General features: G+C 37.2%; 2 protein-coding genes across 4 annotated transcripts; both read left to right on the forward strand.

The window, feature by feature from the left end:
• The first annotated feature begins 12037 nt into the window (after positions 1–12037).
• Positions 12038–26321, forward strand: LOC128236627 (uncharacterized). 2 transcript variants are annotated; one of them, XR_008261397.1, is made up of 5 exons: positions 12038–12233; positions 13092–13288; positions 15480–15532; positions 16275–16319; positions 17199–26321. XR_008261397.1 is itself a non-coding variant. In XM_052951603.1 (4 exons), the coding sequence occupies exons 1-4, from the start codon at positions 12259–12261 to the stop codon at positions 17810–17812; spliced, it is 948 nt and encodes a 315-aa protein (XP_052807563.1). In that variant the 5' UTR covers positions 12240–12258; the 3' UTR covers positions 17813–26321. The 2 variants fall into 2 exon arrangements, 1 of the variants encoding a protein (XP_052807563.1); XM_052951603.1 differs by lacking the exons at positions 12038–12233; positions 15480–15532 and adding an exon at positions 12240–12350.
• Positions 26322–57112: 30791 nt separating this feature from the next.
• Positions 57113–67521, forward strand: LOC128236611 (tenascin-X-like). Of its 2 annotated transcripts, XM_052951589.1 has the most exons (9): positions 57113–57244; positions 58179–58359; positions 58714–58803; positions 59378–59530; positions 61169–61285; positions 63050–63181; positions 64688–64831; positions 65034–65087; positions 67137–67521. In XM_052951589.1, exons 1-9 carry the CDS (start codon positions 57230–57232, stop codon positions 67382–67384), a joined length of 1134 nt encoding a protein of 377 aa, XP_052807549.1. In that variant the 5' UTR covers positions 57113–57229; the 3' UTR covers positions 67385–67521. The 2 variants fall into 2 exon arrangements, with proteins under 2 accessions (XP_052807549.1, XP_052807550.1); XM_052951590.1 differs by lacking the exon at positions 65034–65087.
• The last annotated feature ends 4568 nt before the right edge of the window (positions 67522–72089 follow it).

The following is a 72089-nucleotide window of genomic DNA, read 5'->3' on the forward strand; positions in this document are numbered from 1 at the left end:
TGGTTTTAGTTTGCATTATAATGGACCACAATTAACCTTGGAATCAAAAAACCTCAAATCAGCTCTTGAGAATTCATCTATTGTCCGTCAAAAAATAGTAAAGGAGCTTTCATTACAGCCCTTTCGCCGAGCCACCGCTTAGTAATTTTAGGACGTCACCTTTAGGTCTGGTGCCAAAAAAGCAACTAAATGAGTACCGCCTGATACACTTGTGCTTTTGGGATTGGAGCTAGACACTGTTAAGATGCAGGTCAGAATTCCGCTCGATAAAATTGCTGAAATAATGGCAAAAAATAGAGGTTGTGTTGTCCAAAGATGAAATGACGCTCAGGACCATGCAAAGTCTCATTGGTTCCCTCATGTTTGCTTCTAGGGCTATTATGTGGGGAAGGCCCTTTTGTAGGCGTTTGATAAATTCAATTTGTGGTTTGTCAAAACCGCATCACCACTTGAGGGTGAATGCTAGATTTGGAGATGTGGAACAAGTTCTTTGCTAATTTCAATGGTGTGTCAGTGTTTCATGACAGATTCTGGTTGGCTAACGATGATGTACATTTATGGTCTGATGCGTCTGGTATAGCGTTTGGTCTATATTACAATGGCAGATGGTCATTTGGTGCGTGGCCGGAATATTGGGTTAAGCAGAAAATAACCAAGGATATTACTGTGCTAGAGTTTTTCCCAATTGTGGTAGCATTGCATATTTGGGGTGACTACTTCCGTAACAAAAAGATTCGTTGGATCTGTGACAACAATTCGGTGGTTAATATTATTAACACTCTGTCTTCGAAATCAATTAATGTTATGACGTTGGTCCGCGTATAAACTTTGCGCTGCCTAGATATTAATGTGGTGTTTAAAGCAGAGCACTTACCGGGTGCACGTAATCAGATCTGTGACGCAATTTCTCGTTTGCAGTGGCGGAGATTTCGAGATCTGGCACCGGGAGCAGACCAAGAGCCGTATCAGGCACCTCCATTCCTCTGGGACGTGTTCAGGCCAGAGCAGAGGCGCTTATAGCTAATGGACTGTCGACTAACAAAATGCAAACGTTTACTCGAGCGTTTCGAGCGTTTGAGCAGTTTCGTTTAAGTTACAATTTACCACAACTGTGGCCAGCCCCACAACGTCATATTATTTTGTTTATGGCTTTTTGTTTTGAGTCAAACTATTCACCTTCGACAATTAGCACATATGTTTCGGGACTTGCTTAATGGCATAAACTAAACGGTTGGTATGACCCTACGGGATATTTTGTCGTCAAAAAAGTGCTTGAGGGGTGCAAACGCACGCGAAAGCAAATAGATACTAGAATGCCAATAACTCAACCACTGCTTACAAAAACTTGGGTTGTCTTGATAGTGTTTGCTTTGATGCATACGAGGTGGCATTATTTAGAGCTGCCTACTTATTAGCATATTTTGCATTGCTTAGGGTAGGCAAAATTGTATTTACTACGGTGGCTATGTCAGAAAGGCCTTTGAAATTTGATGATGTTTATTTCGTAAGCAATGGTACTGCTTTATGTGTACGAATAAGGGTGTCAAAAACGCAGCAGAAAGGGGCCCCAGTAGTAATCAAGCTATCTTGTGCTGGTCTGCTGGACTGTGCAATTTGCAGCGTCAAAAAGTATCTGGCTATCAGGCCGATTGATACATCTTATCTTATCTTTGTTCATAAAGACTTAAGGCCATTTACGAGAGCCCAGTTTGCGGGTGTGTTACAGAGAGTGGTTGGGCAGTTGGGTTTGAGTTCCGGCGTGTGTAGAACACATTCGTTTAGAATTGGTAGAGCCACTCAGCTAGCTAGTGAAGGCGTGCCTCCTGAAGTAATTATGAAAAAGGGCCGGTGGAGGTCCGATGCCTATAAAAGATACATACGAGCGTAACACCTTTTAAACTATGGAACCTCCTGGTACATGACTGTCACTGTCCGAGTTTATCGCCAAAATTAAAAAAAAGAAAAAAAAAAGATTATATTATTTCAGACGTATGGATAGTGGGCGACTCGATAGTGAGATGGGCGGGCGAGCATGCCGTGGCAATTAATAAACCAAATCTTCGCCTTCCGGGTGACCTTGTAATTGACTGGATGGGCAAATCTGGTATGAAATGGGATGATTTTCACGCAACTATTCAGCTAAAGGCATTATTCGCAGCTCAACCGCGTATGGTCATAGTCCATCTGGGTGGTAACGATTTTATGTCGTCCAATGTTAAGTCTGTGAAGTTTAAAATTAACTCAAATATAGATTATCTAATTTCCATGTGTCCGGAGAGTACGATTGTTTGGTGTGATATTTTGCAGCGTCGTTTTTTGGCGAGGAAATGCGGTTGCAATGGAGGCTAAGCGTCGCAGGGTGAATCGTTTTGGACATTTCGCTGTGAGAAAGAGTGCCAAATTTGACATTTTAGATATCGATATTTCGGCTAAGGATCCCGGCTTTTATCGGCCTAATGGGGTGCATTTGTCTTTGATGGGATTGGAAATGTTTCTTTTCAGTGTACGAGAGTGTATCATTAAACATTTAGGTGGATAAATAATTTTGGGGGAATAAATTGATATTTATTCGTGGCGGAAAATTCTTTGTGGTCAGATTCGAGCCCTAAGGCGCATTAACGATGGCATTATATAACCAAGTATAACCAAGTACAAAATTCACTCACTACCCTGGGTGGTTTGCTGTCCTGAGTCAAGGTTTAACATCCTGGCCGGGATTTGCAATTTACCTAGGTTGAACTTTGTTTTCATGGGGCGTGGGTTGTTGTTCGTTCGAGTAGACACGCCCATGTAGGTTCCCCTGTATATATATTTTGGATACAAGCATAGACGAATGTTTTGTGCAGTGACACACATGTAGTTGTGTCGACACACATGTGGTTGTGTCGGTTTACAGACATGTTGTAGTAGTTGCATTGTCTGTATGCACGATAATATAGAATGACGGGATTTGTCAAAATTAGTACGTGTACAGTCCTCGTTGTAATAGTTGTATTGGGGCAAATGTACATGATAATACAAACAATATATTACGGTAGCACTAGTAGGCCGCCAGTGTTAGCGTAGGTCAGTGTGCGGTGGTTCTCAAATCCCAAATACATAACAGGTTCAGTGCCATTCATAACCGCGCGCTGGGGCTCGGATCTGGCCGCTGGGATTTTTTCTTCTGGGTCTCAGCTATGGTGTCGAACGATCCTAGCAAGGCTATCCGATTTCGCGATCAAACTATCCCAAAAACTTAATTTGCAACTGAATTCGATTTCATGCATTTATATCCATAATATGTATACAATGATGTATGGAAATAACAAATGAAATGTTAGTTGGTCTTTGTCCTTATTTTCCTAGGCGAGTCAATAAATAATACAACATGATTCGCGCTCCAAACATAAAAGAAAATGTTGCGTTCATCGGGAAAAAGTCGCAATTGCCGAAAGACCGTTTATTTGAGGAATGGAAGGTGAGGTGTAAATATTTCGCAATAAAATAGAGATGATGAAAATACAACATATGGTCTGACAAAATTGAGAACATGATAAGCAGCACATACACATCGGATTGTCTTGTCATCTAATAGTCTTTGTTTCTACTTGGCACAATTTATTTTGATATACTTGCCATAAAAAAAGTATGTGTCACAGATAACACTATGCTGACTTCATACTTGTATACACAGATGGAATATGATATGACGCATTCAAGTATAGATAACGATACTTAAAAAACAATACAATGATAACTTAAACAATTACAAATGTCAACATATTATTAATAGTCACATGTCATGCTGACAGTTTTATTTTTTCAGTGCGTCTGTACCTGGCACAGAGAATAACTCAAATAGAAAGAACAATTATGCCACAACAAGCTACAGTTTCCAACAATTACCTACAAGACACATAATCAATAGGAGGTAAGTACGATGGATGGAGAAAGTTCATCTCGTAAATCGTAGAGTTTATCGGTTGAGCCGAAGTGAGCCCAATAAATTCATTATACCCCGTTTACACAGGGACCGCTTCTACAAGGCTCTAAACGTGGTTTCGAATCTTGACCAATCGTGGTATCCTCTTGGTAGATCGAGAGAGGCTCTTCAGGAATGCGATAGAATCGTATCAGGATCGCGAAGATCGTGAAGCTCCATGAACCCGCCACGTTTATTTTGAACATGTTTAAAACAAGCGTAGTAGGGGCGTGGCTAAAATGAACCGGGATCAGAACGTAATGAGATCGACATATGCGTACAAGCACCCTGGAAGCATCGTGGCAAGATCTTCATTATCGTAATATCATAGTAGTAAAATCGGCGAATAATTGAACTAAGTTTATACCACGCTTCTCCCATACTTCCACTACGCTCCTGGAACGCTCAGGAAGATCACATGAATACCACACGAAGACCTTGCGCCGATCAAGCCGCGACAATATTTGCATGACGTCACAGATTTGCTGACCCACCCTTTGCCTTGATTTATCCATTCAAACTCTGAACGTTACGCAAGAAAGTATGCATAAACAACGTATTAAACGCCAGAAAAAAGCCTTCCAAAGCAACAGCAGAGGTAGCTGACGATCCCTCTGTTTGTCCGTCGTCGACATCTGTGCCATCTCCATTTCCCGCCACGACAAAAATGCTTCAACCTCCGAGGAAATAAACGAAACATATATTGACGAAAAAAGCTCGACCAAACCAGAAGACGCAAGAAACTACAGACTGATCTGACAGAAGACGAGGAACAAAATCAATAATGGTAGACTGGCTCGCCGAAAACCCAGTTTTATACAATAATAAAACCTTAATGAGTACAACGATACAAATAGTAAGGATTTCTTGTGGAGGGAGCTGGCTTCCCGTAATGGAAATCATGTCGTGCTGATCAAGCAATGGTACAACAGTATTCGAACAAGGTAAAGGCGTCTCCGAAAACTACGATCTGGTGCTGCTGACCAAGAGCGGACTAAGAGGGACAATTGGAACCTCCGTTCGTTTGATTTCCTGCGGTCACGCATTATTGAAGTGCAGAATTTAATTGTTGTTAGCGTAAGTTCGGATTTTTTTTACTGTTTATCATGATAACGTGCAGTAGAAACAACTTGTGTTAAAGTCATTTTACTAAAGGAGAGATTTTTATATGATAACAATCATGCGTGAATGTCTCTAAATAAAAACAACTGCGTTGTCCTTTTTGCAGCTCGTGGAAGATTACGTCGGCACCAGCAGAAGATACAGAAACGGTGTCTTTAACTGACGAACATGCTGAGCAGAATGCCGAATGTATCGAACCGCAAGCAACAGTTGCCGTAGCCAAGCCAGATAATAGAGTCCGATCCACGGCACTAACCTTTTATAATATTTATCCTGCCACGTTTTTGATTTATATCAAATTCGTCGAGTACACTATACATCTGTTAAAACAGTAGTTTTGTAAAATAGGTCTAAGACACTAACATTTCAAAGTTTGGCTCATTTAACAAACTAATTGTCAGTTAAATTGTTATAAAAATATTTTACTTGTTCTGGAATAATTATTCTTGGCATAATTCAGTAGAATAAAGCCCATTTATGCCTACAGATATTTTGAAAATATATTTCACCATGTTAGGCCTCCAAGCTTTGGCTAGCCCAGGGAAATCAATCAACTAACTGACATTTTTAAACAAATAAAATTCTGGAGACAATGAGCCTGGTGAAAGACATAGACGTATTACTTATTCGCAAATATACGAAATACTTAATAAATAACTTGTTATATGTCTAATTAGAGCATTTAAACATCATTATTCATCAATCTCTTTCTGTATGTACGCTGTCATTTTGTGTATACATGCGTCATTAAAAGTAGGTCTTTTAACTCAATGAAAACTGGACGAAAGGAACGTGGGCTAAATAAAACTTTTGGATCGTATTGTTAGATACCGTTTTTACTTTAGCAATACCGTTGAAAGGTAATGTACACAGCACACATACTCTATTTATTTCTAAAACAATCAGAAAAACTGGTCACATGACAAACTGATCCCGAGATAAAACATAATGAACATACCTACTGCTATTTGTTCTTAATTTAAAGACGGAGAAAATGTCATCATGATATAATTAATTCCATAGATAACCTGACACAAACACAATACAAATAACCCCAATAAGCAGTTACCAGTCATATGATATTAATCATACATCTATATATATATCTACATCTATAATATCTGGACCATCTCTGTATGATCCTCAAACATCCACTTCAACTATTATCAGTTGTTGGTTCACTATTGAAACTGTTAACATGATTAAATTATTATTGTGTTGGATTGTGGTACAATGTCATTGCTATATTTGAAAAAATTATAAGATTTTTTTTCCTCAACAAAATATTCTCTGGCCTCCAACATACAGGATGGTGTGCCTTATCCATGTATTGAGTGAATTAATACCACAGGAAATGACAAACATCCTGATCATTGTTTGTGTCCATTTTAGACAATATAACTTCTCAAAAAAGAAGCAGGAATGAAAAACCTTTAAATGCCGGTACCTTATTTCTGAAAATTGAACAAATTACTTTGCTGATAAGGTATTCATTCATGGAAAGTGTGCACCCTCCATTTACCTACTAACAATATAATGGATCTCCTACACTTAACTAACAAGCAGCGTAAGATACGTGTATACTGCATTGGATGCATGCATGGCCATCAAAACATGACAACATTTTTGATGGTTGTCAAAGTCAAGTCAAGCCAATATTTGCGGCTCTCTTGTTTTGGTGTGTAGTCACTTTGAACTTGACATCATATTTCATGATTAGGCGAAAAAAAAATGGTTTGGTTCGGGTTACGTCCTTTTCAAGAACAGGTAGGGTAGGCTTTTTAATTTCTTTATTTTATTTTTATAAGGCTTTATGTAAGAACGTTATTATCATCATTGCAGAATTGCGATAAAGTAATATTGAAACACCCTTGATTTTTTCTTTCAACTGACTAAACAGTAATGCCGGTGCCTATTTCGTAGGTAGGGTCGGGTAACCCGAACCAAATGTGTATTTAGGCCTTACATAATTTTATTTTGATGCTCATTTCTGCTTGATGCAGTTTTCCATTTATTATTATAATTATTATTATTATTATTATTATTATTATTATTATTATTATTATTATTGTTATTATTATGTTTATATCAAAATCAGAAACCTAAGTAGTTTTTCATTTGTAACACAATGTGTATGACATTCATTGAATTAAAGCAGTTAAGGCTTACATCCATAACATTAATATTAATATTCATTAAAATCAAATCATTTATACTGAAGATTGTAAGCAATATAAAGCAGATATATAATTGTTTCTGGCAACTTTTACAAATATTGATGTTTACTATGTGTCTGAATACTGACTTTGGTAACTACTCAGGAATCCAATTCTATAATGTGAAAACAAACGAAAAACTCTTATTTTGTATATATCCATTACATATTCTGTGTAATAAACAGTGACTTGTATTTGAAAATAAGACTATATTTACCAAAAATGCTCTGCTTAAATCAGATTGGAATTCACAATAAATACAGATAAACAGTTTAAAGCCTTGAGTCTGAAATGTGAGTCAAGACCTTTAATAAATATGGGCCTGGATCCAACATATAAATGTAATTATCATTTTGTCATAGGGTGCATCTTAATGCTTTTTACTGTTGTGATTACAGGCCAGTCCCAGAACATGCCAGTCAGTGGACACACACAGGTCAGCGAACTGAGTAGCTCTTCTGTCCCACTCCTCCAAGGATTTTCAGGCTCCCCAGGGGTCACCCCTCACCAGGAGGCGAGACCACACCCACCTTCCATACTGCAGGCACTGTCCTACCAGCAGAGGGCCCAGGGATTAGGAGGAGGTTCTGGTCCAGGGGGTGCCCCGCCTGATCGGGCTTTCGGTTCAGGCCTACCCGGGCTTGACCCAAATCTCACCGCCGGTATACACATTGTGAGCCCTTGTTACCAAATCCCCGGATGATGGGAGAGGCCGGATTCTACTTTGTTGGTAGGTGTGAGACATACATTGTCTGTTTAGAATAACTGCTCTATTCCGTGAAATGTGTTACTTATCTTCCTAAACTTTGGCATGAGTGGGTGTTAAGTGATTTTTATAAGACTAAATTAGTTCATTGATGCAAATTAAGTTTTTTTTATTATTTTAATCTCGTGATGTAAGTTAATGGTTAGATATATAATGCCTTAACATTTCAATTGCCAATATTTACCTTTATTCCAGGAGTGGCTGACTTCTGTCGATGTTATGCCTGTGGCGGTGGATTTCACAATTGGCAACCAGGTGAGTCATGTTTGTGTTTTTTCTTTCCTTTCCAAAGTTGATCTAATTTGCGTTGTTATGTTTAACATCTATTTATTGTTTATTGACCATTTACCATCCAGAACCTAAATAAACGACTTTTGTCAATTCATGGAAGTACTGCGTTTTATAAACATTACGTTATAAGTAGTGAGCAGGACAGGACGTACGATACTGTATCGACACATAATTTATGTGGAAATTTCCTTAAAAAACGGATTTAAAGTTTTCTAGTTGAGCTTAAATTTGGCATTTAATGTTTTCATATTAAACGTAAGTTTGTTTATACCTTTTTAGGATCCCAATTATGGGAAGTTGAACAGGTTTTATGTATAAAAAGGGCAAAACCTTAATCGTTGGATACACGATTTATCTTAAATGGCCGATTGTAGCAGGACAGTCAGAGCCATCATTAAAATCAAAACCACGTTCTCTTAATTTAAAATAGACTATTGACATATCATAAACAAACTCAACTTTATACACTACTTAACGAACTGTTTGTAATTAAATAGTTCTAACTACCATTTAAAAACATTACTCTTGAATACAAGAAATGCGTCTGCAAGTCCCTGTCTCCCACACCCCGGGAATTTATTTAAAATGACATCGTTTGTTTGGACCTTTTTGTCTGATTATACAGAATTACCTTTTTTAAATGTTTGTTGGCGAGTGTTGGCGAGTGATGACAATGCCGGAAGGCCGTTACTGGCGACATGATGAAAATACTTGTAACTTACTTATAAAATTAGTTCTTATTATAAACTGTCGGGCAATTTTAATCAGGCAATATAGTACACTCTAAGTCTAATAGTGCCAATATGTTTTAAAAGTAGCAGTTTCTGCTTTAAAGATTTGTGATGCATTTAAAGATTTGTTATCTACTTGTTGAAACATTATACAGTTTCACAGTGATGTACAATCATGTTATTGCTGATATGCATCGAAACTTATTATTTTCCTTATAACTAGAAAGGTTTTATTAATAAGTACATCTCATGCTGATTCAAACATTGCCGTGTTTAGAATGTTTGCGATTACTTGATATCATAATAGCCTTAACGAAATACCTTTTCATACTTGAGAAGTTGAAGAAGAAATCCACTTAATTATTTCCTTTAAAGCTAAGATTGCCGTAGAGAAATCGAATTTTGTCAGTAAATATTAAGTATTTGTCTCCTTGGCAATGACGATAAATATGTGATGACTAACTTGTCTAAATATGTATGTGAATGATATCAGTTCAGAAATTGTTTGATAAAATAGAATTTAAAACACTACGGCCACATTGTCCTGTTGCTTATGTAATGTACGTCATAATGTGTATTGGTGAAAAGTATGGGAATGAAATAGTTTGATGTTTTAGTATTCTGAGTCAGTCTTTAAATGGACTTTCATTTTGTTTCAGAACTTTCAGTACATGCATAATCATAGTGTTATTGTGTTATTGTTACAAGTGCTATTATTATGTTAGTGGGTTAATTTTATCATAATTCTCATACTATACTAAATACTTAAACATTTATGAATCTTTATAATACCATCCGTACTATATTATGTATATGAAAGTTTAAACTATACCCTTAAGTCAAACGATGTGAAAATAAAAATCATTTATTTTCAAGACAAAGTCCGATAAATACAGCGTTTTTTACATTTATTATAAACTAGGATTAACATGGTTATGAAAAATTATAATGCATGACCAATGATTGGAAATAAAATGTATCTACATGTAACATTTACACCAAAATATTTTGATAAGATTTGAAAATAAGACCAATAAAACATATAACTTCAGGTTGCAATAGTATCTGTTTGAACAAAGACGTTTGTTTTAAATACATTTTCAATAAGCTAAATGACCAGTGAGGAAAACAAAATACACGAATAAACAATTACAAATTGCATAATTCAAGTCATTTACGACTGCAATGGGAATACTTGACAGGCATATTACGTTTCAAGCTTTTAGTGATCGTAAACATGGGCGGTTTGTCTCATTACAAGTTCTTTGTGGCACACACTCATTCATCGGCCGGTTTGAAGAATTAGGTTTCACGATGATTACCGCTTAAAAATCCAATTGTGTCATATCTTTTTTTGGTGAGTAAAATATTAAATGAACACGTTCATTATATTTCTTTATAACTAAAACCTGAAACTGACACCAAAATTAATAAATAGTTGACCCGCCCTTTGTGTAGTCACATGGTATTTTGGCGCAAAAACTAAACTGCTCAGGCGTTAGTTTCATTAAATAAGAGTTGGTCAATAGTAAATGGTTGCGACTTTGTGAATATGTTATAAAAGCAAATTATAAATTATGTTTGTACAAAAAAGAAAAATCATCGAAACATGAACGTTTAAGATACTTTTTTGTTAAAAATCAACAAATTGTTGATATTTAGATTATTAGAATTACCTAGGTATGTTTGCATAGTGTATAACTTTACTGGAATGACCACGTTAAGTTTTCTAAGTCAAATAAAGGAAAAAGACTTCAGAGTTCACGAGTTTGGCTCAAACGCAAAGGAATTTGGTCAGATTGTGTTTTTATTTTTCAAACAACCATGTTCAAGTTTGATACTTGCAAAATATCCAGTCAAAAAACTAGGTTATTATGTCAAATGTGTAACGTCTTGTTGACACTCTAACATTCACAATTTATACCCGATATCCATTAAATAATTGAAACAGGTTTGTTTCTAAGCGCAAACAGGCTCGTTAAAACCATGTTAGCCATCCAGTTATCTGCTCTCTTATGTTTTGAATATCCTCGTCAGCACTTTTTTTTAAATTATTTGTGCTTCTTATGCAATTTGTATTTTCTTTAAAATAAGGTGAATGTTGCTGATATGCTTAGTTTTTAATATATCGTATGTTTTGATTTTTTGTGTATGCTTGATATTAATAAACTTCAAGGCAAATGTGACTTTATTTATTAATACACGTCTAAAGACGCTGAGCCAGTTATCTCCCTTGACAAATGAAGTATTTTAAGTACTTTTAACTTATGGACGTATTAAACCTATTTTCTCTCAATAGCAGGATCTTTGATATCTCCCTTGACTAATGTTGTGGTTAGCACACTAGCATTTTACTCGATTCATATACATATTTGGTGATCGCACTTCACTATAGGCCAATGATAATCGTGGAGTTTTCAAAATTTCCGAAGCTTAATTCTATGAAGATCAGTCATGGCGAATAACAAGTTTTGTAGAGCAGGTTTTTGTCTCTCAACAATCGGAAATCGGTGGCTGTACCCTCTACACTTTCGCTTAACAGCTTAGAGCGCCGTTGTCTGAATGCATTTGAGGCTTACGTCATGTACTCGAACTTAAAATAGATTTGTTACCAGGGTAAGCGAATCGTATTTAAAATCAAAATAAACCTGAGCTATTACATGTTTATTAAAGGTTAATTTCCCCGTTTTTGCCTTTTTCAATTGCTTAAACATACACTGGAACACACACGCACGCACGCACGCACGCTAACACGCACACTCGCACACACATACATATACAGGGGTATTTATTTACTCATGTTGTATGTTTATATAAAACAAGTACAAATTTAGCAACTGCATTCTTAATGGTTGCACAGTCGTCAAGTTTTGGGTCAAGGGTAGCAAATTATAAACAGTTGTAGTATATATTGTTTTTCACCCGTGGTAATTCATTTCACGGAAAAGCTACTAAAATAACTCAGTTTTTGGAAGAGTTTGCTATAAACCTTTGTTTGACATTCCGCTAGTGTATTGTATCGATATAAAATAGAAACAATTTAGTGTATCTATATTTAAACATAGTTTATAAAAAAAAGTATCATAATATTATGAAGAAGGATTTTTGCCTAATTAACGAATATAAATACAGGTACGCTAAAGGTAAGACATAATTTATTTAACAAATATGCCTTATTATATCGAATTAAATACTATTAGTTTAAAAAAAAACACGGAGCATTTAATCAAAATAAAAGGACACCAAGAGGTTGCATACAGGTGAGCTGTTATTTGTATTTGTACTGTTTTTAATTTAAGTGTAATGTACTTTGATTACATATTTACTTTGCTGTTATATTTTGTATCATTATGTCATTTTTCTGAATAATGAAGCCTCCATTAAGTGATCGTTCAATACAAAAGTGTTTTTCAAAGTCTTTGACGGTAAATAAGTCATTAACTAAATGGTTTTTTATCATTTGGAATATCGACATGAATACAAAAGTTGTTTATTGAAACCAAAAATGGAAATTTTGATATCTATTTTTACCTATTTTGGAACAGTTTGGAAATTCCCTAAAATATTAATCGTATGTTTGATCTACACGTCTCTACACGTAGTCATATAGTATTATAGTAGAATGTAATGTTTTTTTGAACTAATAGCAAAGGCTGCCAACAATTTCGATATGTTCACCGTAATATGGGAATGTTTATTAATCATTCCACGACTGCATCGTTTGGAGATCATGCTTTAAGTTTTCTCAACATTAATTTGAAGTTTCAACTTATGGCAAAACACAATAAGCAAGACACAAACAGTTGCTGTAGTCATATCAGTTAAGGGTCTTTTACCAGTTTTTAATATCTCGAAATATTTACTTTTTTCAAAGGTATTCTTTCATTTCTTACAGTTGCTTTATTGATATGGCCCCTGGGCTCATGACTGGTTTATTATTGTTCATATAATGAAATATGTGATGTATGTTCTGTTGAAGATTTTATACATATTTATTTTAGCTCTACTTTGTGGAAAGCGAAGAACTTATTTGCAACACTGTATGGCTCGTTTCCTGGGTCAAACTCACCAATACTGAGTTTATATGTGCGGCCACAAGAACGTTCCTCGAACGGAGATCGAAGCCGTGACCTCTTGGTCGGGAGAGGCGGACACTCTACCTCTGATTCATCCCGACCGATATTTTCTGAAGCTAAAGGTATATTTCATAGTATTAATTTGCGGCTTAATGCTATCGTAAAGTTGCATGTATATTTACTACATCAAACGAATACCACTGTAAACCATTTTGAAGATAACTACAGCTAGTGGTCAACAATTCGAACAGGTAGTCTTACCACAGACCGCCATCATGCAACCTTGTGTAACGTGCGACGTCAAAGACGCAACAGATCCCATCAGCGAAAAGCATGATCGACCCTGAAGGGTTCCGCTGGTCTTTATATACAGTAAATTCTCAATCCACACAAAGCCCGGGCTTTGCTAATCTGCATATTACCAACCAAGTAAACATACGTACTATGAACGTACTTCCGTCTATAACGGAATATTATACTATGAACGCACATACGCCGCCTACAGCGGACTGTTTCATGACTTCCCCTCCGAGAAGACTCGTCCCGAGTCTTTGCCTGGGAAACTCGTGGGTAAGGTAACTCTGATTCGGCAGTTGTCAACATCCCACCGCTGCAACCATTTGTAATGTGCGACGTCAAAGACGCAACAGATCCCATCAGAGAAAAGTATGCTCGAACCTGAAGGGGTCCGCTGGTCTTTATTTACAGTAAATTCTTGACCCACACAGAACACGGGCTTTGCTAATCTGCATATTACTTACCAAGTTAACATACGTACTATGAACGTACTTCCATCTGTAACGAAACATTTTACAATGAACGCACATCCGCCGCCTACAGCGGACCGTTTCACCTGTTTTTTGAAATTTATTTTGGCAAGGTTTTGAACAATTGTTATCAGGTTATCGATGTCCCAGTATCATAAGACATAGTCAACCATGCCTGCATAAATCAGATACACAGGCTTTATTAAGGCTACTACACATAAGTTCCCATAAAAGCGAAATTAACGACATTAACAAATAAGTTCAGGTCAGTCATATAAGATTTGGAAGCATATGTGAGTCCCATATATAGATAAGACCACATTTTATAAGAATATGTTTGACAAATTAAATCCAAAGTAAAGTATTGCTACATAAATTTACATCTGATATATAATTCCTCAACATAATTGTGTCCATAATTGTTGCTAATTGTGGGTACAATTCTATTTATTAACATTTTTGTCCGTGGGACTATTTAGGTTTAAATATACAATTAACCTGCCCGTTTGTAGAGTCCCGCCCGTTTCAGTCTTACATTTGATCAAATGTCGTTTTCATTATTTGCTTGTAGAAACTCTGCATGGCACATTTGCTTGTTATCCCCGTGAAATATAATATATAAATATCGCATGGCTTCCAGTATGACAGAACATAATTATCGGTTAACAGTATTTAACCGAATGTTGACAATATGTATTGTTACACTGGTAGACATGCGATATTTATTTTAATATAACGAACACAATTACATATAGTCCTCTCACTATTACAATAACTACAACAAGTTTTATCAATTGATTGTGTAATTATTTCTTTAACAATTGATGGAAGTCTAAAATGTAAGAAAGACAGAATTGATACACAACAAGTTGCAAACACCGAAGGTGACAGATTTACAACACATTTTAATAAACGCTTTCCACCTCAGACTAGCTAAACCAAAAGTGTATCTTTTAGACTCTTGTGCTATGTGACAGTTTAATGTCAACTGATAAAAATGTGTGGCAGTATAGAAATTCCACATGACTTCTAGTATGACAATGTTTATTACCAACATGAGGAAAATGCTGTTAACCGAGGCAAAGGAAATAAATACTTAATATTGACCCAGACGTTAGTTCACATTCTTACAGCGGCAAAACGTACTTGTCTTGGTTTAATAATTGTTGAGTAAGACCTTCTTAACAGACAGCTGTTGGCATCCGCTTGTACAGCTCTTACTTACTGTGTGTATTATTTTAAGTTTTTTTTAAGTTATTAAGGCATTGGAGCATAAACTGTAGAAATATAATTCTTACAGCATATATGATTTATTATTTACAAACATAGAACAAAGTAGTGAAACGTAAAACAGATGTATAATTAAGGTATTAGGAAGAAAAATCATTACCTACTTACCCAGACTTAAAACTGTAGATAGGGAAACGCCAAACACAATATTTATTAAATTCTGGCCTTATGACATTTATACTTACATTGTCATTTTACAGCAATGAAAACTGTATAATTGATTAACATCCATCAATGACCTATTTTTGGTTTCAAGCTTGAGGAAAGACCGTAAACAAGAAAGAGAAGTGGCCATGGCCTCCATACAAGGTAGTCAAGGCGTATGCCTCAAATTTGTCCACTTATAATATATTAGATCGCAGTGTGATATACAAATAAAGTAGTTGTCTTCAAGTTGATACTTGCTCCGATGAGGCTAATAATGTTTATACTTCTTGGTGAATGTTAAGCAGGTTACCTACCATCCAAGTAATTTATATTTTACTGCCGCTTCAAGGCAGTGCAAGGCATTTATTTTTTAAGATATTTTGATGATATGTTACCTGTGATTGACATCTTGTGGCTCTGTTTGTCTCTCGTCAACACTGTTCCTTCTAACAACATCCCAGTTAATTATTTGACTGTTGAGCTTGTAATTGTTTTTATTTTCCCATTGCTATGATGAAACAACAAATATTTGAATAACGGCACAATTCAAAAACTACTAAAGGAACTAATCTGTCATTCTTTCTTTATTGAATATTATAATAAGCACCCATGTACAATAAGTACATAATAAGTACCGTGACTTGCTTGGAGTTCGAATATGAAATCTCTTAAATATTTTCAATGGACAAAATTTGGACTGTTATCTGTTAGAATGACAATGAAACCAATCAAAAATTATTTGGTTTGCACAGAGCATCATTGAATTAAGTTACATGCCTTGCAATGTGCAGCGTCACATACACATATGCGACAGCTACTTTAGTGCATTTCAAAGACAAAAAAAGTGTTGTACTCTCTGGTTTGTAGAATTTTGTAAAATATTGATTAATTTCATATTTTCTAGGGCGATGCTCATCAACCGGCAAGCCTGTTGTTGAAGAATCTAACTGTAAGTATAAGTTTGGGTCTGAATAATTTGAAAATTTAACGCAAATACCAGAATGAATTAACAATAAAATCTTACCATCATGCAACACCTCGAAACCTTCCGGACGTAGCATGAACTGTTGTTGTAAAATGGGAACACGAACTCCTCCGAAAAAGAAGGCATACTTTTGCCAGTCTAACAGTCCGTGCAATTTAGAGTGTGTACCGTGGGCACAAATCGAGCGGACAAACAGAGCGCGACTTTTTACAGCTTCCACACGGCACTCACAAAACTGTTGTTAATATCAAGCCATGTGCTTTTAAAATGAAGATAAGGGGTCTAATAGACAGTGTTCCTGTCCACTTCATAACATATCAAACGTATGCTTTTGAAATATCTAGATAAATGTCCAAGACATCGTGCGGAATTGTACGGATTATGTCCTTTCCACGCCTCAAATGTAATCTCCCATGAATACATATAGTTCGAAGAAGTTTGATGTGGCATGGATAAAATGCAGTTTTTCACATAAAGACATTAAAGCTATAGTGAACAAATTGCATTAGTCATATTTTGAAGTCAAAGTTCATATAGCGTGCTCGTGTTGCTCTATAACCGAAACTGACTGGATAGATTTGAACAAACTTAAATTTTGCTCACTCTCTCTGTATATGCAACACGCTTGTTGAAGTCACGCCATGCCGTGGTATGACAGATAGTAATATCCATGACAGTAAATGGTTATTGCACGTTATATATTTTCTTTACCACTGAATGCATTTTAAACCCTGGATTTTTTTCCCAAATATTTGATTTTTTTTCCCTTTCTGTAAGTAGTAACGATTTTAGAGCATACATCCTTGACATCATAACTCTAACCATGTGTTTGATTTACACCAGATCCGGTGCAGGAGAAATGCGACAATAATTGTGAAAACGATGGGAACATCATAGGTAAACATTTTCCATGTTTACACCTGTTCTGCAGACGGTGTCGTGCTGATCCACTGCTGACAAGTCGTTGTAAAGTTTGTAACGACGAAGTGAAAGATTATCATGCACTAGATCTTACACCACCAATGCTCTTGAACGGCATAGAAAGTGTCAAAAAATGTCCGTTTTGTAGAGAAAACGATTTTAGAGTCTGTAACTGGCCTTGTGGTCACTGTTTATGTGGCAGATGTGCCAATAATAATTTTGTGTGTAAAATTTGTGAAAAAACTGTTAGATTTCAATATATGGTTGATGCAAACAGTTTTCATGGAAATGGCGAACAATTTGGAGATAAGTTTAATCTTGAACGTAATTCGGATATGTTTGACCGCCAAACAGGGCGTATGAAATGCTCACAATGTCAAAAGTTTGCAGTTCGAATAGTGTATAGAAATTGTGGTCACTGCGTATGTACAGGCTGCTCAGTTGATAAAAATGGTCGTTTTTGTGGAATTTGCAAAAGCCCCGTAGTGCAGTTGTGGCCCAAAGAAATATGTTTGAATCCAATGTCTTATAATTAGAAGCAACAACCCAAGGCTGGTACATTTATTCATAAAACATCTCGTCATTTTTTAATATAAAACGATTTCCTAAAACTTTCATAGTCAGTAATAGCCATTGTAAAAAAACAACAACAAACAAACATGTATAACATAAGAATATCTATAGAACATATCATTAATAAAAAACACAATATTTTATTTATTACTAAGTTTTTGTATCACATAACCAATGTGAAACTTAACTTGGGAATATAGTATGGAAATGACTACGTATGTTTTATAAATATCGGCCCAGTTAAACAAGTGTAGCAGTATTAAATATCTTGTGATATTCATTTGCAGAAATAGTAACTGCAGATGTAGACTCTGCCTCTTATCTCAAAGATAAATTTACCTGTACTTGTACTATCAGATGTTGAATTCAACGTCAGCGTACAGTGTCCCTTAGTTTGATAACAATAAGCAGAGTTAGTTGACACAAAACAAGTAAGTCAGTTACAAATGATAATAGCACAGACCATTATTAAATATGTACTTTCAACGTAATTTAATTTTAAGGAAATATATGGAAATATACCCTATGATTGAGAACATTTTGAACTACAATCATTCTCTTTGAGTGGCTGTTAACCCTTGGCCATTTGATGACAGCTATGGGTATAGGTCAATGGATCAAATTATTACTTCACGGTCGTCCGAGGTATATATTTGTCCATGATATCACCTTAAAAAGAACTGATGTAGGTATATGCCAATTGTTCTTCCATGTTTCTTATTTATGATTTTTGTTTATGTGTTATATGTCTTTGGCGTTTACCCAGTGCCATTAAATCGGGTTTATCTTTTGCTACTGATCTTGTTTATGTAGTTTTGCACTAAACTATGAATCTTCAGTCACCTAGTGGTAGACCTTGACCGGTTGATTGCACCCATTGCTGTTGGGTCAGTTTTTTAAAAGTCAGCAAGTGTTATCTGCAACGTTTTGTCTGCACATTAAATTGCGCTTTGATTTAGTTAGAACCATGCAACAGTTTTTGTTGTCCTTGAGCTGTTCATGACCCCTATGATTATGGTGATTGTATGTCAAAGGTCAATGTCATATTTAAGACTGTTAAGATTTCTTTTGCCGCATAATTACACACTCGAAAACAGTTAGACCTAGGACTATGTAACATCGGTGATAGCTTGTTTTGACTTATAAATAACTCTATTGTATTCGGCATCAGTAAAAAAGGTCAATGTTACATATAATGTCTTTTACGTCTACTTTAACCAATTAATGCAGCCTTGCAACTGTGTATTACAAAACGTTACGTTCAACAAAAACAAATTGTTTTAATATTGTTTGATATTGAAAATATATATGTCAAACCAATGAAATCGGTTATTAAGATTCAATACGTACAACGCTTAATCTTTAACAGCATAATAGACATGAGGTGAAAATTTCGTTCGCTGGATCAAAATCACTGCATGTCATGAGAACCGTTCATAAATGAAATGTGCAACAAAATAAAAATCATAGGAAAATTAAGATAAAACTGTACACATAAACACTTCTTAGTGTCACATAGGCCACTGTAAATTATGAAGTTGGCCTTATCAGATAACAACAACAATGTTTTATGTCACACACTTAATTGAATGTACTGCTGTAAGCAAGAATGTTTATGAGTCATTTAATTAACCCATTCATTCCCAGTGATAAGAGTATTGGGTCGCACAATTTTGCCAGCTTTAGTTACATAACTTTGTTGATCATTTAACTGTTTTTGGAGGACGCTGTTTCTGCAGCTTTGTCATAACTAGGCTGCTGGGAAACATTAAATTGATGTGATGTCTGGGCTTAGATATGATTTCTGGAGTCTGCAATGACATTTGGGCTAAATTCCTTTATATGTGGGAATTTCTCATTTGTATGATTTAGTAATTGCCTATTTCGACGGTAAATGCCACCAACCCTAGTTTCAACAATGTATGACTTGTCATTGTGTTTTGAAATAACTTGCGCAGGATTCCAGAGTTTTGTTGTTTAAAGTCTTCCATTCTCCTTAAAGGTTTTAAGTGTTTAGATGACCTATCACAAAATGTTGTGTTTTTTTATTTGACTTTGAGCTGCTTATTTTGTTTGGGACAAATTTGGTACTGTCGGTCTGTGGCTGCAACTGTTTGCTTGTAACTGATAGTATGGATTTGTTTCTCTTGACCATTAACAATTGTACTGGTGAATATCTTAAGTCTTGAAAAGGTGTGTTTCAATATTCAAGAATTGCTATGTAAGGGTCAGTCCTAAGGTCTTGGCCTTTTGAAATAGTGTTTTGACTGTCTTGACCATAACCTCTGCTAGACCATTGGATTGGGGTCTAAACGGCGAAGAAGTCACGTGTTCGAGAGTGCAGTCCCTTGCAAAATCTTTAAATACGTCTGATGCGTATTACATGGCATTGTCTGAGTAGAAAATGTTAGGAACTCCAAATCTAGCAAAATGTTCTTTCAACTTTGCTATTATCGTCAAACCGCGTGTTTCCGGTAATTTGTTTTCTTCAAAATGTCTACTGTAGGCGTCTACAGTCAACATTCAACAAGTACTCGTGTCCGTCAAAATAATATAAGTCGCTGTAAGCATATTGCCATGGCCATGTTGGCGTTTTATGGGGCACTGAAGGTTCTTTGACATTTATGCTCTGTGTTTCAGACAAACAGGACAGTTCAGTAAATAGCCAGTCATTTCTTTTACCATTCCAGGCCAGAGGAATGCATCTCTTGCACTACTGACTGTTTTATCTACACCCATGTGGCCTACATGGACTTTTTCCATAAGTTCCGTGCGTGAATGCTTTGGAATTAATATTTTCTGCTCTCTAAATATCAAACCATCCCCAGTTAAAAGTTCATCCCAATGATTGAACAATTCAATTAAGGAGCTGGTACAACCCTGCCTGGCTTCGGGCCAACCCGTTTCTATAGTCTGTTTTATGGTTTTCATGTGAAATACAGTTTATCTTCAGTATATTCACATTTAACTGACCGTTCCAAGGCGTCACCTAACAATCCCTGATAAACACACCTAGTTAATTTATATAGTATATATGTACTGTGTTGTTTGTGGAGTTCTGTGCCGTTGTAAATGTTGTGAATATGCAAATCTAACCCTTCCATTGCGGCTAGCTGATTGTTCATTGGCTGAAAGGCTGAAAGGAACTCATCTAAAGGTACTTGCTTTCCATGGACATATTTGACCTCAACGTCATATTTTTGAACCATGAGCAACATTTTCTGTAAACCTGTAATCGAGGGGGTGCTGCAGACATTTTTTCATGATTGTTGCAATGGATCATAAACTATGATCTTTTGTCCATAAACATACCGATGGAACTCTAGGCAACCAAATACTACTTCGAGTATCTCTCGCTCAATATTTGCATATGCACTTTGAGTCTAAGTCAAAAGCAATAGGAATGCCATCTTACAAAATGGCTGTATCAACACCATATTTGCTGGCTTCACATTCCAAGATAACTTGTTTCTTATTGTCAAAGTATGCAAGTACAGGGTTTTTTGTCATCTAGACTTTCATTTTGTTGAAAGTGTCAATTCGTGGCTAGTCAAATAAGAACTCTGTGTGTTTTTAGCAACATGTGCAAAAGACTTTTATCCTCGGCTAAATTTGGTGAGAACATCTGTTAGTAGTTCACCATCCTAAGAACAGTTTCTAGCTCTGCGCTATTTTGAGGTATTTGCAGTGACGAAATTGCTTTGACCAATTCACTTTCAATTCAATTTATAACCTTCTTGATTTTTTTCACGATTGAACCGTACGCCTATTTGACGTGCTCTATCAAGAACAGCAAATAAGTTTCTGTTGTGTTCAAGCTTTGCTCTCCCAAGACAAGAATATCGTCAACGACACATGCCTTCGAAAGTGTTATCCATTGTCCGTTGCCTCACATCTAAGCTCAGGCCAAACGGCATTCTTTCGTACTTATACCGTCCACACGGAGTACTGAATGTCGTAAGATATGACGACTGCTCATCTAAATTTATAGACCTGTATGCATGTGTAACATCGAGAACACTAAAATGGTGTGCACCGTTAAACCTACTGGTGACGTCATCAAGTGAACGCATAGGGCAATGGGGCCGTTTGTTAACTTGTCAGGTTTTAGCTTCTCAACTAAGGAATTCACCCAATCAGTCGGTGTGTTTTTAACCTTAGTCACAATGCCCTCCCTTTTCGTACGGTCCAGTTTGTCCTGCAGTCTAGTCTTTATAGCTTCTTGGACACGTCTAGGAGATTAACCCTAGGTTCTGCATCAGGTTTCAGATACAGTTTGCATTAACCTGGCTTGGTGCCTATACCTTTGGAAAGGTCACCATAGTCATTTAAGACTGTTCGCTTGTCAAGGTCATCCTCCTCAATGTCAGTATGACAAGTTTTGTGCATGAATTTACACCTAACAATTGGGACGCCGGGCTGTCTACAACATGCAACTCGGGGTGAATTACGTTTGACTTGTAGCGGCATGCTTATTTGAGTTAACCCACTACTGATGATTTATTGCCAGTGTAGCTTGTGAGAGTTTACCCAGGTGCTTGCAATTTATGTGAAATACAATGTTTCCTGAACATGTAAGTGAAAGAACCTTTACTGTAGAACCTGTATCGATTTTAAATTGGATGTTCAAATTTGAACGACCAATTTCAATATTAACAAAGGCATGATCTTGCAAAGTGGTACTTTGTTGCTGTTCCTTGTCTTGTTCGATTCATTATATGTTCTCTTTGTTACAAGATTAATGTTCTTGCTTTGGGGCTCCATCGTCCGCATCTGCTGTTTGTTGTATTCAGACTGATGCAATTTGAATAGTCTTGTCAAGGGTAAGTTGTTTTCCTTCATTGATCAATTTCTGCCGATTTCTCCAACTTATATAAGTAGATAACTGATTCTTCAGGTTTCCCTTATAAGGGTCTAGTAAATTTAAATGTACATGTTTTGCGAATTGCTCCCATTCGTCATCTGGGTTTCTTTCATCCCATCGCATGATCGGAGGTGCGATTCCCGCCAATTCCATACTCATACAGATGAATAATTCCAGACAAGGTCACATTTGTCATAAAGTTTTCTTTTAACACCATGAAATGATGACTGTGAGGTCGTAGTCAAGTGACTATTAGATAAAAACGTGTGAGGTTATTTCATATAGAAATACTAGCTATGTTATACAACTTTTTCAAAATTGAACTGCATGCTCAGACCATGCGGGCCGATATATACACCCTGTATCACGTCTTATTTGGTGTGCAAACACGAATCCGTCGATACCGCGCGTCCAAAAAGGCGTCATTTCGTAGTATTCCATTTTTTTATATACTTTTTTATTTATTCCTTTATATGTTCCCATTTCAGTATGATTATTATTTATCGCTATCTGTCAAACTTATTTATAAAGAATAACTGGAAAGTATAACTATGCTACGTACTTTTCTGTATTAAAGTCAAGGGGGGCTACTCCAGCAAACAGGTTAGCAGTTACAGACTTCACTTTATTGAGCAAAATAACAAAAACATTGTTTTATATCTCAGCAAATAATTGAATTGCTAATAAAAACCAATAATTAAATGTCAAAGCACAGAAATAAAATCCCGTAACAATCATACATCCGAGGTTGTATTTGATGGAAAATGCCGAATCCATAAACGGTACTATTTATTACACGTATAAACAAACCGTCTTTTCTAGTTTATACGTTACGCGACAATTTTAAAAACATGGTCGAAAGTGAATGTTCTAAGGAATTTTCAATATCTTTGCAAAAATGAGGGAAGTCCGTTAGTCAATCGCTATCACTATCGATGATGCGAATTTGCCTTTTTTGTTTTGTTGACCTGTTCATGTTGATAGAAATGTTAAATTTCATCATCTTCGAATTGGTAAGCAATTAACTAGATTATAGATTGATCAAAAGTGTTTTCAGCTAAGAAAATGTTCCTCTCGCTCATTCTCATGTCTCTTTCAAGTTCATATTCCTGGATATTTACCTGCAGTCTGTGGTGGGAGTAAAAAAAGGTCATGTTATGTATTTAAAATAAGACAGTTTTTTCCCAGTTATTTTCGAAACGCTATATATATATATATATATATATATATATATATATATATTAAGTAACGCGAAAGTAGTTCCTTGACCTCACCCGAAAAAGCATGATAAGAAAAAGACTGTAAGTGATACGGATTTTTCGATGCGGATAGCTGTAATTTTGCTGATGAATATGGAAAAGAAAAGTAATTGTACATAATACACGTTAATATAACTTTCTTTAAACTTGTTATAAACTAAATAAAATAATAAAAGATGGTCACACAGTTAATCAGAACATAATATGTAAAATTTAAATGAAATTGGAAGGTTCGCTTCGCTCTCCCGCTCTTCTAATCTTCTTTATTCCTGTATTATATATCATTTTTTTTTTAACTTTACCTGAAGTTTGAATCATCTGTCGCAATCTGCAACTAGGAAAAATATGTTGTTTAATTTAATGTATATTTTTTTTCACTCATGCGTGTTCAGTTAAGGAATAAATTGCGTTATTGATGTCATTATCGGGGTATAAACGCTGATGGGCTGGTAAAAGTGTGAAGTCTTAAAGTTCATTATTTCTTTCCAGAATAGTTAACAAAATATGTAATTTCATTTAAGAAAACCTTACAGTAATTATTATCCACCATGCTGTAAATCAAACGACCCGACCGGTTTATACATTTTACCGCTTCGATAAAAAATACCCAAAATACAGATATTTTTAATGTAAAACTGAATCGCCAAAAAACAATACATTTTACAAATAATAAACTAACACTTTTCAACATGTTGATTCCAAAATTTCGTGGACTGCTAAACAAATGCAAACAATAGTATGTTAGTCATATTATACGCGATGTTTCGCGTTCCGAAACTATCTCACGGTGTTGCGTTCATCGGAAAATACTCGCAATTGCGAAAAAGCTGTTCATTGAACGAATGAATGTTAAGGTGTAAACATTTACTTTACTTTATGTACTTGTTTGATACCGTATTTGGGCTAACTTCTTTGTAATTTCAAGGATTGAAGATTATTTATATTATATAATTATATATTCTGCATATGTAATATATTATTTTATGAGATTGAACTATAATATCATTCTGAATTTTATTTCATTTTTATAATTTACCTGATTGTAGATATACTGTTCCAACTCAGACTGAAAAACATGTGCACTTTGGGAGTCTGTTTGTTCCGTTTATGTAAATGTATGCATGTTAGAATTATAACCATTCTGTCTATTTAATCATGTGCACGTAGGAAATCTGTTCTGTTTATGTAAACATGAATGTTAGGAGTATAATCATCCTGTTTATTTTAACATGTATACGTTGGGAGTCTAATTGTTCTGTTTATTTAAACATATGCATCTTGGGAATATAACCGTTCTGTTTATTTTAACATGAGCACGTAGGGAGTCTTATTGTTTTGTTTATGTAAACAAATGGATCTTGGGAGTATAACCTTTCTGTTTATTTTAACATGAGCACGTTGGGAGTCTCATTGTTCTGTTAATGTAAACATATGCATGGTAGGAGTATAACCATCCTGTGTATTTTACCATGTACACGTTGGAAGTCTAATTGTTCTGTTTATGTAAACGTATGCATCTTGGGAGTATAACCATTCTGTTTTTTTAATCATGTACACGTAGGGAATCTATTTGTTCTGTTTATGTAAACTTATGCATGTTAGGAGTATAACCATTCTATTTAATTAAACATGTGCACGTAGGGAATCTTTTTGTCCTGCCAATGTAAACATACGTGTTGGGAGTACAGCCATTTTGTTTATTAAACATGTGCACGTTTGGAGTCTATTTGTTCTGTTTATGTAAACATATGCATGGTAAGAGTATAACCATCCTGTGTTTTTTAACATGTACACGTTGGGAGTCTAATTGTTCTGTTTATGTAAACATATGCATCTTGGAAGTATAACCTTTCTGTTTATTTTAACATGAGCACGTAGGGAGTGTATTTGTTCTGTTTATGTAAACATATGCATGTTAGGGCTATAACCATTCTGTTTATTTAATCATGTACACGTAGGGAATATATATGTTCTGTTTTTGTAAACATATGCATGTTAGGAGTATAACCATCCTGTTTATCTTTAACATGTACACGTTGGGAGTCTAATTGTTCTGTTTATGTAAACATATGTATCTTGGGAGTATAACCATTCTGTTTATTTTAACATGAGCATGTAGGGAGTGTATTTTTTCTGTTTATGTTAACATATGCATGTTAGGAGTATAACCATTCTGTTCATTTAATCATGTGCACGTTGGGAGTATAACCATTCTGTTTATTAAAGCATATGCATATTTAAAGATATGTATGTCGTGAGTCTATTAGTTCTGCTTATTCAAAAATAAGCATGTTGGGATTGCGTTCTGTTTCATTTAAACATATGCTTGAAACTAATAAAATTTAATTTAATTTACCTTTTTGTTGTTTAATACGAGTGCGCTTTGCACGAGGAATAAAAGTAAAAGTACACCAAACTGTTACATATCTGATACACAAATGGCATCAAGACAAGATCTCTCTAGATCTGACTTACTTCTTCAATATATATCTGCGAAAATTCTTCAGGACATCACATACGATTGTAATAACTATTTAGGACATCGCATATGTTTGCAATAGCTATTTAGGACATCACATATATTTGCAATAAATATTTAGAACACCGCGCATGTTCGCAATAACTATTTAGAACATCACACATATGTTAACAATTACTATTTAGGATATTACACATATGTTTACAATAGCAAATTGGGATAGCACACATATGTTTGAAATAACTGTTTAGACTGCCACATTTACTTGCCTATGAACATTTGCGTCGTTCGTGATTTTCTTTTGATATGCGTGATATGTCGCTATTTACAATCACGATCATGACATTCTAGATCTCGATATCGACATTCTACGAAATTAAATTAAAGCTTCATGCATTTCTATACCTATTCATTTCGATGACTTGTCGTAGTATTGCTACTTATAGGACACGTTTGTTTAACATTTTGCACATACTTTGAGTTTTTATATCGAACTTATATCTTCTTGTTACTAAGGTAACGTTGAAATGATGTATACATCGTACCATTAAGACAATATGTAATGTTATCAACTTTTATTCGTACATACCTTTTGTACATGACATTACACATTGCAATAGTTCGTTTTAGAGATCAACCATTATGCATGAATCAGAGTGGCACATTGATGAGACAGTAAGTTGAGATGTCACCAACATGAAAGCATTCTGCACAGAAATTTATCTTAGCCCATAGCAAATGTTATATATCTTCGACTAAGTCACTTAGTGCATATCTTGTCTCAAGAATAAACACAATGCTGTGGTTTTATTGTTTATGGTTTTGTTTCTCAATTCTCTTTTGGAATTTTTCACATGTTTTTGTATCCAAAACTTTAATTTATTGCTGTGAAACATTGTACATTGTTTAGAACAGAATCTCCGCATGGCTGTATTGTGTCAGAGGTTGCAGCATCATTCAGAGAAAGTAAAAGAATTATATTCTAATGATTGATACTGCTTCGTCTGCAAGTCGCATTTATGTTAACAAACACTTTTGAACTCTTTTTTCCAATGAAAGGCTGTCCAGTTATTTAACTGTTAGATCGTAATGGTCATCTAACTGTAAATAAAAATAGAATACAAAATTGAAATAGAATGAAAATGAAATGGAATTCATTTATTTGGTGAAGCAACGATGTGATTTCTAAATTACAAATGCATATTGATTAATGCATATTGGTCATGTAATTCGGCTTATTCTTTTTGATATATCTATGGATGAAAACTTCCTTGAAATATTACAGTTTTTTCCCTTTCACGATTTAAATATAACGTCGTTAGACTTTCCACTGTCTGAACCGTCCGGACTGTCCGGACTGTCCCATCCGTTAACACCGGAGCCACCAGAAGGTGTCGTCGATACAACATGTACATCGTTGGCAACACTACAGGCCTTCACAACCGTCTCATGTTTGATAACCACTGGTGGTTTCTTTCCAACCGTACGTGAAACCACGTCTGATTCCTTTCCTTGCGTCTCGCTCTGTGTATAGGTCGATGTTGCAGGAACGCCCTTAGCTTTGACAACCGTCTTGGTGGCAACTGTTGTCGGTCGAGGGGCGGTAGTTGTCTGTTTTAGAATATTCGTTTAGGAGCAGCCTTAGTCTTGACAATATTCTGTGGTGGTTTCGGAATAGACGCTTTCCTGCCCATAGGGAGCTTCGGAATAGAAGCCTTCATGCATGGATAAGAGCCAGCACAAGCTGTAGATTCGCCACTGCAAAACATATTCATAGCTGTACTCTAGTGTTTTTCGTGTCTATTGATCATATTCATTGGCATTGAACTATGGCATTGAAAAATATCATACTGTTACATATCTGATAAGCATTACCTAGGACTTACATGACCATAAGCCTTAAGGTGTCACCACTAAATGTGAATACACATATTGGTTCAATGTAAACACGAAATCTTACCATTTTTCCTTCCGATATAACTTTGTGGCCCTAGTTTGACGAACATTCTAAAGTTCTTACTTATTAGAGTACACTATTAAAATCTTGCGTATATTATACATAGAAATGAAAAACAAAGTTTTCTTTCATATTTTGACTTATTGTTTATTTCATAAAAAACATTTTTTGTGCGTTTACTTTTTTCAAACGATCATTTAATATGCAAAAAACGTATAAGTTCATTAAACATATTGAGTTCTAATTACCTCGCTTGAATACATTTGTTACTTCGACTTTTACTGATTCAATTTAATATATAAGAGCATATGATTATAACCTGGTAAAAGATTTAAAATGTTGGACCATGCTAGACTGTATAATGGTTATATGAAAGTAGCGAATTATTTGGTATTTACTAGGTGTCGCGAATGATAATGGTTCGTCTCTCAGGGCGACTGGAATTATCCAAATACACTTTTATGAAGAAATAAAACAATAAAGTTTCCAAATTTATCAAACGATGTTTACGTCTCCATCGACAAAATATGAGTGCAAATACATCAAATTACACAAAAGACAAATTCAAACAATGCCGACATGTATATTATAGAAATAAATCATACCTGGAATTATCCAAATACACTTTTATGAAGAAATAAAACAATAAAGTTTCCAAATTTATTAAACGTTGTTTACGTCTCCATCGACAAAATACGAGTGCGCTTTGCACGAGGAAAATACCGCCACCAGCTGTGAACGAGGCGAACTACTTTAATAAATATAGAAAGTGAAAGCGAAAATGACAGTGAAATTAGTATATGAATTAGTGGATGATAGGAATGACTGAAATGCCTGAAAGGAATGAAAGAATAGGACAATTTATTATCACAAGAAAGATGGACTTGGAAGGTTTGTGTACTGGATAAACATACATGTAGACATATGACACTAACACAAACATATAGAGCAGGGCAAATTGACCCCGCGACACTATTTACGCAAGTATATTCGAGAAACTCGAAAATTAAATCGATTTACCTGCAATATCGGAGGCATTCGTTCTCGTCGGATTTACCAGCAACAGAGCAGACAGGAATTTTTCACCACACCTGAACATTTAGTATCGCATATTTGCCGCGGAGAAATGATTTTCTTTGCTAACATCGAAGCTAGTGCATGTGTTCGTTTTGAGACTGGTCCATCCACACTTATGGAAGAAGCGCCAGACTGTGCACCAGTCACAATTGGATGACGACTACCATATTTCGTTCTTGTAATAATCTTAATCGTATCCGAATTGTAAGCCTTTATATCCGTCTGACCTGGATGGCGACTGCCAGATTTCGTTCTTGAAACAAAACCATGCTTGTTTCCATTTGTCTCCAGGTAGGCGTTCTGGCGTTTAAAAGGACAGACCCCATCACACATTTTCTTAACACCACTGAAATATAAAATGAAAAGTACAAGTCTGCAAATGTTGTTGTTTGAAAGCATAAATTTGTAGAAAGTTAACAAAGGTATTTATTAGAGCAGGTACCTTACTATTATACCGAAACGTAATGTTTATCATTCATTATCTGTTTAGATCTAGCCAACGCTCTTACCTCGGTAAGAAGCACTCTGACAAATATGTCATACTGTCCGTGCCGCAGACTGGAATCAATTTACACTTCGGTGATGGTTTTGCTTCCTTTATCAAAGCTTTCTCCTCAGATGAACCAGGTATGTATTTAATATAATCGTTAGAGCGAGAAGAAACACTAGATACGGCCGGAAGTCGTTCTGAATTTTCATGACGTGAGCCACTCCTTAGTCTAGTTTTTGGATAGGTTTTACTTTATATGAATTTGGATCATTGTGATTGTTGTAGGACGGTTTGCATTTATTATATCGTAAGTCTTAGATGTCTTCTGTAAAGCATAGCGAGGGCCGTTGTGACTATTGTTGCCGTTGGTTTCAAGCCTGTTTGCATTAATGGTTCCATAAGATTTTGCTCCCTTTACTGTTACATCGCGAGGATCATTGTTATTGCTGTTGTTAATGGTATAGGGTCTTTTGGCATCGACTGCTCCGTAAGTCTTTGGTGCTTTTACCTTTGTTTTACGTGGATTATTGAATAAATTGTTGTTTGTAACCGGTCGTTTGACATAAATTGTTCCGTAAGCCTATGATTGATTTACAGTCGAATCGCATAGATCATTGTAATTGTTGTTAAGTGGTGTCGGGTCGACAGGTCGCAAATGATCAATAAATCTTCTTTGTTTTTCTTGTGTATCTCGTGGACCACTGTAATTGGGTTTTTTGGGTGTCATGTTGGTGGGCAACAACTCTACCGTAAGGCTAAGATGGTTTCAAGGTCGTACCTTGTGGACCATTGTAATTGTTGTTATTGGTGTCGGGTTGGTAGGCATCAATTGTTCCGTAGGGCTTAGATGGCTTTAGGGTTGTATCTTGTGGACCATTGTAAAAATGTATTTTTATATGCGATAATTCGTGGTTGTCATGGATATGCGCGCAGTGATTCAGATTATGATAATAGTCAAATCGGTCTTTAAATAGTTCTAAGGAGAGTGAAGCTTTATTTCTTGAAAGGTGCGTGAAAACTGTTTTATGGTGACATTTGAAGCGAGAAATAATTAATTAGCGTTCTAAATATTGCCACAAGACAGGGTTTCCATGATGCTACAGACGACAGTCTTCAACAAGGGAGGTCATTACAATGTCGTGACCATTAAAAAGGAGTTCCATACGGGCATTTTATCTTCGCCCGTGGGCAAGATAAGAATTTCTAGCATCGTTAAATTATTGGACCTACTTATCTGAGGTGGGAGAAAGTAAAATCGTGTTTGTACTAAACGACCTTGACTTGACAACTTACGTGCATTGAAAAACGCTGGCTGATGTTTTACCTCAGTTAATAGAGAACACTACATGTGATACAGCAGTCATGTGTACAAAACATACAACATAATCACGAGTGCTCTCAGATAGTCTCGTGTACACAACCACACATGAGCATAGTTTGACATATTTTGTACCATGTTTGAGAGAATCTGTGTTGTGTATGTTTACACTTTAAATTCCATATCGAAACACAACTAATAGACATAACCATTTTATACCTACTGTGCGGATGAATGACCATACTGTTCACTTACACTGCACACATTTTTTACGTTTTGGTATGCGACAATATGGTACAAAGCAGTTAAGCCACCAGCAACCCACGTAATAAGAAGTATACACTCGATCTTAAGCGCTGGTATTTAATTTCAATGACTGGTGTCGTGGGTTCCGTGACTATGTCTTGTATCCATGAATGGCGTCAGCATCATGAAATAACGGAGTTATGTATTTTGAATGTTGAGCATATGGCATCAATAATTTGCGGGCAGATGTCCGAGAATAGTACATTAGCAATGGAGTATTAATGGCGTATATGTGTTATACTCCTCATTGATCAGACTTGTATTTCTCTTCCTTTGACACGCTCTGATTTGTACATTCTCATGCACATTTGGAATCCACAACGCTCCTGTTTTTAAGGGTCAATACAAATGTTAATATCCCTTTAATCAAGATCGTGTATGTGGTATGATGGATAGCACAGAGGTAAAGTAGTTACTTATACTTTTATCAATGACAGTTATTTGTACAAAAAATGTGTGTAATCAAGCCATCATTAATGCTTTTGAGGATACACATTCAAATTCGTAGATTTTTGTTTTCTTTTTTGTCAAATTAATCCAAACGCCTGCTTGGAAACTAAGAAAAAATAATAATAGTTGGCAAAATATAGATAGCAAAAAAGGGCTCAACTCAGATCAAGTTTAACCTTAACCCCCCCCCCCCAAAAAAAAAACAAAAAAAACAAAAAAAAAAACACACACACACACTTATTGGAACTGATAAGAGCACTTAATCGCTTTCCTTCTAGTACACTACTAGTTGTTTTGCTGAACCCACGCTTTTTATGAATAATATGTTTTGTTTATATGTTGAACATTAAGCGATGTTGTAAATTTGCCCCAAATAGGCAAATATATCCACGAGGGAAGATTATGTCCACGAGGGCCGTTGTCGTATCTTTGGCTGCGTTTATAATGCATTTGAGAAATTGCGAATATTTAAGAAAGTTTGTCGAAAATTACCTGAAACATAATACATTTCTTATTTGATTAACGTTTCTTTCAAACAATAATATTAGTATTGGAATGCAATCGAGGGTTAAAGAAACAATTATTGATGAGTATTTTAAAATGCTTTCCCAATGTTTAATTCTTCACTTTGTGAAAACTCTAAAAACAAACGGCAATGTTGAAACTTGGTATCGACTCTTCCAGAAACACAATTTGAATATGAAACTGATCCGTATTCAATGCCGTTTTGGGCCTGAGCTTGAGACTAAGACTCAGAAATGCGAATGACTGGAATTTGTTCTGTCAATCTACAAAATGTTGAGTCTAAATTTGGGACTTAGACTCAGAAATTCGAGCTACACCACTTGAATACGCCCTGGGCCCGTCTTTACAAACATTTTGAGTCTAAATATGATACCTTGACATAAAAGTGCGAAAACAACCACTTGAATACGCCCTGGGCCCGTATTTACAAACATGTTGAGTCTGAATATGATACATTGACACAGAAGTGCGAATACAACCACTTGAATACACCCTGGGCCCGTTTTTACAAACATGTTGAGTCTGAATATGATACCTTGACACAGAAGTGCGAATACAACCACTTGATTACGTACTGGGCCCGTTTTTACAAACATGTTGAGTCTAAATATGATACCTTGACACAGAAGTGCGAATACAACCACTTGAATACACCCTGGGCCCGTATTTACAAACATGTTGAGTCTAAATATGATAACTTGACACAGAAGTGCGAAAACAACCACTTGAATACACCCTGGGCCCGTATTTACAAACATGTTGAGTCTAAATATGATAACTTGACACAGAAGTGCGAAAATAACCACTTGAATACACCCTGGGCCCGTATTTACAAACATGTTGAGTCTGAATATGATACCTTGACACAGAAGTGCGAAAACAACCACTTGAATACACCCTGGGCCCGTATTTACAAACATGTTGAGTCTGAATATGATACCTTGACACAGAAGTGCGAAAACAACCACTTGAATACACCCTGGGCCCGTATTTACAAACATGTTGAGTCTAAATATGATAACTTGACACAGAAGTGCGAAAACAACCACTTGAATACACCCTGGGCCCGTATTTACAAACATGTTGAGTCTAAATATGATACCTTGACACAGAAGTGCGAATACAACCACTTGAATACGTACTGGGCCCGTTTTTACAAACATGTTGAGTCTGAATATGATAACTTGACACAGAAGTGCGAAAACAACCACTTGAATACACCCTGGGCCCGTATTTACAAACATGTTGAGTCTAAATATGATAACTTGACACAGAAGTGCGAAAACAACCACTTGAATACGCCCTGGGCCCGTATTTACAAACATGTTGAGTCTGAATATGATACCTTGACACAGAAGTGCGAAAACAACCACTTGAATACGCCCTGGGCCCGTATTTACAAACATGTTGAGTCTAAATATGATAACTTGACACGGAAGTGCGAAAACAATCACTTGAATACGCCCTAGGCCCGTATTAACAAACATGCTGAGTCTAAATATGATACCTTGACACAGAAGTGCGAAAACAACCACTTGAATACGCCCTGGGCCCGTATTTACAAACATGTTGAGTCTAAATATGATAACTTGACACAGAAGTGCGAAAACAACCACTTGAATACGTCCTGGGCCCGTTTTTACAAACATGTTGAGTCTGAATATGATACCTTGACACAGAAGTGCGAATACAACCACTTGAATACACCCTGGGCCCGTATTTACAAACATGTTGAGTCTGAATATGATACCTTGACACAGAAGTGCGAATACAACCACTTGAATACACCCTGGGCCCGTTTTTACAAACATGTTGAGTCTGAATATGATACATTGACACAGAAGTGCGAAAACAACCACTTGAATACGCCCTGGGCCCGTTTTTACAAACATGTTGAGTCTGAATATGATACCTTGACACAGAAGTGCGAAAACAACCACTTGAATACACCCTGGGCCCGTATTTACAAACATGTTGAGTCTGAATATGATAACTTGACACAGAAGTGCGAAAACAACCACTTGAATACACCCTGGGCCCGTATTTACAAACATGTTGAGTCTAAATATGATAACTTGACACAGAAGTGCGAAAACAACCACTTGAATACACCCTGTGCCCGTATTTACAAACATGTTGAGTCTAAATATGATACCTTGACACAGAAGTGCGAATACAACCACTTGAATACGTACTGGGCCCGTATTTACAAACATGTTGAGTCTGAATATGATAACTTGACACAGAAGTGCGAAAACAACCACTTGAATACACCCTGGGCCCGTATTTACTAACATGTTGAGTCTAAATATGATAACTTGACACAGAAGTGCGAAAACAACCACTTGAATACGCCCTGGGCCCGTATTTACAAACATGTTGAGTCTGAATATGATACCTTGACACGGAAGTGCGAAAACAACCACTTGAATACACCCTGGGCCCGTATTTACAAACATGTTGAGTCTAAATATGATAACTTGACACGGAAGTGCGAAAACAATCACTTGAATACGCCCTGGGCCCGTATTAACAAACATGCTGAGTCTAAATATGATACCTTGACACAGAAGTGCGAAAACAACCACTTGAATACGCCCTGGGCCCGTATTTACAAACATGTTGAGTCTAAATATGATAACTTGACACAGAAGTGCGAAAACAACCACTTGAATACGTCCTGGGCCCGTTTTTACAAACATGTTGAGTCTGAATATGATACCTTGACACAGAAGTGCGAATACAACCACTTGAATACACCCTGGGCCCGTATTTACAAACATGTTGAGTCTGAATATGATACCTTGACACAGAAGTGCGAATACAGCCACTTGAATACACCCTGGGCCCGTTTTTACAAACATGTTGAGTCTGAATATGATACATTGACACAGAAGTGCGAAAACAACCACTTGAATACGCTCTGGGCCCGTTTTTACAAACATGTTGAGTCTGAATATGATACCTTGACACAGAAGTGCGAATACAACCACTTGAATACGTACTGGGCCCGTATTTACAAACATGTTGAGTCTGAATATGATAACTTGACACAGAAGTGCGAAAACAACCACTTGAATACACCCTGGGCCCGTATTTACAAACATGTTGAGTCTAAATATGATAACTTGACACAGAAGTGCGAATACAACCACTTGAATACACCCTGGGTCCGTATTTACAAACATGTTGAGTCTGAATATGATAACTTGACACAGAAGTGCGAAAACAACCACTTGAATACACCCTGGGCCCGTATTTACAACCATGTTGAGTCTAAATATGATAACTTGACACAGAAGTGCGAATACAACCACTTGAATACACCCTGGGCCCGTATTTACAAACATGTTGAGTCTGAATATGATAACTTGACACAGAAGTGCGAAAACAACCACTTGATGTTGAGTCTGAATATGATAACTTGACACAGAAGTGCGAAAACAACCACTTGAATACACCCTGGGCCCGTATTTACAAACATGTTGAGTCTTTATATGATAACTTGACACAGAAGTGCGAAAACAACCACTTGAATACACCCTGGGCCCGTATTTACAAACATGTTGAGTCCAAATATGATACATTGACTCAGAAGTGCAAATACAACCACTTGAATACACCCTGGGCCCGTATTGACTAACATCTTGAACCTGAATTCAAGACTTAAGCTCAGACATGCGAGTAACTCCACTTGTACTGGGGACGAGTTATAACGTATTGCGTCTGGGTATGAGACTGAAGCTCAGAAATGCGAATAAGACCACTTGTATATGTACTGTGGCATATCTTGAGTCTGTATATGAGAAAATGCATTACTTGACAGAGATTAATGTTGGAAATATTTCTATGGAACGTTTTAAGGTTCCGTAGTGCTCAGTTTTTGTGTGTGTAACATTTGTAGTTTTTTATTGATAAAACGCTACCCTCGTTACGCATTACAGAACACTATGTGCTATATCTGTTGCACTAGGCTCAATTAAGGAAAAGCTGATACTAGACCATACCTACTGTTTAGGCCGTTTCCAACTCATTTGCACTTCAGAGAAAAACATGTTGGCGCATTTTCAACGCATTAGAACATAAAATACTCCAATGATGGTTGCATGCCGTATATATATAAAAGGTTAGATCGTTGGTCATCTCTTAGAAGGTTTTGATAAGCAATATAGCGTATCATAGATGTGTTTCATATGCTTTTATGCATTTGGCAAACTTGTGTGTGAACTATTTTTACAATAGATTGTGTGTCAACGAAAGCTTATAAATGAAACTGTTGTGTTTAGAGATATAAAATGGTTAAGATTATAATCATTTTCTGTACAACGATTGTGAAACAAATTATTAAAACATAATATTAATAACTCGATGGTACGATTTTACGCAAGCGTGGTATTGTGTTGTGGGGGCAACTGGAGTACCATGACAAAAACCAATTATCTGGCTTGGTGGACACAAACCAAACTCACATGTGCCCAGACCGAGAATCGAGCTCGGCTTGAGGGTGATCCATGGTGATAAGTGAGTGCGCTAACCACTACGCTATCCACTGCGCTAACTGGATAAATGGTAATTTATATGCTTACCGTTTACATCTCCTTTCCTTCTTGTACACTTAATACATTTCCTGATCGGTCACCAACCATTTTGATAATTAAAAAAAAATACCAATGTAATAATAATAATAATAATAATAATAATAATAATAACAATAATAATAATAATATTAATATTATTATTATTACTACTACTACTACTACTACTACTACTACTACTACTACTACTACTACTACTACTACTACTACTACTACTACTACTACTACTACTACTACTACTACTACTACTACTACTACTACTGCTGCTGCTGCTGCTGCTGCTGCTGCTGCTGTTGCTGCTACTTTTACTACTACTACTACTACTACTACTACTACTACTACTACTACTACTACTACTACTACTACTACTACTACTACTACTACTACTACTACTACTACTACTACTACTACTACTACTACTACTACTACTTCTACTACTACTACTACTACTTCTGCTTCTACTAAAAATGATAAAAAAAATGATGCGAATAATAACTGTAATAGTAATGCCTGTGCAATAAATTCTGACGTGGCATGATCATTTTGTTTAAATCATATAAGAAAAGTGTTATATTTGTAATTATAACTTTCCCTCCCCCATCAAAAGTCGCATATACCAAGACACAACTGAAATAGAAAACAACGCAAATGAGATCAATTTTGCAAATTTAACTTGTTCAAGCGTACTTTAGGGTTTCAGAGTGATTCAAATACACATTTGCACTTATATTGGAATCTGATAAGTGTTCAATTAGAAAAAAAATGCCAATACGTTTTGCACTTTACGCACTTATCAAGTAATTACAATTTTTCATCTTTAACCTTACCTTTAACTATCTATCTATCTATCTATCTCTAACCTTTGCATCAATATATTAAAAAAGGTATTATAATGCTGTTCAATATCCTAGCATCTGCCGTTGCAGCATCGCTCATCGCGAATAATTGATGGTTATGTAATGAAATGGTGGGTGTTTGTGCACTGGCAAAACAGCTTGTTATATCTGATAGTATCGTTTACATATATCCAAAGGAATACGTGCAGATATGAACGCGTACAACTGTATGCAATTAAAATATTTAAAGGACAATCAATTTGTACTTTCCCAAAACTTACACAAAGTAAGTTTTCGGCACTTCAAAGACCGTTATTAAAAGAACGAGTTGATTGCTAGTTGATGTAAAACACATGCACACTTCACATGATTGTGTTGCTCCTATGCGGGTGGCCGCCTCTAAGTAGTAAGTTTCAAAGGGAGCAAGACAAATCGGCCCCTTACCAAATAGGCCTACTACCAAATCGGCCATTAAGACGTTTAGGCCCAGCCATCTCGTCCCCTTAATTAAAATGACTCGAGACGTTTCGGCCCCTTAGTGATTTTCAACAGAGACATTTCGGCCCCTTAATTTTATTTTATTTTTTATCTTGAGTATAAATAAAAACATTGTAGGTCGTCTTATAAATGTAAATGAGATCTGTAAATAAGTTGTAAATAACTTTTTTAAATTTACAGATAGACAAATATGCATGAAAAACATTGATATGACTGATATAAAAATATAATTAAAATCTAAATAACTATTAACCCTGATTTTTAATATAAAATGTTAGAAAATATAAGAAAGTTTATTTGTTATAACTGTTAATTATTAATTGATCATTAAAGACTTCAAAGAAAATGTGTCTTTTAACCATGCGTTCTTTGCAAGGCAAACTGTAAGTGTTGTGCGTGTGAAAAAGACATTCAAAGACGTGTGAATGAATAATTGTCTTTAATTTGTTAATGTTATTTACAGTTGATTAAAGAATATTTGAGTAATAAAAACAACGTAAGTATATATATTAAATCGTTTCTAAAAGTGGGTACCATTTGTTTTAAACGTGTTGGTGTGCTACCGTTAAATTTTCGTGTATTGGACATCATAAACGCGTTGTTGTGCTACTTTTATTTTATTGTGTAATTGAATTTTGTTAAAAATTGTAATGTCTGATTCGGATTTGTGTATTTGCTAAACAAAGACAACGCTCAATCGTTGTCGGTGAGTCGGTGATTGTTGGCTTTCTTTGATGAGTGAAATCGACTGAAAGACATGACATATGTTGTAAGTATTCGGTATTAAATTGATTGCATCGAGCGGACCGAAAGCACGATCATTCAGTACTCCAAAACCCGAAAATGTTTTTGGTTATATGCAAACAGTAGCAGTTGAACACATTTAGCAGACACAATTCTTGCTACTCGTGGCATGGATGGGACATCAATAGGGAGGTTAAATATGTTTGGCTTATCTTATCAATGATCTTATCGTACGATCGAATTCTCGAACTCATATTTCTGAATAGTAAGAATATCTTTTTTGGAAACTTATTATGCATTGGTCATTTTAACCACTGCTTAATGGAGGTTGCAATAAAAATGTTCAATTAAGTTCAACACTCATATGTACTGAAATACTTGATATTCCAGCATTTGGTCGCACGCTTTTTAATAAGATGACCCTCATTATACACTTTATGCGTTATTGAAGCCCATTTAAAAAGGCGTCCTTAATGAAACGACGCGGTTGTACATTGGAGGACTAGTAATACAATTCGTATGAAATTCATTTATCACATCATATATCGTTTTAGTTTAATGTTTAATGCTGAAATGTTTTTAAAACACGACAAGAGCTTTGAATGTTTTTGTTGCCGTCCTTATTAAAACTCAAGGGAATTCATTACATTATAGGTATTGTCCCCTTTGGCTCAAAATTATTTCAGTGTACATGTATACGACAGTTCTTTTTAAAGTTGGTACTCATCGTTGCATGTATATGTATCCGGTCCAGCCACTTTGGTTCCATTTTGTAAAGTGCGCTTTATTGAGTGAATAAATTATTCTTAATCACTCATTTAAAATTCAAAAACATTGCATATCTTAAGATATCAGATATAGAGTATTGTTTATGTGGGTTTCCTGGTGACTTTATTATTATTTAAGTAATGAAAGGGTTTTATAAGTAAACATTTTATGAAGCGTAAAATCTTTTTGGCCTTGGAAGATTACAAAATTTAACATTTCACGTCCGATTTTAGTTGAAACAAAAAAAATACTCATACCGCAATATTTGTTAAATACTGTTGTTTTAAACATGTATTTAACTTAGTGTAACGCTAGCAATAGCCTTATATTTTATACAAAATATATATTGTGTCACCAGGCGTCAAAGTTGTATACCTTAATTTAGTTGTTATTTTCATTTTTGATTGTGATTCACAGTGTTCAAAATATCAACATTCTCTTTGTTTTTGTTTTTACCTTTTATGTATAAAGAAAAATGAAATTGACCTTAGGTCAATCCAAAAAGGCATACAAAAATCACGAAAATGCTTAAGTCATTTTTGTCGCAAACTTAATAACAGCATGGCATGATTCAAAATTATAAATGATTAAGTCGTTTCATAAATATATTTAAATGCTTTATGTTCATAAACTTCTATATTCCAAGGACAAATATTTCTAGGGTCAAACCAATATACATGAGTAAAATTCTAAAGTAACAATTTTACTCAGTTTTTTTTTATTAGTTGTTTTGCTATAGAATAGTTTTCAAAGTACAAACATGCGGTTCTTTTTCTATTCAATCATACACAAGACACATTTCAAAATTGGTCTTAATTGGGGCAAAATTAACTTATCATTAGGTACGTACGTAATAATGGGGTAAGATAATGCTAAATCAGACACCAACAATCAACCAGACTACAGTAGTTAGCATGACTCCTTTAGTCAACATTCCATGGTCAACTTGATTTCAGTTGTCGACCTAATTCCATTAGTCACACTGATATATTTGGTCAATTGACTCTTATTGTCAATCTGACTTCAATTGCCACCCCGATTTCTATGGTCTGCATGACTCAAATTGCAACCTCGACTCATATGGTCAACCGTACTCTAATTGCCAACCCGATTTCAATGGTTTGCCTGACTCTAATTGCATATTAAAAGACTCATATGGACACCATGACTCCAATTGACTCCCCAACTACTATGGTCATTCCGAATCCTAATGGTCAACTTGATTAATGAATGTCAATTTGAATCCAGAATTCTACTTTCATTGGTCACCTTAGTTTCAACAGTCAACCTGACTTATCTGTTCAACCTGACTGCAATGTTCTCATTGACATCAGTGGCCTGCAATTGGTAACCTGACCGAATTCCAGTAGCCACCTTAAATGGTCACCCTGAATCAAATTGTCGACGTTATTCCAATGGTCATCCTGCATGCAATGGTTAACCTCAATCCAATTGCCACCACAGGTCATTTGGTCAGCATCACTTCAATTGCTACCACTACTCATTTGGTCAGTCTGACAGCACTAGTCAAGTTGACTCCAATGGTCACCACGAATCCAATTGTCGACGTGACTCCAATGTTCACCATCAATCAAATTGTCGACGTGACTCCAATGGTCACCATGAATCCAATTGTCGACGTGACTCCAATGGTCACCATGAATCCGGTTGTCATTCTAACTTCAGTAATCAACCTGTATCAAATAGTCAACCTGACTATTTAAGTCAATCTTAATCCATTCAAACTGTCCCACATGGTCGTCCTGACTGCAATAATCAACATAACTACAATGGACAACTTGACTGCAGTGGTCAACATAACTGCCATGGACAACCTGACTGCGGTGGTCAACATAACTGCCATGGACGACCTGACTGCGGTAGTCAACATAACTGCCATGGACAACCTGACTGCAGTAGTTAATATAGCTCTCATGGACACATTAACTACAATGGTCAACATAACAGTCATGGACACCCTAACTACAATGGTCAACATAACTGCCATGGACAACCTAACTACAATGGACAACATTACCGCCATGGACAACCTGACTACAATGGTCAACACAACTGCCATGGACAACCTTACTGCAATGGTCAATATAACTGCCATGGACAACCTAACTACAATCGTCAACATAACTGCCATTAACAACCTGACTACAATGGTTAACATAACTGTCATGGACAACCTAACTACAATGGTCAACATAACTGCCATGAACAACCTGACTGCAATGGTCAACATAATTGCAATGGGCAACCTGACTGCAGTAGTCAATATAACTGCCCTGAACAACTTGACTGCAATTGTCAACATAACTGCCATGAACACCATGACTGCAGTAGTCAACATAACTGCCATTGACAACCTGACTGCAGTGGTCAACATAACTGCCATGGACAACCTTATTGCAGTGGTCAACATAACTGCCATGGACAACCTTATTGCAGTCGTCAACATAACAGCCATGGACAACCTAACTACAATGGTCAACAAAACTGTCATGGACAACCTAACTTCAAGGGTCAACATAACGTCCATGGAAAACCTGACTGCAGTGGTAAACATATCTGCCATGGACAACCTGACTGCAGTGGTCAAAATACTAGCCATGGACAACCTGATTGCAGTGGTAAACATAACTGCCATGGGCAACCTGACTGTAATAGTCAACATAACTACAATGGACAACCTGATTGCAGTGTTCAACATAACTGCCATAGACAACTTGACTGCAGCCGTCAACATAACTGCCATGGGCAACCTAATTACAATGGTCAACATAACAGCCATGGACAACCTGACTACAATGGTCAACATAACTTTCATGGACAACCTGATTGCAGTTGTCAACATAACGTCCATGGAAAACCTGACTGCAATGGTCAACATATCTGCCATGGACAACCTAACAACAATGGTCAACATATCTGCCATGGACAACATAACTACAATGGTCAACATCACTGTCATGAACAACCTAACTACAAGGGTCAACATTACTGCCATGGACAACCTGACTGCAATGGTCAACATATCAGCCATGGACAACCTAACAACAATGATCAACATATCTGCCATGGACAACCTAGCTACAATGGTCAACATCACGGCCATGGACAACCTGACTACAAAGGTCAACATCACTAACATGGACAACCTGACTGCAGTGGTAAATATAACTGCCATGGACAACCTAACTACAATGGTCAACATCACTGCCATGGAAAACCTGACTATAAGGGTCAACCTCACTGCCATGGAGAACCTAACTACAATGGTCAACATAACGGCCATGAACAACTTGACTGCAATGGTCAACATAACTGCCATGGACAACCTGATTGCAGTGGTAAACATATCTGCCATGGACAACCTGACTGCAATAGTCAACATAACTACAATGGACAACCTGACTGCTATGGTCAAAATAAATGCCACGAACAACCTGACTGCAGTAATCAATATAACAGCCATGAACAACTTGACTGCAATTGTCAACATAACTGCCATGAACACCTTGACTGCAGTAGTCAACATAACTGCCATGGACAACCTGATTGCTGTCGTCAACATAACTGAAATGGATAACCTGACTGCAGTCTTCAACATAACAGCCATGGACAACCTGAATACAATGGTCAACATAACTGCCATGGACAACCTGACTGCAGTGGTCAACCTTACTGCAATGGACAACCTGACTGCATTGGTAAACATAACTGCAATGGAAAACCTTACTGCAATGGTCTACATATCTGCCATGGACACGTTGACTACAATGGTCAACAAAACTGCCATGGACAACCTTACTGCAATGGTCAACCTTACTGCAATGGTCTACATAACTGCAATTGACACTCTGACTACAATGGTCTACATAACTGCCATGGACAACCTGACTGCAATGGTCAGTATAACTGCCATGGACAACCTGACTGCAATATTCAACATAACTACAATAGACAACCTGACTGCTATGGTCAACATAACTGCCATGAACAATCTGACTGCAGTAGTCAACATAACTGCCATGGACAAGCTGATTGCAGTGGTCAACATAACTGCCATGGACAACCTGACTGCAGTAGTCAATATAACTGAAATGGACAAACTGACTACAATTGTCAACATAACAGCCATGGACAACCTAACTACAATTGTCAGCATAACAGCCATGAACAACCTAACTACAATTGTCAACATAACAGCCATGGACAACCTGACTGCAATCGTCAACATAACTGCCATGGACAACTTGATTGCAGTGGTAAACATATCTGCCATAGGCAACCTGACTGCTGTGGTAAACATATCTGCCATGGACAACGAAACTGCAATCGTCAACATAACTGCCATGGACAACCTGATTGCAGTGGTAAACATAACTGCAAATGAACAACCTGACTGCAATTGTCTACATAACTGCCATAGACACTCTGACAACAATAGTCCGCATAACTGCCATGGACAACCTGACTGCAATCTTCAACATAACTGCCATAGACACTCTAAATACAATAGTCAACATAACAGCCATGGACAACCTGACAGCAATGGACAACATAACTGCCATGGACAACCTGACTGCAATCGTTAACATAACTGTCATGGACAACCTGACTGCAGTGGTTAACATATCTGCCATGCCCAACCTGACTGCAATGGACAACATAACTGCCACGGACAACCTGACGGCAATCGTTAACATAACTGCCATGGAAAACCTGACTGAAGTGGTAAACATATCTGCAATGGACAACCTGACTGCAATGGGCAACATAACTGCCACGGACAACCTGATTGCAGTTTTAAACATAACTGCAATGGACAACCTGACTGCAATAGTTAACAAAACTACAATTGTCAACCTGACTGCTATGGTCAGCATAACAGCCTTGGACGACCTGACTGCAGCGATAAACATAACTGCCATGGATAACCTGACTGCGGAGATCAACATAACTGCCATGTACAACATGACTGCAGTAGTCAACATAACTGCCATGGAAAACCTAACAACAATGGTCAACATAACAGCCATGGACAACCTAGCTGCAATGGTCAACATAACTGCCATTGACAACCTGAATGCAATGGTCAACATAACTGCAATAGTCAACATAACTACAATGATCAACATAACAGCCATGGACAACCTGACTACAATGGTGAACATAACAGCCATGGACAACCTGACTGCAATCGTCAACATAACTGCCATGGACAACCTAACTGCAATGGTCAACATAACAGCCATGGACAACCTGACTGCAATGGTCAATATAACAGCCATGGACAACCTGACTGCAATCGTCAACATAACTGCCATGGACAACCTGACTGCAATGGTCAACATAACTGCCATGGACAACCTGACTGCAATGGTCAACATAACAGCCATGGACAACCTAGCTGCAATGGTCAACATAACTGCCATGGACAACCTGACTGCAGTGGTCAACATAACTGCAATGAACAATCTGACTGCAGTAGTCAACATAACTGCCATGGACAAGCTGATTGCAGTGGTCAACATAACCGCCATGGACAATCTGACTGCAGTAGTCAATATAACTGCCATGGACAAACTGACTGCAACTGTCAACATAACAGCCATGGACAACCTGACTGCAATGGTCAACATAACTGCCATGGACAACCTGACTGCAATGGTCAACATAACTGCCATGGACAATCTGACTACAGTAGTCAACATAACTGCCATGGACAACCTCACTGCAGTGGACAACATAACTGCCATGGACAACCTCACTGCAATGGTCAACATAACTACAATGAACAACCTGACTGCAACGGTTAACATAACTGCCATGGACAACCTGACTGCAGTGGACAACATAGCTGCCATGGACAACCTCACTGCAATGGTCAACATAACTACAATGAACAACCTCACTGCAATGGTCAACATAACTACAATGAACAACCTGACTGCCATGGACAACCTAATTACAATGGTCAGCATATCTGTCATGGACATCTTGATTGCAGTGGTAAACATATCTGCCATAGGCAACCTGACTGCAATCGTCAACATAACTGTCATAGAAAACCTGACTGCAATTGTCAACATAACTGCCATGGACAACTTGACTGCAGTTGTCAATATAACTGCCACTGACAACCTGTCTGCAGTTGTCAATATAACTGCCATGGACAACCTGACTGCAACTGTCAACATAACTGCCATGGACAACCTAACTACAATGGTCAACATAACAGCCATGGACAACCTGACTGCAGTGGTCAACATAACTGCCAAGGACAACCTTAATGCAATGGTCAACATAACTGCCATAGAAAACCTTACTTCAATTGTCAACATTACTGCCATGGACAACCTAACTACAATGGTCAACATAACTGCCATGGACAACCTGACTGCAATCGTCAACATAACTGGCATGGACAACCTGATTTCAGTGGTAAACATAACTGCAAATGCACAACCTGACTGCAATTGTCTACATAACTGCCATAGACACTCTGACTACAATAGTCGGCATAACTGCCATGAACAACCTGACTGCAATCGTCAACATAAATGCCATGGACAATCTGACTGCAGTGGTTAACATAACAGCCAAGGACAACCTGACAGCAATGGTCAACATAACTGCCATGGACAAACAAACTGCAATGGTCAACATAACTGTCATGGACAACCTGAATACAATCGTTAACATAACTGTCATGGAAAAACTGACTGCAGTGGTAAACAAAACTGCAATGGACAACCTGACTGCAATAGTTAACAAAACTACATTTGTCAACCTGACTGCTATGGTCAGCATAACAGCCTTGGACGACCTAACTGCAGCTATAAACCTAACTGCCATGGATAACCTGACTGCAGAGGTCAGCATAACTGCCATGTTTAACCTGACTGCAGTAGTCAACATAACTGCCATGGACAACCTAGCAACAATGGTCAACATAACAGCCATGGACAACCTAGCTGCAATGGTCAACATAACTGCCATTGACAACCTGAATGCAATGGTCAACATAACTGCTATAGTCAACCTAACTACAATGATCAACATAACAGCCATGGACAACCTGACTACAATGGTGAACATAACAGCCATGGACAACCTGACTGCAATCGTCAACATAACTGCCATGGGCAACCTAACTACAATGATCAACATAACTGCCATGGACAACCTGACTGCAATGGTCAATATAACAGCCATGGACAACCTGACTGCAATCGTCAGCATAACTGCCATGGACAACCTGACTGCAATCGTCAGCATAACAGCCATGGACAACCTGACTGCAATGGTCAACATAACTGTCATGGACAACCTGACTGCAATGGTCAACATAACTGCCATGGACAACCTGACTGCAATGGTCAACATAACTGCCATGGACAACCTGACTGCAATGGTCAATATAACTGCCATGGACAACCTGACTGCAATCGTCAGCATAACTGCCATGGACAACCTAACTGCAATGGTCAATATAACTGCCATGGACAACCTGACTGCAATGGTCAATATAACAGCCATGGACAACCTGACTGCAATGGTCAATATAACTGCCATGGACAACCTAACTACAATGGCCAACATAACTGCCATGGACAACCTGACTGCAATGGTCAACATAACTTCCATGGACAACCTGACTACAATGGTCAACATAACAGCCATGGACAACCTAGCTGCAATTGTCAACATAACTGTCATTGACAACCTGATTGCAATGGTCAACATAACTGCCATGGACAACCTGGCTGCAGTGGTCAACATAACTGCCATGAACAATCTGACTGCAGTTTTCAACATAACTGCCATGGACAAGCTGATTGCAGTGGTCAACATAACCGCCATGGACAACCTGACTTCAGTAGTCAACATAACTGCCATGGACAACCTGACTGCAACTGTCAACATAACTGCCATGGACAACCTGACTGCAATGGTCAACATAATTGCCATGGACAATCTGACTACAGTAGTCAACATAACTGCCATGGACAACCTGACTGCAGTGGACAACATAACTGCCATGGACAACCTCAATGCAATGGTCAACATAACTACAATGAACAACCTGACTGCAGTGGACAACATAACTGCCATGGACAACCTCAATGCAATTGTCAGCATAACAGCCATGGACAACCTGACTGCAGTGGTCAACATAACTGCCATGGACAACCTGACTGCAATGGTCAACATAACTTCCATGGACAACCTGACTGCAATGATCAACATAACAGCCATGGACAACCTGAATGCAATGGTCAATATAACAGCCATGGACAACCTGACTGCAATCGTCAGCATAACTGCCATGGACAACCTGACTGCAATGGTCAACATAACTTCCATGGACAACCTGACTACAATGGTCAACATAACAGCCATGGACAACCTAGCTGCAATTGTCAACATAACTGTCATTGACAACCTGACTGCAATGGTCAACATAACTGCCATGGACAACCTGACTGCAGTGGTCAACATAACTGCCATGAACAATCTGACTGCAATTTTCAACATAACTGCCATGAACAAGCTGATTGCAGTGGTCAACATAACCGCCATGGACAACCTGACTTCAGTAGTCAATATAACTGCCATGGACAAACTGACTGCAACTGTCAACATAACAGCCATGGACAACCTGACTGCAATGGTCAACATAACTACAATGAACAACCTCACTGCAATGGTCAACATAACTACAATGAACAACCTGACTGCCATGGACAACCTAACTACAATGGTCAGCATATCTGTCATGGACATCTTGATTGCAGTGGTAAACATATCTGCCATAGGCAACCTGACTGCTGTGGTAAACATATCTGCCATGGACAACGAAACTGCAATCGTCAACAAAACTGCCATGGACAAACAAACTCCAATGGTCAACATAACTGCCATGGACAACCTGATTTCAGTGGTAAACATAACTGCAAATGGACAACCTGACTGCAATTGTCTACATAACTGCCATAGACACTCTGACAACAATAGTCAGCATAACTGCCATGGACAACCTGACTGCAATCGTCAACATAACTGTCATAGACACTCTAAATACAATAGGCAACATAACTGCCATGGACAACCTGACTGCAATCGTTAACATATCTGCCATGCCCAACCTGACTGCAATGGGCAACATAACTGCCACGGACAACCTGACGGTAATCGTTAACATAACTGCCATGGAAAACCTGACTGAAGTGGTAAACATATCTGCAATGGACAACCTGACTGCAATGGGCAACATAACTGCCACGGACAACCTGACGGTAATCGTTAACATAACTGCCATGGACAACCTGATTGCAGTGGTAAACATAACTGCAATGGACAACCTGACTGCAATAGTCAACAAAACTACAATTGTCAACCTGACTGCTATGGTCAACATAACAGCCTTGGACGACCTGACTGCAGCGATAAACATAACTGCCATGGATAACCTGACTGCGGAGGTCAACATAACTGCCATGTACAACCTGACTGCAGTAGTCAACTTAACTGCCATGGACAACCTAACAACAATGGTCCACATAACAGCCATGGACAACCTAGCTGCAATGGTCAACATAACTGCCATAGACAACCTGACTGCAATGGTCAACATAACTGCTATAGGCAACCTGACTGCAATGGTCAACATAACAGCCATGGACAACCTGACTACAATGGTGAACATAACAGCCATGGACAACCTGACTGCAATCGTCAACATTACTGCCATGGGCAACCTAACTACAATGGTCAACATAACAGCCATGGACAACCTGACTGCAATGGTCAATATAACAGCCATGGACAACCTGACTGCAATGGTCAATATAACAGCCATGGGCAACCTAACTACAATGGTCAACATAACTGCCATGGACAACCTGACTGCAATGGTCAATATAACAGCCATGGACAACCTGACTGCAATCGTCAGCATAACTGCCATGGACAACCTGACTGCAATGGTCAACATAACTGACATGGACAACCTGACTACAATGGTCAACATAACAGCCATGGACAACCTAGCTGCAATGGTCAACATAACTGTCATTGACAACCTGATTGCAATGGTAAACATAATTGCCATGGACAACCTGGCTGTAGTGGTCAACATAACTGTCATAGAAAACCTGACTGCAATTGTCAACATAACTGCCATGGACAACTTGACTGCAGTTGTCAATATAACAGCCACTGACAACCTGTCTGCAGTTGTCAATATAACTGCCATGGACAACCTGACTGCAACTGTCAACATAACTGCCATGGACAACCTAACTACAATGGTCAACATAACAGCCATGGACAACCTGACTGCAGTGGTCAACATAACTGCCAAGGACAACCTTAATGCAATGGTCAACATAACTGCCATAGAAAACCTTACTTCAATTGTCAACATTACTGCCATGGACAACCTGAATGCAGTGGTTAACATATCTGCCATGACCAACCTGACTGCAATGGACAACATAACTGCCATGGACAACCTGATTTCAGTGGTAAACATAACTGCAAATGGACAACCTGACTGCAATTGTCTACATAACTGCCATAGACACTCTGACTACAATAGTCGGCATAACTGCCATGGACAACCTGACTGCAATCGTCAACATAAATGCCATGGACAACCTGACTGCAGTGGTTAACATAACAGCCATGGACAACCTGACAGCAATGGTCAACATAACTGCCATGGACAAACAAACTGCAATGGTCAACATAACTGTCATGGACAACCTGAATGCAATCGTTAACATAACTGCCATGGAAAACCTGACTGCAGTGGTAAACATATCTGCCATGGACAACCTGACTGCAATGGGCAACATAACTGCCATGGACAACCTGACTGCAATCGTTAACATAACTGCCATGGAAAAACTGACTGAAGTGGTAAACAAAACTGCAATGGACAACCTGACTGCAATAGTTAACAAAACTACAATTGTCAACCTGACTGCTATGGTGAGCATAACAGCCTTGGACGACCTAACTGCAGCTATAAACCTAACTGCCATGGATAACCTGACTGCGGAGGTCAACATAACTGCCATGTACAACCTGACTGCAGTAGTCAACATAACTGCCATGGACAACCTAGCAACAATGGTCAACATAACAGCCATGGACAACCTAGCTGCAATGATCAATATAACTGTCATGGACAACCTGACTGCAATGGTCAATATAACAGCCATGGACAACCTGACTGCAATCGTCAGCATAACTGCCATGGACAACCTAACTGCAATCGTCAGCATAACAGCCAATGACAACCTGGCTGCAATGGTCAACATAACTGTCATGGACAACCTGACTGCAATGGTCAACATAACTGTCATGGACAACCTGATTGCAATGGTCAGCATAACTGTCATGGACAACCTGACTGCAATGGTCAATATAACTGTCATGGACAACCTAACTGCAATCGTCAGCATAACAGCCATGGACAACCTAACTACAATGGTCAACATAACTGTCATGGACAACCTGACTGCAATGGTCAATATAACTGCCATGGACAACCTGACTGCAATCGTCAGCATAACTGCCATGGACAACCTAACTGCAATGGTCAATATAACTGACATGGACAACCTGACTGCAATGGTCAATATAACAGCCATGGACAACCTGACTGCAATGGTCAATATAACTGCCATGGACAACCTAACTACAATGGCCAACATAACTGCCATGGACAACCTGACTGCAATAGTCAACATAACTTCCATGGACAACCTGACTACAATGGTCAACATAACAGCCATGGACAACCTAGCTGCAATTGTCAACATAACTGTCATTGTCAACCTGATTGCAATGGTCAACATAACTGCCATGGACAACCTGGCTGCAGTGGTCAACATAACTGCCATGAACAATCTGACTGCAGTTTTCAACATAACTGCCATGGACAAGCTAATTGCAGTGGTCAACATAACCTCCATGGACAACCTGACTTCAGTAGTCAATATAACTGCCATGGACAAACTGACTGCAACTGTCAACATAACAGCCATGGACAACCTGACTGCAATGGTCAACATAATTGCCATGGACAATCTGACTACAGTAGTCAACATAACTGCCATGGACAACCTGACTGCAGTGGACAACATAACTGCCATGGACAACCTCAATGCAATGGTCAACATAACTACAATGAACAACCTGACTGCAGTGGACAACATAACTGCCATGGACAACCTCAATGCAATTGTCAGCATAACAGCCATGGACAACCTGACTGCAGTGTTCAACATAACTGCCATGGACAACCTGACTGCAATGGTCAACATAACTTCCATGGACAACCTGACTGCAATGATCAACATAACAGCCATGGACAACCTGAATGCAATGGTCAATATAACAGTCATGGACAACCTGACTGCAATCGTCAGCATAACTGTCCTGGACAACCTGACTGCAATGGTCAACATAACTTCCATGGACAACCTGACTACAATGGTCAACATAACAGCCATGGACAACCTAGCTGCAATTGTCAACATAACTGTCATGGACAACCTGATTGCAATGGTCAACATAACTGCCATGGACAACCTGGCTGCAGTGGTCAACATAACTGCCATGAACAATCTGACTGCAGTTTTCAACATAACTGCCATGAACAAGCTGATTGCAGTGGTCAACATAACCGCCATGGACAACCTGACTTCAGTAGTCAATATAACTGCCATGGACAAACTGACTGCAACTGTCAACATAACAGCCATGGACAACCTGACTGCAATGGTCAACATAACTGCCATGGACAATCTGACTACAGTAATCAACATAACTGTCATGGACAACCTGACTGCAGTGGACAACATAACTGCCATGGACAACCTCAATGCAATGGTCAACATAACTACAATGGACAACCTGACTGCAATGGTCAACATAACTGTCATGGACAACTTGATTTTAGTGGTAAACATATCTGCCATAGGCAACCTGACTGCTGTGGTAAACATATCTGCCATGGACAACGAAACTGCAATCGTCAACATAACTGCCATGGACAAACAAACTGCAATGGTCAACATAACTGCCATGGACAACCTGATTTCAGTGGTAAACATAACTGCAAATGGACAACCTGACTGCAATTGTCTACATAACTGCCATAGACACTCTGACAACAATAGTCAGCATAACTGCCATGGACAACCTGACTGCAATCGTCAACATAACTGTCATAGACACTCTAAATACAATAGTCAACATAACAGCCATGGACAACCTGACTGCAATCGTTAACATAACTGCCATGGACAACCTGACTGCAGTGGTTAACATATCTGCCATGCCCAACCTGACTGCAATGGACAACATAACTGCCACGGACAACCTGACGGTAATCGTTAACATAACTGCCATGGAAAACCTGACTGAAGTGGTAAACATATCTGCAATGGACAACCTGACTGCAATGGGCAACATAACTGCCATGGTCAACCTGATTGCAGTGGTAAACATAACTGCAATGGACAACCTGACTGCAATAGTCAACAAAACTACAATTGTCAACCTGACTGCTATGGTCAACATAACAGCCTTGGACGACCTGACTGCAGCGATAAACATAACTGCCATGGATAACCTGACTGCGAAGGTCAACATAACTGCCATGTACAACCTGACTGCAGTAGTCAACTTAACTGCCATGGACAACCTAACAACAATGTTCAACATAACAGCCATGGACAACCTAGCTGCAATGGTCAACATAACTGCCATTGACAACCTCACTGCAATGGTCAACATAACTGCTATAGGCAACCTAACTACAATGATCAACATTACAGCCATGGACAACCTGATTACAATGGTGAACATAACAGCCATGGACAACCTGACTGCAATCGTCAACATTACTGCCATGGTCAACCTAACTACAATGGTCAACATAACAGCCATGGACAACCTGACTGCAATGGTCAATATAACAGCCATTGACAACCTGACTGCAATGGTCAACATAACTGCCATGGACAACCTGACTGCAATCGTCAATATAACTGCCATGGACAACCTGACTGCAATCGTCAACATAACAGCCATGGACAACCTGACTGCAATGGTCAATATAACTGCCATGGACAACCTGACTGCAATCGTCAGCATAACAGCCATGGACAACCTGACTGCAATGGTCAATATAACTGCCATGGACAACCTGACTGCAATCGTCAACATAACAGCCATGGACAACCTGACTGCAATGGTCAACATAACTGCCATGGACAACCTGACTGCAATCGTCAACATAACAGCCATGGACAACCTGACTGCAATGGTCAATATAACTGCCATGGACAACCTGACTACAATGGTCAACATAACAGCCATGGACAACCTAGCTGCAATGGTCAACATAACTATCATTGACAACCTGATTGCAATGGTCAACATAACTGCCATGGACAACCTGGCTGCAGTGGTCAACATAACTGCCATAGAAAACCTGACTGCAATTGTCAACATAACTGCCATGGACAACTTGACTGCAGTTGTCAATATAACTGCCACTGACAACCTGTCTGCAGTTGTCAATATAACTGCCATGGACAACCTGACTGCAATCGTCAGCATAACAGCCATGGACAACCTGACTGCAATGGTCAACATAACTGCCATGGACAACCTGACTGCAATCGTCAGCATAACTGCCATGGACAACCTGACTGCAATCGTCAATATAACTGCCATGGACAACCTGACTGCAATGGTCAACATAACTGCCATGGACAACCTGACTGCAATGGTCAATATAACTGCCATGGACAACTTGACTGCAATGGTCAACATAACTGCCATGGACAACCTGACTGCAATCGTCAGCATAACTGCCATGGACAACCTGACTGCAATCGTCAACATAACAGCCATGGACAACCTGACTGCAATGGTCAATATAACTGCCATGGACAACCTGACTGCAATCGTCAACATAACAGCCATGGACAACCTGACTGCAATGGTCAACATAACTGCCATGGACAACCTGACTGCAATGGTCAACATAACTGCCATGGACAACCTGACTGCAATCGTCAGCATAACAGCCATGGACAACCTGACTGCAATGGTCAATATAACTGCCATGGACAACCTGACTACAATGATCAATATAACAGCCATGGACAACCTGACTGCAATGGTCAATATAACTGCCATGGACAACCTGACTGCAGTGGTAAACATAACTGCCATGGACAACGAAACTGCAATGGTCAACATAACTGCCATGGACAACCTGACTCCAATGGTAAACATAACTGCAATAGACAACCTGACTGCAATGGTTTACATAACTGCCATGGACACGCTGAATACAATGGTCAACATAACTGCCATGGACAACCTGACTGCACTGGTCAACATAACTGCCACGGACAACCAAACTGAAATGGTCAACATAACTGCCATGGACAACCAAACTGAAATGGTCAACATAACTGCCATGGACACTTTGACTACAGTGGTCATAAAAACTGCCATAGACAATGTGAATGCAATAGTCAATACATCTGCTATGGACAACCTGACTGCGTTGGTCAACATAACTACCTTGGACAACCTGACTGCAGTGGTCAACATCATTGCCATGGACAATCTGACAGCACTGGTAAACATATCTGCCATGGGCAACATGACTGCGTTGGTCAACATAACTGCCATTGACAACCTGACAGCAATGGTCAACATAATTACTATGGAAAACCTGACTGCAGTGACCTTTAAAACCATACATATAGACATAATCTGAATCCCCAACTACTGACTAGTTAGCAGTTGAATATTCACGAATAATCGATTATAAATGGACGAATATCCGACTGGCGAATATACGAATAAAAGTAAATTAAAACAGTGTTTGTCGCAAAGATACATATGTGTACATGCATAAAGAAATATTTGGCGATTAATTTTCCCATATGTGACCTTTAAAACCATATATATTGTCATAATCTGAATCCCCAACTACTGACTGGTTTGCAGTTGAACATTCGCGAATAATCGACTGGAAATGGACGAATATCCGACTGGCAACTTGAAATAGTCGAGAAGCTTAATATCAACATCAACATCTTAGTCTGATTTTTCGAATGCCCAACTGGCAACTGGCAGGTAGTTGAATATTCGAATCCCCAACTGGCAACTGGTAAGTAGTTGAATATTCGAATCCCCAACTACCAACTACGAATTACCTTCCATCTTTACCTTCATCTGCTATGGATATCCTGACTGTTATGGTCAACATAACTGTCATGGACAACTCTGACTACAATGGTCAATTTGACTATGTTACATGTAAATGTGTGTTTATGTCGGTTCTTTTGTTTGATAATTTAGTTTAATTTTAAGGTGACCTTAATTTATTAAAGGAAAGTATGTTTCCCCTAAAATATTTTACCAGGATTTGTTTAAAATGTTTTATTTTTTTATTTTTCTATTGAATTCATGTTTCAGAATTAACACAATTAATTCCTAAAAGAAGGATTATTGTAGTATGTTTTAATATTCTTATTTGGTAAATACAGGCAAACTGCTCTGACCATGGGTCTTTGAGTAGGATGAAAGTTTCTACAAACGTTCCACTTGTGCTAGAACATTTGTTAAATATTGGATCTATTCATTTTTTCTTTGAGGATATCTTTTAACCTTTTTGTGTGATTTATTTTGAAAATGTTGTTGATGTTAATGTGGTTCATATAGTTTGATTAATATTTCATGTGGATTGAATTATTTGGACTTTAAATTACCAGAATCATTCTCGGTATTAAAATCATAGTATCACTTAATTGAAATTTCGTTTGTACATATTTATGTTCTTATGCCTACGTGCATTGCGGTTCTTCTCTATATCGCTAGCATCTGGTGTTCAAATATTCATTAATATTTGGTATAGTAGTAATTACATTAGCATAAAATACCCACATTTTGATTAGTATTATGATAACGACAAGATGCTGTTTCCAGTGAATAATTTCCATTGCGTCATGCGCTGTCGCCAGCTGAAGCTGTTTTCATTGACTGTTTTTTTTTCAAGTGCATGCCTCTTCCCATAGATATACAGCTTAATATTAACATGCATTCACGCACACTAGTTTGTCATAATTTGTAAATACGTCGGACATTTCAGAGATGAAGTTGTGTTTGGTAATTCAAATAATTATTTAAGGTTTTCCTTATTGTTTAAATCTTAAGGATTGAAAGCGACATGATCATAATTGATTCTTCGGTTAATGTTACTTAGAACATGTTTGTTTAACATACGTTCTTGAATGTTTATTTGTACTCGTTAGTTAATGCTTATTTGAACACGTTCGTGAATGTTAATTAATAAACTGTCTTGAATGTGTTTTTACACTGTTGTGAATGTGTAATTTTGAACTTGTGTGAATGTTAATGTGTACAATATTATGGATGTCTTTTGTACACTAATACAGGCAAAGCGTTACATGAGGATGTTTATTTCGTTAAATCAAGTGCGACCAAACAAACACAAAATCATATAAAAAATTACTTTTACTTACCAACAGATGCATAGTTTATGTTGCGACCCAATAGTTTGGCTAATTAATGAGCTCCACTTTTATGACTCAGAATTGTTTTACGACGTTTGCACGGTTAAAACAAATAAACGTATTATCCTGTTAGCAAAGGCAAAACCGATTGTAATTTGAGAAGTCTGTTTTTGTTAATCAAGAAGCAAGTCCGTGTAGTGTTAATCGTAATCACAAAATATGATCACACTTATATACACCTACTTTCATGCTGATATTGTTGAAATCTATGATATTGTTTTGAAAATTTGATCTAGGTTTAGGTTAATTATTATCATTATTAATAAATTATACTGTAGAGGTTATAATAAAACAATTGTTGAATTTCAGTTTCAGTCGGTATGGTAATAAATAGACCTGAGAAAGCGTTATAGACCTCGGGCTTCGCATCTGATAACACTACTCCGTCATCGTGTTTGAATTAATATGCATTGAGTCGCCCAAAGACTCTTAATTAGAGAACTAGTTATGATTATATGTCCGTTTGTTCATAGATATACATATAAGTTATTGTTCTTTATTCACAGGTGGCTTGGTTGGTTGTGCAGTTGTTGCACGTCCTTTGCCTCAATGTCTTCTACCTTGGCTTTGCATCCTCCTCCTCATCGCCTTCATCACCGAAAGGCCATATCAGCTTTAGTCTCTCGGACTTAATAAGTGAAAGCAGCACCGACAGTAGCAGCAGTTGCAGCAGTAGCAATAGCGAGGGTAAGCAAAGCACCGGTGTTGATCCACATTGCAGTCTGTGTAGCAGTATTTTAAAAAAGTGATGACAGGAGCAGCAGTAATAGCAGAAGCAAGAGTAGCAAAGATAGATTGATAAGTAGACTCAGATGTACTGGATTTGGCACTGAAGCTCACTGAACAAGCCATATATTAATGTTATCAAGCTAAAATATTTAATGTCAGTAGCTTTCTGTAACACATATTTAATATTTCACATGAAGATTTTAAGGTTTGATTCGCGTGCCTCATTTAATGTTGCCAACAATTACATGAATAATGATGCATCCATGTTCTCACTTAATGAAACATAATTCTATCTACGTCATTATTTGCAAGACGATGTAAGTGGTAGCGGCGAGACGGGCACAGACAGTGATAATAGCGGGGGTGGCGGTACCGGTGGCAACGGGGGACAGGATCATGAACGTATGTTTGTTTCCTAGAGAATGTTTGAGTTATATTCGGTACAACGATGTGAAGCTTTGTTGCCTTGTGAATCAATGTTATTTGCCATCATTCATTTGAACGGGTTTAATGAATATATCAAACTATAAGAACAATATACAAATTTGAATCATGTATTGCGGTTGTGTGGTTAAATGTGTTGATATTAAAGTAAGTAGAACATAAGAATATTCGTACTTCTTGGCATGCTTTCTGATATCCTAGTACCCGCCTACTTCATGCTAAATTATTTCTGCATGTCGGTTGAGATGTCCATGATAACTGAAATTATATAGATAACAAAAAGGAACAATGCATAACAAAATCAACATACAAATAAGATATGCAATCATATTATATCCATTAACTGGTAAAAAAGCAATGTGGTATGTCTTTCCAGTTCAAGCAATTTTAAAAGTTGTCTCTTTTTACACAGTTTTAATTGTTTTTCTACAGCGAAGATGGCCGCAAATAATTTAGGTCTTAATAATAGAGTTAAAATAAAAGGTATTTACTAAACGCACATGCTTATACTTATATGCATGTCTTACTCCAGCTGCCCATGTTGGTGGCGATTGCTCCGGCTGCGGAAGCTGCTACGATCCGCATGCTGTCTGTGTGGAGTTCGGCTGTAACAACATCTGTGTGTGTGAGCCAGGTTACACGTTTATCAAGAACGGAGCCTTTAAATGCGGACAATGTCTTCCTGGTGAGTAAAATGTTGAAAAATAAGTTTTTTACATTCAATTAATATGTGGAAATGTGTTCTTTTTATGAGGATGTTTTAGGGCGAAAATATCTGTTATTACAGAAAAATGTCGAACTATATTTGTTGTAAAAGTCAATTTAAATGTTCATAGCATGATCTATCAATGAATTATTGATGATTTGACAGACATCAACTATCCTGGACAGAATTAGGAGTGATTTAACTATCATACTTGTTGCATCCGAAATCACCTACATCCGAATCAACGTAATTGATTTCTGGAATTTGCATTTCTTTGTTCATGGATTATTTTTTTTCTGCTCATTTAATTTACATAAATTGATTCTGATGAATACCCGAAAAAAGTTCCATAGAATATTTCCCGGTCAGTCTCTTATCCTACAGAGCCTTCTTGCTTAACTCATGTCAATAGGGAAAGGTAAAATATACTTGGTGTATGCATTTTATTGTGGGCCAATGAAAATCGAGGATTTTTTAAATGAATGTTCATTAATTTTATGAAGATCGATTCTAATAAATGCACAAACAAAGTGTTGAAATACTTCCAACATAATTGATTTTGGACAATGTTGATTTTTTGTTTTTAAAATGGGTTGACAGCCAGAATTTTATATTCAAAAACATGTTTTTACAGCAATATATATATATAAGCCTAATGGTATTATGTGTAATGATGGTTACACACAACTGTGCAAATCTTGAAAAAGGTCTGGTATACCTCAACCTACCAGTACAATTTAATTACCAAAATAAATGCCAATATCAATCATTTCATGCAATAAAGCAATTAATTATTTACTGGCTGTATGGTAACATATTTACTAGTAACCGACTAATTTAAGCCAAAACCCTTCCTGACGACTTGTTTCGATTCCCGCCACTACGACCTGTTTTGATTCCCTTTCTCACAACCTGTTTCGATTTCCATCTGCATAACGTAATTTCATTATCTTCCGTGTGACATATTTCGATCCCCATGCGCACAACCTTATCCGATTCCATGCCGAACGACCTTTCTCGATGCCCTTACCACCTGTTGGTACAGAACACTTTATATATGGGATATTACCCGAATACCACCCCATACCTCAAGATGCAAGTATCAATGACATTGCGCTTTGTAATACGAATATGATCATCGACTTATTTGCAGATACCTCAACATTGCATGAAACCGGTAGTAATGTAAACTCCATTGAAAGTCAACTACAACGACATCTTAATCTCGTTGTCGACTGGTACAAAATAAATAACATGTCATTACATCCATCTAAATCAAAGTGTATGGTTACCGGAACTATACATACAACAAAACAAGTTAGTAAATTAAATTAGAAAATAAGACTGTGCAATAACTACTTGGAATCTATATAGATAATAACCTAAAATGGCGTCCGCAAAAAAAAAACTTGTATGCAAAAACTGTATAATCTCACTTTTGAAACGGTTTATTGTTCTACCTCAATGATGAGATGAATTCAAAGATTTGGAAACCTTGACATGCCCCCGGGTTTTGCATATATTTAGATAATCAACATCCTGCCTCGGTATTGATACCTTGTGAACACCTCATTGATTGTTAAACCGTTTCCTTTTGACTGATGTTTTATCCAATAGAATGTTCATGTGACGATGGAGATAGCTGCCCATGTGGTGAGTGCGAGAAATGCGAAGATGGAAAATGCGTTCCTGGATGTATCGGATGTGAGGTTTGCGTGCCCGGAAACGGATGTGGTGAGTACACACCGTTAGCATAATGCTTTTGAAATAGTGTATAAATGAAGAGAAAAATCTTGAGTTAACACTTTATTTTTAAATGAACCGAGTGTAATATATGTGTGTCAAGAAAATATTGCGGCAAGTTAACATCGTCCATGGCGATGGGGTGTATAAATGAATTATACCACAATGGCTAAATACATTTGTGAGTGTTACCGTATTTAATGCTATCATGTCGAGTGATCAGGAAGAACATATACGTTGTTTGGCAAACTTTTTACTAAATGCATTTTCTTTAAGAGATGCAACTATTCAAGTTTAATCAACATTCAATTACGAACATAATTATATGTTACAAACATGTTTAAATATTGCCTATATACTTATTTATGCACCAATGTTATCGTTTCATAACCATTCTATGTGTTACTGTACATACATGTACATGTCTATTTATTATTTAAATTATGAATATGTCATCTATATAACAAATGTGATACTGTGTATTTTGGGCTGGAGGCCTTGTAGTACGTATTAAACTATTCGTATTCGTATTCGTATTCATTCTTAAATGTACCGGATGTTGGAAACGCTTGCCCGGGAGAAGGGGGTTTTAAGTGCATGCCGTTTGTTTGCCGTTTGTTTGCCGTTGTTGAAGTGTATATATGATGACAGCGTTCTCAATTTAACCGGATGTTGAATGCGCGTGTCCTGAGGAAGGCGTTGTAAGCACACACCGTCTACTTACTTGTGGTGGAGTGTATATATGAAGAGAACGTTCTCAAATTCGACGGATTTGGGGTGAATCTTCCAGGAAAGAAGATTCAGTCTTCTTGACGATTATTGACTTTACATATCGGTATAAAAACCTTCTCAAAGTTATCGGATGTCGACTGTGCTTCCTCGGAGAATGTTGTTATAAGTTGGTGCTGTTCTAATATTCACCGGATGTTGGAAGCGTGTGCACCGGAAAGGGGTCTGTAAATATGTTACGTCTTTTCCGATGGTGGAGTGTATATAAAGTGAAAGTTCTCAAACACTCACTGGATTTTTGGTGCGCCCGCTTTGAGAAACGTGTTCCATATATATGTTGGCTGCTTCCCGGTGGTGTGGAAGCATATGTAATTGTAAAGATGTACCGGATGTCGGATCGTGCGTGCAATGAGAATTGAGGCAGTTCATCTGGTCAATTTGATATATACCTATGTGCTTTTTGTATTGGTCTGTCCATTTGACGTGCACCTTTATTTATTTGATCTTTTTGAGTTTTATTCGTCGGATATCATGTTCCATGCAAATGTAACATTTTGTCTTTAAGCTTAAGATTATTTTATGTAACAACACTGCATTAGAATATTCATATTCAACGATAATTATGCAATTGAGCCAAAACAATTATTTGAGTTATTACCATTATTCCCTTTTCTCATCCTTTTTCTGCGTTCAAATATCAATACGCTTAAAAAGAGCGATACAGTACATGTTAATCTAACATAGATAAGTATGATGCATGAATTATATTTTGTCATCAATTCAGTAATATTTATTTGCAAAAGTTTTGCTAATGTAATCGACGGTATAATTTATTAATTTAAATACCACAAATGTTTTAACTGAAACACCTGAAGGAAGCAAATGGATTGAGAGATGGAAAAATGGTCAAGCAGTAAAAACCTCAGTGCAGTGCAATTGTCATATTTATACACGTAATAACTGTTGGATTCGTCTACATATCCGAAGTGATTTAGGGTTGAAAATCCTGTGACGTTATTATTACAGTGAAACTTGGTCCCGGAGACGACTGCACGCTGCACCCACACAAGTGTTGCCGCGACGATCTCACGTGCAGAAATGGCATATGCGAATGTGAGGATGAGAACCTCCAAAACGACGAGGACGAAGACAAGTGCTGTGAGCTATTTGTTTGTCATTTTATGTTGAAAACTATGTATGTAGCAATTTGGACAACAGAACGTGCTAGTAGAACCAAGGGGTCAGATCTGGGATCTGATTATAGGGTTTGGGAATAACTTCAGGTTCAGTTCCCAAATCCCGTAAACATAAGCTATAAATTGGATATTTGGTAATAAGGCAAATTCCAATATAAGTATTAAATTGCGTAATTATAGCAATTGTATGTTTATCATTTCTCTCATTTTGTCATAACAATTTCAATTGGGCAATTTTAGCGGGGTTAGTGGGGACGCCGAATGCCTCACTTTTTCCTTGTTCTGCCAACGTGCTTTAAAGCCTAGGGCATTATTAAGATGATTGATTTTAATATCGAATAGATCTAAAGACCTTGGGAATGAAATGCATTTGCTAGGAAATAGTACTTCGAAAGGGGGTTACCTTTGCGACCTTTAAGCACAGTATTCTTACATACGACATCGGGATTTCATGCATTGTATTGGCCAACTAGTTTAAAAAGTCAGATAAACTACGTCGGTTCATGGTCATCTATAGACGGGCCTCAATATTTCAGTGGGATGGCCAATCAGTGTATATTTCAAGTGTAAACAATGGGTTTAACTTATTGTTTGAAGTTAAATCCAAGGTTCTAATTTAATAGTGTGCTTTTAATTAACAAAAAACACATCAGGTAGACTTTTGACTTTTTAAATTATCACAAATTATACGATAACCACATACAGGTCTGTGTTATAAATAAATCATATTATTCCCTCCGTCCGTACGTCCATCCGTTAGTCCTAAGACATCGGGACAAGCCACTTATCTAAGGTACACACTATATATTTAAGGTTTTGCCCTCAAACATCATACACATATTGATTGTGTTGATGAGAATTGCTGTGCGAAAGAAAAAATATATTGTTCATGATATTTTTTATAGTTATTGCCCATTGATTATATATGATTTTTTTTTCATTTTTCTCTATCTTCTTTATTTATCATGTCCGAAGCATAACTTGAAAAGTCTTTGAGGTATTGACTTAAAACTTCGTATACAGGTATATCTCATTGAGAAGAAGTGCAGTGCATATGAATTGTAATATTTTGCTCTCTGTTATTTTACATACCTATTTTCTTCTCCTGAGCATAACTTTAAGTATTTTAGGTTTTTAATCGAAACATCATATACAGATATATCTCATTGAAGATGTTTAAGTCATTACTTTAAAATGAAGGACAATTAACTTTATTTATGCCGTTTCAATAAAATATGACAATTAATGATTATACATCACGACCAGTGATTGTAAGTATCACAAGAAGGTGGGGAAGTGGGTGTATTAATGACATCCAGTGATACCTCTGGTTTTTATTAAAGATGAGTATTAAATAAACCAAATTTTCGATAAAATGCTTATGATTTATACATTGATATATTCAAATAGATTTCAATGTTTAAACAAATAAGATTGCGTTAGATAGACACAAATGTATATTCTTTAGTGGGCGATGACCTCGGCGAGCCTTGTGACAATAATGATGAAACCGACCCATGCACAGATAAAGATAACCGTACCGAGTGTGGCAGTGATGGTAATCCGGTGTGTATCTGCTCCGACCCCTACGTTGAAACAAACGGCATATGTTGTAAGTTTAGCATGATTGCCTTTGCCGTAAAACCAACGCGGTACGTTTGAGCTCCAATTGTCGTAAAATATGACGGCATTATCATGTTGTTTTACTTACTTTGTATCTATAACAAGTAGATGGCGATAGACGGCATTTCTGTCACCCGTGTAAATTGATTCAATATTAAAAAGAAATTATTATTATTGCTATAATTTATTAGGTTGGTGTGAGTATCCACAATGGTGTAATGAAAATGGGGACTGTGAAGCTCCACGTAAGTTGCCGTACCCGATTATCCATTGTTGACAACCCCGATACTTTATTTCGTGTTCATGAAAGTGGGATAGTCCATTAAATCACTTGTTGCAATTAAATTTCCGAAACTTAGAGGGTTACCCGTGACGTCATACATGTCTTTTGTTCATTGATGTAGAAAAGACATGAATTAATGTCCTTAGCTTGGATTTCGAATAGATTAGCAACCAATGAAACTCTCTCATTTAATGTTCATTATATTTCCTAGCAAAATGTCTCAGGGTCCTTAATAGAAGAGAACGTAACACTGTAACGGGGTATCCATCCTCATGATGACTGGTTACAACAAATAAATGACTGGCTTCAACATATACATGACTGGTTGCCTGATATAAAGGACTTGTGGACTCATAAATGACTCATAAATGACGGCTACCCTTATCAATTACTGATTATCCATATAAAAAAAAGATAATTACAGGGTACCGATATGAATGACTGGTTGATCCAAAATAACACTCTGGTTATTCCATTTCGTTGACTGGTAATCAATAGCAATGACTATTTGATCATTTATCACTCTCTGGTCATCACATATCATTGCGGAGTTGCCCATATCATTGACTGGTTACCTATATATTGACTGTTTTTACCCATATTACCCAATTGTTATCCGTTATTTATGACTACTTACCCCTTATAACCGGCTGGTAGTCTCATGTCAATTACTGGATTCAAAATGCCAATGCCTGGTTAGACAATAGCAAAACAACATGGGCAGTAACCATCCCCCACAGACAGTAACAATCCATCATAAACAGTAATGATCCTATCATGTAAAGTAACCATCCAATATGAAGAATAACAATCCACCATGGACAGGAGCCATCCGCTTTAGACAGTAACAATCCACTATATGCAATAGCGATCGACTATATACATTAACACTCCACCATAGAAATAACCTAACAACATGAAGAGTAAAAATCCACCATATATAGTAACCATCCAACATGAACAGTAACGATCCACCATAGGCAGTAACAATCCACCATAGGTAGTTACAATCCACCATGTACAGTAACGATTCAACATGAAGAGCAGCCCTCCAACTTGAAAATTAGCCATCCAGCAATCAAGCTAGGACAGTTACCACAAAACATGAACAGTAAACATTATCGATGATTAGTTACCATTTTACATAACTAAATTGGTTGTTTGTTAAGCACAGTGGTAAGCCCACTAACCTTTCACCTAGTCGATCTGGTCCCGATTTTTTTTCCTGGGCGCATGTAAGTTTTCTCCAGTTACTCCGGTTCCCCACACTCTGGCGTGATATCGTGCCAACAACAGTTATCAATATAATGTTTTAATAACTTGTTTCACAGTATTAGTTAAATAAATAAGTCTAAACTAACATGAAAATTTGCCATGCAACTTGAACTGTAATTATCTGACATGAACAGTTAGCTTCCATATAACATAAAAACCTCCTAAACAATTATTAAACAATTTTTTTATTCAAGGTCGTCAATCGCAAAAAAATATTTCCACGTATTAAAAATGACGAAATGAAAATATTACAAATTCCAACCGGGTATGACTTTATCATTCATAATAAAAAAAATTCGTTCAAAGTAAAGTGCTATTTTTTTGGATTCTTACTGGAAATCATCTCAGTATTAATTCTACTCATAAACGGAATATATCTGTAAATATATATTTTTTTAAATTGTTTTGTCTTGTAAGATTTTTCTGCAATGCATGTATTGCCTGAAATAGCATTACTTTGTAATGTTTTGGTATTCGGCTCATCATCAGAACAGGTGAAATTTATCGGCCTGTTTGATTTTGTTATTACCGAACAAAGACATGTGATGAAATAAACTGACAATCATCAATATGAAATACAACATTTTCATAGATCTCTTTTATGCATTTTTTTAGTAACTTCGCCAAAAGATCGCTTACTGACAAATTTAATGAACTCGTTAACAACAATTGTGCATGATTTGAGGACTGGTGAAGGATCCTTTATATTAAGTGTACACTATTTTTTATATTCCAGTTCAAATCGGTGACATATGTGGGCCTAAGGGAGATGCGAACGCGTGTCTGAGGGATATTGGGATCAAATGTAGGAGTGCTGATTGTTGTGGAAATGCAAATGGAAATCCTAATTATCCATGCAATGTTAAGTACTGTGTGTGCGATACGGAATGGGGATTCCAGCTGAACGCGACCGAAAACGGATGTGTACATTCTGGACTACCAGTGGTACCGCATCAGGACTGCGCGGACATGGTATACGAGTGAAATCGGAGGAACAGCAAAGACATTATTAAATGATATTTGCAATGTTGTTTAACATCTTAATACACAATTATGTGTCCTTCTATTTTTAAAAAAAGTCGTAATTTGAGATGATATCTAATAAAATAATTGTTACGTTCGATTTGATATTGTTGCTTAAAACAGCCATCAACAGTAACCATCTTACATCATCAGTAGCCATCCAACATCAAATTGATTCAACAATAACCATCAACATGGTATCCATGGCCCAGTAGCCAATTAAATTGAACAATAATCATCCAGCATGGCCAGAAGCCATCCAAAATGAACCATAATCTTGCAACATGGCCAGAAGCCATCCGAAATAAACAAAATACATCAAACATGACCATAAGCCATCCAAAATAAACAATAATTGTTCTAAATGGACAGTAGTCATTCAAAACATGTCCTAAGTGTCCAGAAGTTATCCAAAATGAACAGTGCTCATCCAACATGAGCAGTATTCATCCAAAATGAACAGTAGTTATACAAAATAATCAGTAGCATTTCAACATGGAAAAGCACAAAGCAACATGAGTCATCAACCATGGACAGTGGGCTAACCAAGATGAACAGCTACAATCAAACATGGACAAAACCATCAAACATTGACAGTAACCAACCTTAAAACATAGAGAGTAGTAATCTTACTTGATCAGTAGCCATGTACAGTACCCATACGGCATAAACAGCAACTATTCAATTGGCACAATAACCATCCCTCATTAACAGTAATTAACATCCCCCATGATAAACAGCCATTTAACACGAACATAAGCCATCTAAAGTGTACATTGATCATTCAACATGCACACTGCCCATGCAAAATCGACATTTATCATTAAAGATGGGCAAACGCTATTCACCACTGACTGTAACAATTCAACATGTACTTTAACCATTCGTTTTAACCATTATATTTACACATTAACCATTTGGCATAGACAAAAAACATTCAACATGGACATTAACCATCTAACATGGATAGTTACCAATCAACATGTACAACAGCCATTCAATATAAACCGTACCATTCCAACATGAACAGTTCCCATCCCACATGAAAAGTACTCATCAACAATAACAAGTACCCATTCAACATGACATCACCATCCAATACAAACTGCACCCGCTGAACACAAACAGCAGTCATCCAACATGACCAGTAGCCTTCTTACTCGAAAATTAGCTATGAATCATGAACACTAACCATACAAAATAAAGTATAGCCATACAAAATGAACAGTTTCAATTCAGTATAAACAGTAAAAATCCAACATAGAGTATCACCATAAAACATGAACAGTTACGTTCCAACATGGAGGACACACGTAAGTAGATGCCATCCAATATGGACAGTAACCATCCAATATGGACAGTAACCATCCAATATGGACAGTATCCATCCAATATGGACAGCACGGAAACAACATGCACAGTATGGATCCAACATACACAGTAAGGATTCAAAATGGACAGAAACCACTCATCATGGACAGTAAGGATATAAAATGAACCGTTAAAACACATCATATACAGTAACCATACGACATGAACAGTAACTATCATTTCAACATCAGCAATATTAATCCAACATGAACAGAAATCATCCACACAACATGGTCATTGGCCATTTATAATGAAAAGTACGGATTTAACATACACAGTTACCGTCAAACATGAACACTAGCCTTCATGTAGATGCAGATGATCGGAACTCTAGCTGGCGAATACGCACACTCCTCAATATCCCATTTTATAAATCCAGTTAACAACTATATGGAACATTTAACTTTGTTTTCGTCTAAAGCATTCTAAATCATTGCATCAGAAATATTACAACATTTCCATTGACGGAGACATAGGCATAGACAGTCATTTTATGTTTTAATTCACTAGCCGATCGGAATGATAATCATAAATAATGGACGAATACCGTTAAGGGAATGATCAAGGCATCACTTTATGGTTGACTTTGCTAGAATATGATCAAGAACCATCTTACATGACCAGTTGGCATCCAACATGACAAGTAGACATGCAACAAGAATAGCAAACAGCCAATATGGACACATGACTAGGAACAACATAATACCTAACATCCAACATGACAAGCAGTCATGCAACAAGAAAAATAAACAGCTTGCATAGATACTAAACAAGCAACATCACCATTCACCAGTAACCAAGCAACATCACCATTCACCAGTAACCAAGCAACATCACCATTCACCAGTAAACAAGCAACATCACCATTCACCAGTAAACTATACAACATTATCAGTAAGCGTTAAATATCACCCACGTGTTCAAGTTTTAACTTGACATCCGGCCTTAACCTTATCCTAGGTGAGTCCATTTAGATTTTTGGCTTATTAATTTGGTACATGCACTCTATTGATAAAACCATTTATTTTCCTGTTTGGATGAAACTTAAGTATACCTCATTTTGATACAACGTATAAAAGCATGGTATGCAAATGCGTAAACACGTAAAATGAAAAACCAAAACTCTTCACAATCTAAGGTCAAAAGAAGATCTCTTACTTAATATATGAGCACCATTCAAATCCAAATTTTATTAAAAACAACTATTTATATTGATAAAAATCGGAATGATCCGATGATAATGGCTTAGACCAGTAACAAAACGCCGTGTTACTTAAAGAGCGAGTGTAATACTGAACGTGGGAATGCAACTACACTCGCAATTTGGGCGTTGGTCTTGGGATTGCAGACAATATGGCTTATCTGAGGATATGTCATAGCAACAATGTTCTCTTTGACATTAAATACATTATAACATCTTGGTATTGTTTAAAAAGGTATTGCTACTGATTACTTATATGTAAAAAACCAAATTACAGTTATGGTAGTTTGTATTTTTATTCTTTAGCTCAACTGATATTCAAAGTGAAATTCCATGTGTTTAATATTTTAAGGTAAATAAAGAGTGTTCGCACGTTTGTTATATTTTATTTTTTTATCTTCAACACATTTAACTTTACAAATGATACCGAAAAAAACAAAATGTCTCAGGGCATACAATTTTATCTATTTGCGACATTGTCAGTGAAGTGTATTATTGGAAATTGAGATTCCCAAGAGTTAAGTCATTACGTTTAACTGCTAAATTTAATAACTACGCGATCTATTTGCTTCGGACACAAACATACCGATTTCTGAGTATGTAAACCGTCAAAATACATCCGAGGTAGTTTTCGATAAAAATTGCCGAGGAATTCCGAATGACTTCCGGGGTAGTGCTAAAACCCGGTACCTTGTATCGATATTAGGAAAACCTGGTATCACAGTATATGGTACCGGACTATGTTGTTACCGGGTTTTGCGTCACAGTCGGTACCGGGTGATATACTACTCTCTTAAGAAAACCCGGTATCGATAGGCACGGTATCAATGTCCACAATAATCCACTATGACTTTGTATAAGTTAGAAAACATAATTAGCATGTATCAATAGGTAGACAGTCCGGTTAAAATCACACACTTTTAACATACTGTGAACCTTAAGTATAGTAGCCTTTAATTTAATAATTTTTTTTTTTGTTGTTGTTTTTTTGCCATATTATAACAATCAATGTTTTAATTATTACAATGCAAATGTGTTTTGATCTTTAAAATCTTCATAAAGAATCGCAGACGTTTTTTATTCCTGTTGTGGTGATTGTGAGGAAAAACTTCAAAGGCAAAAAATAGTAAAACAAGAATGTATATATAGGCTTATGTCTTGATATATTTTTCTTTCATTATTGACTTAGAATTTCCGTTTTGTGAATTGGATGGGAACTAGACATTTCGTACCATAGCCATTTCTTTCCCTCCAATTTTTGAAATCGTGATTATATGGCCCATGGCTATGTAGACATGACAGTTAATTAATCTCACTGTAATACAAAAACTGCAAAACAGAGATCTTTATCCGATAATCATACCTTCAATAGACAATAAATAGTGGGTCATTTGATGGCGAGAGTTGTCATCAAAGTTAATCATTTTATAAATTAAAAATCAATTTAAAGTAGGATAGAATCATATTTGACTACTAATTATTACATAACGGTGTAAAAGATTGATAATTTTCAAGATGAATTCAATATATTATTTAGTGTAAAGTATTTTCATAAGCTGGTAGTTTTGTTACAAACTACCCCTGTTCCGCATTTTCCGAAAAACTCGACTGACTTGCTTCCCTTGGCTTTGTTTTACGCGCGTAGTTGCTTCCCTTGGCACTAGCTTTTGGTTTTGATATGTGATAGTTAATTTAAGCTCAACATAAATGAATAATTTCATAAGTTTACATTCGTATCATTTCAAATTTCATAAAAGAGATATTTGAGACATTTTGTACTTTATATCAGTCAGGATATCTTAACAGAGGAATGCGGAAAGGAATCTGGGGTTTCCACACACACTGAAAATTCATGTAAGTACATTAAGATTAATTTTGAACTTTAACATTTTTTACTTTTGAGAACATAAGTGAGGCACAGCATGGTTAACATAGAATTCTGCGAATCTGCCCAACATATCAGACATAAATGAAAGTCTGGCAGAATTATTTAAACATCTGTGTCTTTACATGTGTACATGAATTCGCCATAACTGAATCAAATTATCATCAGTTGTTCTTCAATCTCTGCATAGTACAAGTATGTTTCAATCT

Source organism: Mya arenaria, chromosome 6 (genome assembly GCF_026914265.1).
Source record: "Mya arenaria isolate MELC-2E11 chromosome 6, ASM2691426v1".
In the NCBI taxonomy this organism is placed as follows: domain Eukaryota; kingdom Metazoa; phylum Mollusca; class Bivalvia; order Myida; family Myidae; genus Mya; species Mya arenaria.

What these genes read in the sequence shown, in the direction of transcription:
- LOC128236627 (XM_052951603.1), top strand. Translation starts at nt 12,259, where the DNA reads ATGCCTTATTATATCGAATTAAATACTATTAGTTTAAAAAAAAACACG. An exon ending in CACCAAGAGGTTGCATACAG is followed by an intron (nt 12,351 to 13,091) that starts GTGAGCTGTTAT and finishes TATTTATTTTAG; the next exon opens with CTCTACTTTGTGGAAAGCGA. An exon ending in GATATTTTCTGAAGCTAAAG is followed by an intron (nt 13,289 to 16,274) that starts GTATATTTCATA and finishes CATATTTTCTAG; the next exon opens with GGCGATGCTCATCAACCGGC.
- LOC128236611 (XM_052951589.1), top strand. An exon ending in CGGGGGACAGGATCATGAAC is followed by an intron (nt 58,804 to 59,377) that starts GTATGTTTGTTT and finishes GTCTTACTCCAG; the next exon opens with CTGCCCATGTTGGTGGCGAT. An exon ending in ATGCGGACAATGTCTTCCTG is followed by an intron (nt 59,531 to 61,168) that starts GTGAGTAAAATG and finishes TTTATCCAATAG; the next exon opens with AATGTTCATGTGACGATGGA.